Genomic DNA, 72,089 nt, shown 5'->3' on the forward strand with positions numbered 1-72,089 from the left:
CACTCTGCACAGTGGATGAGGACTAGGCAGCTCTTGTTGGTTACTGTTACACTCTGCACAGTGGATGAGGACTAGGCAGCTCTTGTTGGTTACTGTTACGCTCTGCACAGTGGATGAGGACTAGGCAGCTCTTGTTGGTTACTGATACACTCTGCAGAGTGGATGAGGACTAGGCAGCTCTTGTTGGTTACTGTTACGCTCTGCACAGTGGATGAGGACTAGGCAGCTCTTGTTGGTTACTGTTACGCTCTGCACAGTGGATGAGGACTAGGCAGCTCTTGTTGGTTACTGTTACGCTCTGCACAGTGGATGAGGACTAGGCAGCTCTTGTTGGTTACTGTTACGCTCTGCACAGTGGATGAGGACTAGGCAGCTCTTGTTGGTTACTGTTACGCTCTGCACAGTGGATGAGGACTAGGCAGCTCTTGTTGGTTACTGTTACGCTCTGCACAGTGGATGAGGACTTGGCAGCTCTTATTGGTTACTGTTACACTCTGCACAGTGGATGAGGACTAGGCAGCTCTTGTTGGTTACTGTTACACTCTGCACAGTGGATGAGGACTAGGCAGCTCTTGTTGGTTACTGATACACTCTGCAGAGTGGATGAGGACTAGGCAGCTCTTGTTGGTTACTGTTACGCTCTGCACAGTGGATGAGGACTAGGCAGCTCTTGTTGGTTACTGTTACGCTCTGCACAGTGGATGAGGACTAGGCAGCTCTTGTTGGTTACTGTTACGCTCTGCACAGTGGATGAGGACTAGGCAGCTCTTGTTTGTTACTGTTACGCTCTGCACAGTGGATGAGGACTAGGCAGCTCTTGTTGGTTACTGTTACGCTCTGCACAGTGGATGAGGACTAGGCAGCTCTTGTTGGTTACTGTTAAGCTCTGCACAGTGGATGAGGACTAGGCAGCTCTTGTTGGTTACAGTTACACTCTGCACAGTGGATGAGGACTAGGCAGCTCTTGTTGGTTACTGTTACGCTCTGCACAGTGGATGAGGACTAGGCAGCTCTTGTTGGTTACTGTTAAGCTCTGCACAGTGGATGAGGACTAGGCAGCTCTTGTTGGTTACTGTTACGCTCTGCACAGTGGATGAGGACTTGGCAGCTCTTGTTGGTTACTGTTACGCTCTGCACAGTGGATGAGGACTAGGCAGCTCTTGTTGGTTACTGTTACACTCTGCAGAGTGGATGAGGACTAGGCAGCTCTTGTTGGTTACTGTTACGCTCTGCACAGTGGATGAGGACTAGGCAGCTCTTGTTGGTTACTGTTAAGCTCTGCACAGTGGATGAGGACTAGGCAGCTCTTGTTGGTTACTGTTACACTCTGCACAGTGGATGAGGACTAGGCAGCGCTTGTTGGTTACAGTTACACTCTGCACAGTGGATGAGGACTAGGCAGCTCTTGTTGGTTACTGTTACACTCTGCACAGTGGATGAGGACTAGGCAGCTCTTTTTGGTTACTGTTACACTGCACAGTGGATGAGGACTAGGCAGCTCTTGTTGGTTACTGTTACACTCTGCACAGTGGATGAGGACTAGGCAGCTCTTGTTGGTTACTGTTACACTATGCACAGTGGATGAGGACTAGGCAGCTCTTGTTGGTTACTGTTACACTCTGCACAGTGGATGATGACTAGGCAGCTCTTGTTGGTTACTGTTACACTCTGCACAGTGGATGAGGACTAGGCAGCTCTTGTTGGTTACTGTTACACTCTGCACAGTGGATGAGGACTAGGCAGCTCTTGTTGGTTACTGTTACACTCTGCACAGTGGATGAGGACTAGGCAGCTCTTGTTGGTTACTGTTACACTCTGCACAGTGGATGAGGACTAGGCAGCTCTTGTTGGTTACTGTTACACTCTGCACAGTGGATGAGGACTAGGCAGCTCTTGTTGGTTACTGTTACGCTCTGCACAGTGGATGAGGACTAGGCAGCTCTTGTTGGTTACTGATACACTCTGCAGAGTGGATGAGGACTAGGCAGCTCTTGTTGGTTACTGTTACGCTCTGCACAGTGGATGAGGACTAGGCAGCTCTTGTTGGTTACTGTTACGCTCTGCACAGTGGATGAGGACTAGGCAGCTCTTGTTGGTTACTGTTACGCTCTGCACAGTGGATGAGGACTAGGCAGCTCTTGTTGGTTACTGTTACGCTCTGCACAGTGGATGAGGACTAGGCAGCTCTTGTTGGTTACTGTTACGCTCTGCACAGTGGATGAGGACTAGGCAGCTCTTGTTGGTTACTGTTACACTCTGCACAGTGGATGAGGACTAGGCAGCTCTTGTTGGTTACTGTTACGCTCTGCACAGTGGATGAGGACTAGGCAGCTCTTGTTGGTTACTGTTACGCTCTGCACAGTGGATGAGGACTAGGCAGCTCTTGTTGGTTACTGTTAAGCTCTGCACAGTGGATGAGGACTAGGCAGCTCTTGTTGGTTACTGTTAAGCTCTGCACAGTGGATGAGGACTAGGCAGCTCTTGTTGGTTTCTGTTACACTCTGCAGAGTGGATGAGGACTAGGCAGCTCTTGTTGGTTACTGTTACGCTCTGCACAGTGGATGAGGACTAGGCAGCTCTTGTTGGTTACTGTTACACTCTGCACAGTGGATGATGACTAGGCAGCTCTTGTTGGTTACTGTTACACTCTGCACAGTGGATGAGGACTAGGCAGCTCTTGTTGGTTACTGTTACACTCTGCACAGTGGATGAGGACTAGGCAGCTCTTGTTGGTTACTGTTACACTCTGCACAGTGGATGAGGACTAGGCAGCTCTTGTTGGTTACTGTTACACTCTGCACAGTGGATGAGGACTAGGCAGCTCTTGTTGGTTACTGTTACACTCTGCACAGTGGATGAGGACTAGGCAGCTCTTGTTGGTTACTGTTACGCTCTGCACAGTGGATGAGGACTAGGCAGCTCTTGTTGGTTACTGATACACTCTGCAGAGTGGATGAGGACTAGGCAGCTCTTGTTGGTTACTGTTACGCTCTGCACAGTGGATGAGGACTAGGCAGCTCTTGTTGGTTACTGTTACGCTCTGCACAGTGGATGAGGACTAGGCAGCTCTTGTTGGTTACTGTTACGCTCTGCACAGTGGATGAGGACTAGGCAGCTCTTGTTGGTTACTGTTACGCTCTGCACAGTGGATGAGGACTAGGCAGCTCTTGTTGGTTACTGTTACGCTCTGCACAGTGGATGAGGACTAGGCAGCTCTTGTTGGTTACTGTTAAGCTCTGCACAGTGGATGAGGACTAGGCAGCTCTTGTTGGTTACTGTTAAGCTCTGCACAGTGGATGAGGACTAGGCAGCTCTTGTTGGTTACAGTTACACTCTGCACAGTGGATGAGGACTAGGCAGCTCTTGTTGGTTACTGTTACGCTCTGCACAGTGGATGAGGACTAGGCAGCTCTTGTTGGTTACTGTTAAGCTCTGCACAGTGGATGAGGACTAGGCAGCTCTTGTTGGTTACTGTTACGCTCTGCACAGTGGATGAGGACTTGGCAGCTCTTGTTGGTTACTGTTACGCTCTGCACAGTGGATGAGGACTAGGCAGCTCTTGTTGGTTACTGTTACACTCTGCAGAGTGGATGAGGACTAGGCAGCTCTTGTTGGTTACTGTTACGCTCTGCACAGTGGATGAGGACTAGGCAGCTCTTGTTGGTTACTGTTAAGTTCTGCACAGTGGATGAGGACTAGGCAGCTCTTGTTGGTTACTGTTACACTCTGCACAGTGGATGAGGACTAGGCAGCGCTTGTTGGTTACAGTTACACTCTGCACAGTGGATGAGGACTAGGCAGCTCTTGTTGGTTACTGTTACACTCTGCACAGTGGATGAGGACTAGGCAGCTCTTGTTGGTTAATGTTACACTCTGCACAGTGGATGAGGACTAGGCAGCGCTTGTTGGTTACAGTTACACTCTGCACAGTGGATGAGGACTAGGCAGCTCTTGTTGGTTACTGTTACACTCTGCACAGTGAATGAGGACTAGGCAGCTCTTGTTGGTTACTGTTACACTCTGCACAGTGGATGAGGACTAGGCAGCTCTTGTTGGTTACTGTTACACTCTGCACAGTGGATGAGGACTAGGCAGCTCTTGTTGGTTACTGTTACACTCTGCACAGTGGATGAGGACTAGGCAGCTCTTGTTGGTTACTGTTACACTCTGCACAGTGGATGAGGACTTGGCAGCTCTTGTTGGTTACTGTTACACTCTGCACAGTGGATGAGGACTAGGCAGCTCTTGTTGGTTACTGTTACACTCTGCACAGTGGATGAGGACTAGGCAGCTCTTGTTGGTTAATGTTACACTCTGCACAGTGGATGAGGACTAGGCACCTCTTGTTGGTTACTGTTACACTCTGCACAGTGAATGAGGACTAGGCAGCTCTTGTTGGTTACTGTTACACTCTGCACAGTGGATGAGGACTAGGCAGCTCTTGTTGGTTACTGTTACACTCTGCACAGTGGATGAGGACTAGGCAGCTCTTGTTGGTTAATGTTACACTCTGCACAGTGGATGAGGACTAGTTAGCTCTTGTTGGTTACTGTTACACTCTGCACAGTGAATGAGGACTAGGCAGCTCTTGTTGGTTACTGTTACACTCTGCACAGTGGATGAGGACTAGGCAGCTCTTGTTGGTTACTGTTACACTCTGCACAGTGGATGATGACTAGGCAGCTCTTGTTGGTTACTGTTACACTCGGCACAGTGAATGAGGACAAGGCAGCTCTTGTTGGTTACTTTTACACTCTGCACAGTGGATGAGGACTAGGCAGCTCTTGTTGGTTACTGTTACGCTCTGCACAGTGGATGAGGACTAGGCAGCTCTTGTTGGTTACTGTTAAGCTCTGCACAGTGGATGAGGACTAGGCAGCTCTTGTTGGTTACTGTTACACTCTGCACAGTGGATGAGGACTAGGCAGCGCTTGTTGGTTACAGTTACACTCTGCACAGTGGATGAGGACTAGGCAGCTCTTGTTGGTTACTGTTACACTCTGCACAGTGGATGAGGACTAGGCAGCTCTTTTTGGTTACTGTTACACTGCACAGTGGATGAGGACTAGGCAGCTCTTGTTGGTTACTGTTACACTCTGCACAGTGGATGAGGACTAGGCAGCTCTTGTTGGTTACTGTTACACTATGCACAGTGGATGAGGACTAGGCAGCTCTTGTTGGTTACTGTTACACTCTGCACAGTGGATGAGGACTAGGCAGCTCTTGTTGGTTACTGTTACACTGCACAGTGGATGAGGACTAGGCAGCTCTTGTTGGTTACTGTTACACTCTGCACAGTGGATGAGGACTAGGCAGCTCTTGTTGGTTACTGTTACGCTCTGCACAGTGGATGAGGACTAGGCAGCTCTTGTTGGTTACTGTTACGCTCTGCACAGTGGATGAGGACTAGGCAGCTCTTGTTGGTTACTGTTACACTCTGCACAGTGGATGAGGACTAGGCAGCTCTTGTGGGTTACTGTTACACTCTGCACAGTGGATGAGGACTTGGCAGCTCTTGTTGGTTACTGTTACACTCTGCACAGTGGATGAGGACTAGGCAGCTCTTGTTGGTTACTGTTACACCCTGCACAGTGGATGAGGACTAGGCAGCTCTTGTTGGTTACAGTTACACTCTGCACAGTGGATGAGGACTAGGCAGCTCTTGTTGGTTACAGTTACACTCTGCACAGTGGATGAGGACTAGGCAGCTCTTGTTGGTTACTGTTACACTCTGCACAGTGGATGAGGACTTGGCAGCTCTTATTGGTTACTGTTACACTCTGCACAGTGGATGAGGACTAGGCAGCTCTTGTTGGTTACTGTTACACTCTGCACAGTGGATGAGGACTAGGCAGCTCTTGTTGGTTAATGTTACACTCTGCACAGTGGATGAGGACTAGGCAGCTCTTGTTGGTTACTGTTACACTCTGCACAGTGAATGAGGACTAGGCAGCTCTTGTTGGTTACTGTTACACTCTGCACAGTGGATGATGACTAGGCAGCTCTTGTTGGTTACTATTACACTCTGCACAGTGGATGAGGACGAGGCAGCTCTTGTTGGTTACTGTTACACTATGCACAGTGGATGAGGACTAGGCAGCTCTTGTTGGTTACTGTTACACTCTGCACAGTGGATGAGGACTAGGCAGCTCTTGTTGGTTACTGTTACACTCTGCACAGTGGATGAGGACTTGGCAGCTCTTGTTGGTTACTGTTACACTCTGCACAGTGGATGAGGACTAGGCAGCTCTTGTTGGTTACTGTTACACTCTGCACAGTGGATGAGGACTAGGCAGCTCTTGTTGGTTACTGTTACACTCTGCACAGTGGATGAGGACTAGGCAGCTCTTGTTGGTTACTGTTACGCTCTGCACAGTGGATGAGGACTAGGCAGCTCTTGTTGGTTACTGATACACTCTGCAGAGTGGATGAGGACTAGGCAGCTCTTGTTGGTTACTGTTACGCTCTGCACAGTGGATGAGGACTAGGCAGCTCTTGTTGGTTACTGTTACACTCTGCACAGTGGATGAGGACTTGGCAGCTCTTGTTGGTTACTGTTAAGCTCTGCACAGTGGATGAGGACTAGGCAGCTCTTGTTGGTTACTGTTACGCTCTGCACAGTGGATGAGGACTTGGCAGCTCTTGTTGGTTACTGTTACGCTCTGCACAGTGGATGAGGACTAGGCAGCTCTTGTTGGTTACTGTTACACTCTGCAGAGTTGATGAGGACTAGGCAGCTCTTGTTGGTTACTGTTACGCTCTGCACAGTGGATGAGGACTAGGCAGCTCTTGTTGGTTACTGTTACACTCTGCACAGTGGATGAGGACTAGGCAGCTCTTGTTGGTTACTGATACACTCTGCAGAGTGGATGAGGACTAGGCAGCTCTTGTTGGTTACTGTTACGCTCTGCACAGTGGATGAGGACTAGGCAGCTCTTGTTGGTTACTGTTACGCTCTGCACAGTGGATGAGGACTAGGCAGCTCTTGTTGGTTACTGTTACGCTCTGCACAGTGGATGAGGACTAGGCAGCTCTTGTTTGTTACTGTTACGCTCTGCACAGTGGATGAGGACTAGGCAGCTCTTGTTGGTTACTGTTACGCTCTGCACAGTGGATGAGGACTAGGCAGCTCTTGTTGGTTACTGTTAAGCTCTGCACAGTGGATGAGGACTAGGCAGCTCTTGTTGGTTACAGTTACACTCTGCACAGTGGATGAGGACTAGGCAGCTCTTGTTGGTTACTGTTACGCTCTGCACAGTGGATGAGGACTAGGCAGCTCTTGTTGGTTACTGTTAAGCTCTGCACAGTGGATGAGGACTAGGCAGCTCTTGTTGGTTACTGTTACGCTCTGCACAGTGGATGAGGACTTGGCAGCTCTTGTTGGTTACTGTTACGCTCTGCACAGTGGATGAGGACTAGGCAGCTCTTGTTGGTTACTGTTACACTCTGCAGAGTGGATGAGGACTAGGCAGCTCTTGTTGGTTACTGTTACGCTCTGCACAGTGGATGAGGACTAGGCAGCTCTTGTTGGTTACTGTTAAGCTCTGCACAGTGGATGAGGACTAGGCAGCTCTTGTTGGTTACTGTTACACTCTGCACAGTGGATGAGGACTAGGCAGCGCTTGTTGGTTACAGTTACACTCTGCACAGTGGATGAGGACTAGGCAGCTCTTGTTGGTTACTGTTACACTCTGCACAGTGGATGAGGACTAGGCAGCTCTTTTTGGTTACTGTTACACTGCACAGTGGATGAGGACTAGGCAGCTCTTGTTGGTTACTGTTACACTCTGCACAGTGGATGAGGACTAGGCAGCTCTTGTTGGTTACTGTTACACTATGCACAGTGGATGAGGACTAGGCAGCTCTTGTTGGTTACTGTTACACTCTGCACAGTGGATGATGACTAGGCAGCTCTTGTTGGTTACTGTTACACTCTGCACAGTGGATGAGGACTAGGCAGCTCTTGTTGGTTACTGTTACACTCTGCACAGTGGATGAGGACTAGGCAGCTCTTGTTGGTTACTGTTACACTCTGCACAGTGGATGAGGACTAGGCAGCTCTTGTTGGTTACTGTTACACTCTGCACAGTGGATGAGGACTAGGCAGCTCTTGTTGGTTACTGTTACACTCTGCACAGTGGATGAGGACTAGGCAGCTCTTGTTGGTTACTGTTACGCTCTGCACAGTGGATGAGGACTAGGCAGCTCTTGTTGGTTACTGATACACTCTGCAGAGTGGATGAGGACTAGGCAGCTCTTGTTGGTTACTGTTACGCTCTGCACAGTGGATGAGGACTAGGCAGCTCTTGTTGGTTACTGTTACGCTCTGCACAGTGGATGAGGACTAGGCAGCTCTTGTTGGTTACTGTTACGCTCTGCACAGTGGATGAGGACTAGGCAGCTCTTGTTGGTTACTGTTACGCTCTGCACAGTGGATGAGGACTAGGCAGCTCTTGTTGGTTACTGTTACGCTCTGCACAGTGGATGAGGACTAGGCAGCTCTTGTTGGTTACTGTTACACTCTGCACAGTGGATGAGGACTAGGCAGCTCTTGTTGGTTACTGTTACGCTCTGCACAGTGGATGAGGACTAGGCAGCTCTTGTTGGTTACTGTTACGCTCTGCACAGTGGATGAGGACTAGGCAGCTCTTGTTGGTTACTGTTAAGCTCTGCACAGTGGATGAGGACTAGGCAGCTCTTGTTGGTTACTGTTAAGCTCTGCACAGTGGATGAGGACTAGGCAGCTCTTGTTGGTTTCTGTTACACTCTGCAGAGTGGATGAGGACTAGGCAGCTCTTGTTGGTTACTGTTACGCTCTGCACAGTGGATGAGGACTAGGCAGCTCTTGTTGGTTACTGTTACACTCTGCACAGTGGATGATGACTAGGCAGCTCTTGTTGGTTACTGTTACACTCTGCACAGTGGATGAGGACTAGGCAGCTCTTGTTGGTTACTGTTACACTCTGCACAGTGGATGAGGACTAGGCAGCTCTTGTTGGTTACTGTTACACTCTGCACAGTGGATGAGGACTAGGCAGCTCTTGTTGGTTACTGTTACACTCTGCACAGTGGATGAGGACTAGGCAGCTCTTGTTGGTTACTGTTACACTCTGCACAGTGGATGAGGACTAGGCAGCTCTTGTTGGTTACTGTTACGCTCTGCACAGTGGATGAGGACTAGGCAGCTCTTGTTGGTTACTGATACACTCTGCAGAGTGGATGAGGACTAGGCAGCTCTTGTTGGTTACTGTTACGCTCTGCACAGTGGATGAGGACTAGGCAGCTCTTGTTGGTTACTGTTACGCTCTGCACAGTGGATGAGGACTAGGCAGCTCTTGTTGGTTACTGTTACGCTCTGCACAGTGGATGAGGACTAGGCAGCTCTTGTTGGTTACTGTTACGCTCTGCACAGTGGATGAGGACTAGGCAGCTCTTGTTGGTTACTGTTACGCTCTGCACAGTGGATGAGGACTAGGCAGCTCTTGTTGGTTACTGTTAAGCTCTGCACAGTGGATGAGGACTAGGCAGCTCTTGTTGGTTACTGTTAAGCTCTGCACAGTGGATGAGGACTAGGCAGCTCTTGTTGGTTACAGTTACACTCTGCACAGTGGATGAGGACTAGGCAGCTCTTGTTGGTTACTGTTACGCTCTGCACAGTGGATGAGGACTAGGCAGCTCTTGTTGGTTACTGTTAAGCTCTGCACAGTGGATGAGGACTAGGCAGCTCTTGTTGGTTACTGTTACGCTCTGCACAGTGGATGAGGACTTGGCAGCTCTTGTTGGTTACTGTTACGCTCTGCACAGTGGATGAGGACTAGGCAGCTCTTGTTGGTTACTGTTACACTCTGCAGAGTGGATGAGGACTAGGCAGCTCTTGTTGGTTACTGTTACGCTCTGCACAGTGGATGAGGACTAGGCAGCTCTTGTTGGTTACTGTTAAGTTCTGCACAGTGGATGAGGACTAGGCAGCTCTTGTTGGTTACTGTTACACTCTGCACAGTGGATGAGGACTAGGCAGCGCTTGTTGGTTACAGTTACACTCTGCACAGTGGATGAGGACTAGGCAGCTCTTGTTGGTTACTGTTACACTCTGCACAGTGGATGAGGACTAGGCAGCTCTTGTTGGTTAATGTTACACTCTGCACAGTGGATGAGGACTAGGCAGCGCTTGTTGGTTACAGTTACACTCTGCACAGTGGATGAGGACTAGGCAGCTCTTGTTGGTTACTGTTACACTCTGCACAGTGAATGAGGACTAGGCAGCTCTTGTTGGTTACTGTTACACTCTGCACAGTGGATGAGGACTAGGCAGCTCTTGTTGGTTACTGTTACACTCTGCACAGTGGATGAGGACTAGGCAGCTCTTGTTGGTTACTGTTACACTCTGCACAGTGGATGAGGACTAGGCAGCTCTTGTTGGTTACTGTTACACTCTGCACAGTGGATGAGGACTTGGCAGCTCTTGTTGGTTACTGTTACACTCTGCACAGTGGATGAGGACTAGGCAGCTCTTGTTGGTTACTGTTACACTCTGCACAGTGGATGAGGACTAGGCAGCTCTTGTTGGTTAATGTTACACTCTGCACAGTGGATGAGGACTAGGCACCTCTTGTTGGTTACTGTTACACTCTGCACAGTGAATGAGGACTAGGCAGCTCTTGTTGGTTACTGTTACACTCTGCACAGTGGATGAGGACTAGGCAGCTCTTGTTGGTTACTGTTACACTCTGCACAGTGGATGAGGACTAGGCAGCTCTTGTTGGTTAATGTTACACTCTGCACAGTGGATGAGGACTAGTTAGCTCTTGTTGGTTACTGTTACACTCTGCACAGTGAATGAGGACTAGGCAGCTCTTGTTGGTTACTGTTACACTCTGCACAGTGGATGAGGACTAGGCAGCTCTTGTTGGTTACTGTTACACTCTGCACAGTGGATGATGACTAGGCAGCTCTTGTTGGTTACTGTTACACTCGGCACAGTGAATGAGGACAAGGCAGCTCTTGTTGGTTACTTTTACACTCTGCACAGTGGATGAGGACTAGGCAGCTCTTGTTGGTTACTGTTACGCTCTGCACAGTGGATGAGGACTAGGCAGCTCTTGTTGGTTACTGTTAAGCTCTGCACAGTGGATGAGGACTAGGCAGCTCTTGTTGGTTACTGTTACACTCTGCACAGTGGATGAGGACTAGGCAGCGCTTGTTGGTTACAGTTACACTCTGCACAGTGGATGAGGACTAGGCAGCTCTTGTTGGTTACTGTTACACTCTGCACAGTGGATGAGGACTAGGCAGCTCTTTTTGGTTACTGTTACACTGCACAGTGGATGAGGACTAGGCAGCTCTTGTTGGTTACTGTTACACTCTGCACAGTGGATGAGGACTAGGCAGCTCTTGTTGGTTACTGTTACACTATGCACAGTGGATGAGGACTAGGCAGCTCTTGTTGGTTACTGTTACACTCTGCACAGTGGATGAGGACTAGGCAGCTCTTGTTGGTTACTGTTACACTGCACAGTGGATGAGGACTAGGCAGCTCTTGTTGGTTACTGTTACACTCTGCACAGTGGATGAGGACTAGGCAGCTCTTGTTGGTTACTGTTACGCTCTGCACAGTGGATGAGGACTAGGCAGCTCTTGTTGGTTACTGTTACGCTCTGCACAGTGGATGAGGACTAGGCAGCTCTTGTTGGTTACTGTTACACTCTGCACAGTGGATGAGGACTAGGCAGCTCTTGTGGGTTACTGTTACACTCTGCACAGTGGATGAGGACTTGGCAGCTCTTGTTGGTTACTGTTACACTCTGCACAGTGGATGAGGACTAGGCAGCTCTTGTTGGTTACTGTTACACCCTGCACAGTGGATGAGGACTAGGCAGCTCTTGTTGGTTACAGTTACACTCTGCACAGTGGATGAGGACTAGGCAGCTCTTGTTGGTTACAGTTACACTCTGCACAGTGGATGAGGACTAGGCAGCTCTTGTTGGTTACTGTTACACTCTGCACAGTGGATGAGGACTTGGCAGCTCTTATTGGTTACTGTTACACTCTGCACAGTGGATGAGGACTAGGCAGCTCTTGTTGGTTACTGTTACACTCTGCACAGTGGATGAGGACTAGGCAGCTCTTGTTGGTTAATGTTACACTCTGCACAGTGGATGAGGACTAGGCAGCTCTTGTTGGTTACTGTTACACTCTGCACAGTGAATGAGGACTAGGCAGCTCTTGTTGGTTACTGTTACACTCTGCACAGTGGATGATGACTAGGCAGCTCTTGTTGGTTACTATTACACTCTGCACAGTGGATGAGGACGAGGCAGCTCTTGTTGGTTACTGTTACACTATGCACAGTGGATGAGGACTAGGCAGCTCTTGTTGGTTACTGTTACACTCTGCACAGTGGATGAGGACTAGGCAGCTCTTGTTGGTTACTGTTACACTCTGCACAGTGGATGAGGACTTGGCAGCTCTTGTTGGTTACTGTTACACTCTGCACAGTGGATGAGGACTAGGCAGCTCTTGTTGGTTACTGTTACACTCTGCACAGTGGATGAGGACTAGGCAGCTCTTGTTGGTTACTGTTACACTCTGCACAGTGGATGAGGACTAGGCAGCTCTTGTTGGTTACTGTTACGCTCTGCACAGTGGATGAGGACTAGGCAGCTCTTGTTGGTTACTGATACACTCTGCAGAGTGGATGAGGACTAGGCAGCTCTTGTTGGTTACTGTTACGCTCTGCACAGTGGATGAGGACTAGGCAGCTCTTGTTGGTTACTGTTACACTCTGCACAGTGGATGAGGACTTGGCAGCTCTTGTTGGTTACTGTTAAGCTCTGCACAGTGGATGAGGACTAGGCAGCTCTTGTTGGTTACTGTTACGCTCTGCACAGTGGATGAGGACTTGGCAGCTCTTGTTGGTTACTGTTACGCTCTGCACAGTGGATGAGGACTAGGCAGCTCTTGTTGGTTACTGTTACACTCTGCAGAGTTGATGAGGACTAGGCAGCTCTTGTTGGTTACTGTTACGCTCTGCACAGTGGATGAGGACTAGGCAGCTCTTGTTGGTTACTGTTAAGCTCTGCACAGTGGATGAGGACTAGGCAGCTCTTGTTGGTTACTGTTACACTCTGCACAGTGGATGAGGACTAGGCAGCTCTTGTTGGTTACAGTTACACTCTGCACAGTGGATGAGGACTAGGCAGCTCTTGTTGGTTACTGTTACACTCTGCACAGTGGATGAGGACTAGGCAGCTCTTGTTGGTTACAGTTACACTCTGCACAGTGGATGAGGACTAGGCAGCTCTTGTTGGTTACTGTTACACTCTGCACAGTGGATGAGGACTAGGCAGCTCTTGTTGGTTACTGTTACACTGCACAGTGGATGAGGACTAGGCAGCTCTTGTTGGTTACTGTTACACTCTGCACAGTGGATGAGGACTAGGCAGCTCTTGTTGGTTACTGTTACACTATACACAGTGGATGAGGACTAGGCAGCTCTTGTTGGTTACTGTTACACTCTGCACAGTGGATGAGGACTAGGCAGCTCTTGTTGGTTACTGTTACACTGCACAGTGGATGAGGACTAGGCAGCTCTTGTTGGTTACTGTTACACTCTGCACAGTGGATGAGGACTAGGCAGCTCTTGTTGGTTACTGTTACGCTCTGCACAGTGGATGAGGACTAGGCAGCTCTTGTTGGTTACTGTTACGCTCTGCACAGTGGATGAGGACTAGGCAGCTCTTGTTGGTTACTGTTACACTCTGCACAGTGGATGAGGACTAGGCAGCTCTTGTTGGTTACTGTTACACTCTGCACAGTGGATGAGGACTTGGCAGCTCTTGTTGGTTACTGTTACACTCTGCACAGTGGATGAGGACTAGGCAGCTCTTGTTGGTTACTGTTACACTCTGCACAGTGGATGAGGACTAGGCAGCTCTTGTTGGTTAATGTTACACTCTGCACAGTGGATGAGGACTAGGCAGCTCTTGTTGGTTACTGTTACACTCTGCACAGTGAATGAGGACTAGGCAGCTCTTGTTGGTTACTGTTACACTCTGCACAGTGGATGAGGACTTGGCAGCTCTTGTTGGTTACTGTTACACTCTGCACAGTGGATGAGGACTAGGCAGCTCTTGTTGGTTACTGTTACACTCTGCACAGTGGATGAGGACTAGGCAGCTCTTGTTGGTTAATGTTACACTCTGCACAGTGGATGAGGACTAGGCAGCTCTTGTTGGTTACTGTTACACTCTGCACAGTGAATGAGGACTAGGCAGCTCTTGTTGGTTACTGTTACACTCTGCACAGTGGATGAGGACTAGGCAGCTCTTGTTGGTTACTGTTACACTCTGCAGAGTGGATGATGACTAGGCAGCTCTTGTTGGTTACTGTTACACTCTGCACAGTGGATGAGGACTAGGCAGCTCTTGTTGGTTACTGTTACACTCTGCACAGTGGATGAGGACTAGGCAGCTCTTGTTGGTTACTGTTACACTCTGCACAGTGGATGAGGACTAGGCAGCTCTTGTTGGTTACTGTTACACTCTGCACAGTGGATGAGGACTAGGCAGCTCTTGTTGGTTACTGTTACACTCTGCACAGTGGATGAGGACTAGGCAGCTCTTGTTGGTTACTGTTACGCTCTGCACAGTGGATGAGGACTAGGCAGCTCTTGTTGGTTACTGATACACTCTGCAGAGTGGATGAGGACTAGGCAGCTCTTGTTGGTTACTGTTACGCTCTGCACAGTGGATGAGGACTAGGCAGCTCTTGTTGGTTACTGTTACGCTCTGCACAGTGGATGAGGACTAGGCAGCTCTTGTTGGTTACTGTTACGCTCTGCACAGTGGATGAGGACTAGGCAGCTCTTGTTTGTTACTGTTACGCTCTGCACAGTGGATGAGGACTAGGCAGCTCTTGTTGGTTACTGTTACGCTCTGCACAGTGGATGAGGACTAGGCAGCTCTTGTTGGTTACTGTTAAGCTCTGCACAGTGGATGAGGACTAGGCAGCTCTTGTTGGTTACAGTTACACTCTGCACAGTGGATGAGGACTAGGCAGCTCTTGTTGGTTACTGTTACGCTCTGCACAGTGGATGAGGACTAGGCAGCTCTTGTTGGTTACTGTTAAGCTCTGCACAGTGGATGAGGACTAGGCAGCTCTTGTTGGTTACTGTTACGCTCTGCACAGTGGATGAGGACTTGGCAGCTCTTGTTGGTTACTGTTACGCTCTGCACAGTGGATGAGGACTAGGCAGCTCTTGTTGGTTACTGTTACACTCTGCAGAGTGGATGAGGACTAGGCAGCTCTTGTTGGTTACTGTTACGCTCTGCACAGTGGATGAGGACTAGGCAGCTCTTGTTGGTTACTGTTAAGCTCTGCACAGTGGATGAGGACTAGGCAGCTCTTGTTGGTTACTGTTACACTCTGCACAGTGGATGAGGACTAGGCAGCGCTTGTTGGTTACAGTTACACTCTGCACAGTGGATGAGGACTAGGCAGCTCTTGTTGGTTACTGTTACACTCTGCACAGTGGATGAGGACTAGGCAGCTCTTTTTGGTTACTGTTACACTGCACAGTGGATGAGGACTAGGCAGCTCTTGTTGGTTACTGTTACACTCTGCACAGTGGATGAGGACTAGGCAGCTCTTGTTGGTTACTGTTACACTATGCACAGTGGATGAGGACTAGGCAGCTCTTGTTGGTTACTGTTACACTCTGCACAGTGGATGAGGACTAGGCAGCTCTTGTTGGTTACTGTTACACTGCACAGTGGATGAGGACTAGGCAGCTCTTGTTGGTTACTGTTACACTCTGCACAGTGGATGAGGACTAGGCAGCTCTTGTTGGTTACTGTTACGCTCTGCACAGTGGATGAGGACTAGGCAGCTCTTGTTGGTTACTGTTACGCTCTGCACAGTGGATGAGGACTAGGCAGCTCTTGTTGGTTACTGTTACACTCTGCACAGTGGATGAGGACTAGGCAGCTCTTGTGGGTTACTGTTACACTCTGCACAGTGGATGAGGACTTGGCAGCTCTTGTTGGTTACTGTTACACTCTGCACAGTGGATGAGGACTAGGCAGCTCTTGTTGGTTACTGTTACACTCTGCACAGTGGATGAGGACTAGGCAGCTCTTGTTGGTTACTGTTACACTCTGCACAGTGGATGAGGACTAGGCAGCTCTTGTTGGTTACAGTTACACTCTGCACAGTGGATGAGGACTAGGCAGCTCTTGTTGGTTACTGTTACACTCTGCACAGTGGATGAGGACTTGGCAGCTCTTATTGGTTACTGTTACACTCTGCACAGTGGATGAGGACTAGGCAGCTCTTGTTGGTTACTGTTACACTCTGCACAGTGGATGAGGACTAGGCAGCTCTTGTTGGTTACTGTTACACTCTGCACAGTGGATGAGGACTTGGCAGCTCTTGTTGGTTACTGTTACACTCTGCACAGTGGATGAGGACTAGGCAGCTCTTGTTGGTTACTGTTACACTCTGCACAGTGGATGAGGACTAGGCAGCTCTTGTTGGTTACTGTTACACTCTGCACAGTGGATGAGGACTAGGCAGCTCTTGTTGGTTACTGTTACGCTCTGCACAGTGGATGAGGACTATTCAGCTCTTGTTGGTTACTGATACACTCTGCAGAGTGGATGAGGACTAGGCAGCTCTTGTTGGTTACTGTTACGCTCTGCACAGTGGATGAGGACTAGGCAGCTCTTGTTGGTTACTGTTACACTCTGCACAGTGGATGAGGACTAGGCAGCTCTTGTTGGTTACTGTTACGCTCTGCACAGTGGATGAGGACTAGGCAGCTCTTGTTGGTTACTGTTACGCTCTGCACAGTGGATGAGGACTAGGCAGCTCTTGTTGGTTACTGTTAAGCTCTGCACAGTGGATGAGGACTAGGCAGCTCTTGTTGGTTACTGTTAAGCTCTGCACAGTGGATGAGGACTAGGCAGCTCTTGTTGGTTACTGTTACACTCTGCAGAGTGGATGAGGACTAGGCAGCTCTTGTTGGTTACTGTTACGCTCTGCACAGTGGATGAGGACTAGGCAGCTCTTGTTGGTTACTGTTACGCTCTGCACAGTGGATGAGGACTAGGCAGCTCTTGTTGGTTACTGTTAAGCTCTGCACAGTGGATGAGGACTAGGCAGCTCTTGTTGGTTACTGTTAAGCTCTGCACAGTGGATGAGGACTAGGCAGCTCTTGTTGGTTACTGTTACACTCTGCAGAGTGGATGAGGACTAGGCAGCTCTTGTTGGTTACTGTTACGCTCTGCACAGTGGATGAGGACTAGGCAGCTCTTGTTGGTTACTGTTACACTCTGCACAGTGGATGATGACTAGGCAGCTCTTGTTGGTTACTGTTACACTCTGCACAGTGGATGAGGACTAGGCAGCTCTTGTTGGTTACTGTTACACTCTGCACAGTGGATGAGGACTAGGCAGCTCTTGTTGGTTACTGTTACACTCTGCACAGTGGATGAGGACTAGGCAGCTCTTGTTGGTTACTGTTACACTCTGCACAGTGGATGAGGACTAGGCAGCTCTTGTTGGTTACTGTTACACTCTGCACAGTGGATGAGGACTAGGCAGCTCTTGTTGGTTACTGTTACGCTCTGCACAGTGGATGAGGACTAGGCAGCTCTTGTTGGTTACTGATACACTCTGCAGAGTGGATGAGGACTAGGCAGCTCTTGTTGGTTACTGTTACGCTCTGCACAGTGGATGAGGACTAGGCAGCTCTTGTTGGTTACTGTTACGCTCTGCACAGTGGATGAGGACTAGGCAGCTCTTGTTGGTTACTGTTACGCTCTGCACAGTGGATGAGGACTAGGCAGCTCTTGTTGGTTACTGTTACGCTCTGCACAGTGGATGAGGACTAGGCAGCTCTTGTTGGTTACTGTTACGCTCTGCACAGTGGATGAGGACTAGGCAGCTCTTGTTGGTTACTGTTACACTCTGCACAGTGGATGAGGACTAGGCAGCTCTTGTTGGTTACTGTTACGCTCTGCACAGTGGATGAGGACTAGGCAGCTCTTGTTGGTTACTGTTACGCTCTGCACAGTGGATGAGGACTAGGCAGCTCTTGTTGGTTACTGTTAAGCTCTGCACAGTGGATGAGGACTAGGCAGCTCTTGTTGGTTACTGTTAAGCTCTGCACAGTGGATGAGGACTAGGCAGCTCTTGTTGGTTTCTGTTACACTCTGCAGAGTGGATGAGGACTAGGCAGCTCTTGTTGGTTACTGTTACGCTCTGCACAGTGGATGAGGACTAGGCAGCTCTTGTTGGTTACTGTTACACTCTGCACAGTGGATGATGACTAGGCAGCTCTTGTTGGTTACTGTTACACTCTGCACAGTGGATGAGGACTAGGCAGCTCTTGTTGGTTACTGTTACACTCTGCACAGTGGATGAGGACTAGGCAGCTCTTGTTGGTTACTGTTACACTCTGCACAGTGGATGAGGACTAGGCAGCTCTTGTTGGTTACTGTTACACTCTGCACAGTGGATGAGGACTAGGCAGCTCTTGTTGGTTACTGTTACACTCTGCACAGTGGATGAGGACTAGGCAGCTCTTGTTGGTTACTGTTACACTCTGCACAGTGGATGAGGACTAGGCAGCTCTTGTGGGTTACTGTTACACTCTGCACAGTGGATGAGGACTTGGCAGCTCTTGTTGGTTACTGTTACACTCTGCACAGTGGATGAGGACTAGGCAGCTCTTGTTGGTTACTGTTACACTCTGCACAGTGGATGAGGACTAGGCAGCTCTTGTTGGTTACTGTTACACTCTGCACAGTGGATGAGGACTAGGCAGCTCTTGTTGGTTACAGTTACACTCTGCACAGTGGATGAGGACTAGGCAGCTCTTGTTGGTTACTGTTACACTCTGCACAGTGGATGAGGACTTGGCAGCTCTTATTGGTTACTGTTACACTCTGCACAGTGGATGAGGACTAGGCAGCTCTTGTTGGTTACTGTTACACTCTGCACAGTGGATGAGGACTAGGCAGCTCTTGTTGGTTACTGTTACACTCTGCACAGTGGATGAGGACTTGGCAGCTCTTGTTGGTTACTGTTACACTCTGCACAGTGGATGAGGACTAGGCAGCTCTTGTTGGTTACTGTTACACTCTGCACAGTGGATGAGGACTAGGCAGCTCTTGTTGGTTACTGTTACACTCTGCACAGTGGATGAGGACTAGGCAGCTCTTGTTGGTTACTGTTACGCTCTGCACAGTGGATGAGGACTATTCAGCTCTTGTTGGTTACTGATACACTCTGCAGAGTGGATGAGGACTAGGCAGCTCTTGTTGGTTACTGTTACGCTCTGCACAGTGGATGAGGACTAGGCAGCTCTTGTTGGTTACTGTTACACTCTGCACAGTGGATGAGGACTAGGCAGCTCTTGTTGGTTACTGTTACGCTCTGCACAGTGGATGAGGACTAGGCAGCTCTTGTTGGTTACTGTTACGCTCTGCACAGTGGATGAGGACTAGGCAGCTCTTGTTGGTTACTGTTAAGCTCTGCACAGTGGATGAGGACTAGGCAGCTCTTGTTGGTTACTGTTAAGCTCTGCACAGTGGATGAGGACTAGGCAGCTCTTGTTGGTTACTGTTACACTCTGCAGAGTGGATGAGGACTAGGCAGCTCTTGTTGGTTACTGTTACGCTCTGCACAGTGGATGAGGACTAGGCAGCTCTTGTTGGTTACTGTTACGCTCTGCACAGTGGATGAGGACTAGGCAGCTCTTGTTGGTTACTGTTAAGCTCTGCACAGTGGATGAGGACTAGGCAGCTCTTGTTGGTTACTGTTAAGCTCTGCACAGTGGATGAGGACTAGGCAGCTCTTGTTGGTTACTGTTACACTCTGCAGAGTGGATGAGGACTAGGCAGCTCTTGTTGGTTACTGTTACGCTCTGCACAGTGGATGAGGACTAGGCAGCTCTTGTTGGTTACTGTTACACTCTGCACAGTGGATGATGACTAGGCAGCTCTTGTTGGTTACTGTTACACTCTGCACAGTGGATGAGGACTAGGCAGCTCTTGTTGGTTACTGTTACACTCTGCACAGTGGATGAGGACTAGGCAGCTCTTGTTGGTTACTGTTACACTCTGCACAGTGGATGAGGACTAGGCAGCTCTTGTTGGTTACTGTTACACTCTGCACAGTGGATGAGGACTAGGCAGCTCTTGTTGGTTACTGTTACACTCTGCACAGTGGATGAGGACTAGGCAGCTCTTGTTGGTTACTGTTACGCTCTGCACAGTGGATGAGGACTAGGCAGCTCTTGTTGGTTACTGATACACTCTGCAGAGTGGATGAGGACTAGGCAGCTCTTGTTGGTTACTGTTACGCTCTGCACAGTGGATGAGGACTAGGCAGCTCTTGTTGGTTACTGTTACGCTCTGCACAGTGGATGAGGACTAGGCAGCTCTTGTTGGTTACTGTTACGCTCTGCACAGTGGATGAGGACTAGGCAGCTCTTGTTGGTTACTGTTACGCTCTGCACAGTGGATGAGGACTAGGCAGCTCTTGTTGGTTACTGTTACGCTCTGCACAGTGGATGAGGACTAGGCAGCTCTTGTTGGTTACTGTTACACTCTGCACAGTGGATGAGGACTAGGCAGCTCTTGTTGGTTACTGTTACGCTCTGCACAGTGGATGAGGACTAGGCAGCTCTTGTTGGTTACTGTTACGCTCTGCACAGTGGATGAGGACTAGGCAGCTCTTGTTGGTTACTGTTAAGCTCTGCACAGTGGATGAGGACTAGGCAGCTCTTGTTGGTTACTGTTAAGCTCTGCACAGTGGATGAGGACTAGGCAGCTCTTGTTGGTTTCTGTTACACTCTGCAGAGTGGATGAGGACTAGGCAGCTCTTGTTGGTTACTGTTACGCTCTGCACAGTGGATGAGGACTAGGCAGCTCTTGTTGGTTACTGTTACACTCTGCACAGTGGATGATGACTAGGCAGCTCTTGTTGGTTACTGTTACACTCTGCACAGTGGATGAGGACTAGGCAGCTCTTGTTGGTTACTGTTACACTCTGCACAGTGGATGAGGACTAGGCAGCTCTTGTTGGTTACTGTTACACTCTGCACAGTGGATGAGGACTAGGCAGCTCTTGTTGGTTACTGTTACACTCTGCACAGTGGATGAGGACTAGGCAGCTCTTGTTGGTTACTGTTACACTCTGCACAGTGGATGAGGACTAGGCAGCTCTTGTTGGTTACTGTTACGCTCTGCACAGTGGATGAGGACTAGGCAGCTCTTGTTGGTTACTGATACACTCTGCAGAGTGGATGAGGACTAGGCAGCTCTTGTTGGTTACTGTTACGCTCTGCACAGTGGATGAGGACTAGGCAGCTCTTGTTGGTTACTGTTACGCTCTGCACAGTGGATGAGGACTAGGCAGCTCTTGTTGGTTACTGTTACGCTCTGCACAGTGGATGAGGACTAGGCAGCTCTTGTTGGTTACTGTTACGCTCTGCACAGTGGATGAGGACTAGGCAGCTCTTGTTGGTTACTGTTACGCTCTGCACAGTGGATGAGGACTAGGCAGCTCTTGTTGGTTACTGTTAAGCTCTGCACAGTGGATGAGGACTAGGCAGCTCTTGTTGGTTACTGTTAAGCTCTGCACAGTGGATGAGGACTAGGCAGCTCTTGTTGGTTACAGTTACACTCTGCACAGTGGATGAGGACTAGGCAGCTCTTGTTGGTTACTGTTACGCTCTGCACAGTGGATGAGGACTAGGCAGCTCTTGTTGGTTACTGTTAAGCTCTGCACAGTGGATGAGGACTAGGCAGCTCTTGTTGGTTACTGTTACGCTCTGCACAGTGGATGAGGACTTGGCAGCTCTTGTTGGTTACTGTTACGCTCTGCACAGTGGATGAGGACTAGGCAGCTCTTGTTGGTTACTGTTACACTCTGCAGAGTGGATGAGGACTAGGCAGCTCTTGTTGGTTACTGTTACGCTCTGCACAGTGGATGAGGACTAGGCAGCTCTTGTTGGTTACTGTTAAGTTCTGCACAGTGGATGAGGACTAGGCAGCTCTTGTTGGTTACTGTTACACTCTGCACAGTGGATGAGGACTAGGCAGCGCTTGTTGGTTACAGTTACACTCTGCACAGTGGATGAGGACTAGGCAGCTCTTGTTGGTTACTGTTACACTCTGCACAGTGGATGAGGACTAGGCAGCTCTTGTTGGTTAATGTTACACTCTGCACAGTGGATGAGGACTAGGCAGCGCTTGTTGGTTACAGTTACACTCTGCACAGTGGATGAGGACTAGGCAGCTCTTGTTGGTTACTGTTACACTCTGCACAGTGAATGAGGACTAGGCAGCTCTTGTTGGTTACTGTTACACTCTGCACAGTGGATGAGGACTAGGCAGCTCTTGTTGGTTACTGTTACACTCTGCACAGTGGATGAGGACTAGGCAGCTCTTGTTGGTTACTGTTACACTCTGCACAGTGGATGAGGACTAGGCAGCTCTTGTTGGTTACTGTTACACTCTGCACAGTGGATGAGGACTTGGCAGCTCTTGTTGGTTACTGTTACACTCTGCACAGTGGATGAGGACTAGGCAGCTCTTGTTGGTTACTGTTACACTCTGCACAGTGGATGAGGACTAGGCAGCTCTTGTTGGTTAATGTTACACTCTGCACAGTGGATGAGGACTAGGCACCTCTTGTTGGTTACTGTTACACTCTGCACAGTGAATGAGGACTAGGCAGCTCTTGTTGGTTACTGTTACACTCTGCACAGTGGATGAGGACTAGGCAGCTCTTGTTGGTTACTGTTACACTCTGCACAGTGGATGAGGACTAGGCAGCTCTTGTTGGTTAATGTTACACTCTGCACAGTGGATGAGGACTAGTTAGCTCTTGTTGGTTACTGTTACACTCTGCACAGTGAATGAGGACTAGGCAGCTCTTGTTGGTTACTGTTACACTCTGCACAGTGGATGAGGACTAGGCAGCTCTTGTTGGTTACTGTTACACTCTGCACAGTGGATGATGACTAGGCAGCTCTTGTTGGTTACTGTTACACTCGGCACAGTGAATGAGGACAAGGCAGCTCTTGTTGGTTACTTTTACACTCTGCACAGTGGATGAGGACTAGGCAGCTCTTGTTGGTTACTGTTACACTCTGCACAGTGGATGAGGACTTGGCAGCTCTTGTTGGTTACTGTTACACTCTGCACAGTGGATGAGGACTAGGCAGCTCTTGTTGGTTACTGTTACACTCTGCACAGTGGATGAGGACTAGGCAGCTCTTGTTGGTTACTGTTACACTCTGCACAGTGGATGAGGACTAGGCAGCTCTTGTTGGTTACTGTTACGCTCTGCACAGTGGATGAGGACTAGGCAGCTCTTGTTGGTTACTGATACACTCTGCAGAGTGGATGAGGACTAGGCAGCTCTTGTTGGTTACTGTTACGCTCTGCACAGTGGATGAGGACTAGGCAGCTCTTGTTGGTTACTGTTAAGCTCTGCACAGTGGATGAGGACTAGGCAGCTCTTGTTGGTTACTGTTAAGCTCTGCACAGTGGATGAGGACTAGGCAGCTCTTGTTGGTTACTGTTACGCTCTGCACAGTGGATGAGGACTAGGCAGCTCTTGTTGGTTACTGTTACACTCTGCACAGTGGATGATGACTAGGCAGCTCTTGTTGGTTACTGTTACACTCTGCACAGTGGATGAGGACTAGGCAGCTCTTGTTGGTTACTGTTACACTCTGCACAGTGGATGAGGACTAGGCAGCTCTTGTTGGTTACTGTTACACTCTGCACAGTGGATGAGGACTAGGCAGCTCTTGCTGGTTACTGTTACACTCTGCACAGTGGATGAGGACTAGGCAGCTCTTGTTGGTTACTGTTACACTCTGCACAGTGGATGAGGACTAGGCAGCTCTTGTTGGTTACTGTTACGCTCTGCACAGTGGATGAGGACTTGGCAGCTCTTGTTGGTTACTGATACACTCTGCAGAGTGGATGAGGACTAGTCAGCTCTTGTTGGTTACTGTTACACTCTGCACAGTGGATGAGGACTAGGCAGCTCTTGTTGGTTACTGTTACGCTCTGCACAGTGGATGAGGACTAGGCAGCTCTTGTTGGTTACTGTTACGCTCTGCACAGTGGATGAGGACTAGGCAGCTCTTGTTGGTTACTGTTACGCTCTGCACAGTGGATGAGGACTAGGCAGCTCTTGTTGGTTACTGTTACGCTCTGCACAGTGGATGAGGACTAGGCAGCTCTTGTTGGTTACTGTTAAGCTCTGCACAGTGGATGAGGACTAGGCAGCTCTTGTTGGTTACTGTTAAGCTCTGCACAGTGGATGAGGACTAGGCAGCTCTTGTTGGTTACAGTTACACTCTGCACAGTGGATGAGGACTAGGCAGCTCTTGTTGGTTACTGTTACGCTCTGCACAGTGGATGAGGACTAGGCAGCTCTTGTTGGTTACTGTTAAGCTCTGCACAGTGGATGAGGACTAGGCAGCTCTTGTTGGTTACTGTTACGCTCTGCACAGTGGATGAGGACTTGGCAGCTCTTGTTGGTTACTGTTACGCTCTGCACAGTGGATGAGGACTAGGCAGCTCTTGTTGGTTACTGTTACACTCTGCACAGTGAATGAGGACTAGGCAGCTCTTGTTGGTTACTGTTACACTCTGCACAGTGGATGAGGACTTGGCAGCTCTTGTTGGTTACTGTTACACTCTGCACAGTGAATGAGGACTAGGCAGCTCTTGTTGGTTACTGTTACACTCTGCACAGTGGATGAGGACTAGGCAGCTCTTGTTGGTTAATGTTACACTCTGCACAGTGGATGAGGACTAGGCAGCTCTTGTTGGTTACTGTTACACTCTGCACAGTGAATGAGGACTAGGCAGCTCTTGTTGGTTACTGTTACACTCTGCACAGTGGATGAGGACTAGGCAGCTCTTGTTGGTTACTGTTACACTCTGCACAGTGGATGATGACTAGGCAGCTCTTGTTGGTTACTGTTACACTCTGCACAGTGAATGAGGACGAGGCAGCTCTTGTTGGTTACTTTTACACTCTGCACAGTGGATGAGGACTAGGCAGCTCTTGTTGGTTACTGTTACACTCTGCACAGTGGATGAGGACTTGGCAGCTCTTGTTGGTTACTGTTACGCTCTGCACAGTGGATGAGGACTAGGCAGCTCTTGTTGGTTACTGTTACACTCTGCACAGTGGATGAGGACTAGGCAGCTCTTGTTGGTTACTGTTTCGCTCTGCACAGTGGATGAGGACTAGGCAGCTCTTGTTGGTTACTGTTACGCTCTGCACAGTGGATGAGGACTAGGCAGCTCTTGTTGGTTACTGTTAAGCTCTGCACAGTGGATGAGGACTAGGCAGCTCTTGTTGGTTACTGTTAAGCTCTGCACAGTGGATTTGGACTAGGCAGCTCTTGTTGGTTACTGTTACACTCTGCACAGTGGATGAGGACTAGGCAGCTCTTGTTGGTTACAGTTACACTCTGCACAGTGGATGAGGACTAGGCAGCTCTTGTTGGTTACTGTTACACTCTGCACAGTGGATGAGGACTTGGCAGCTCTTGTTGTTTACTGTTACACTCTGCACAGTGGATGAGGACTAGGCAGCTCTTGTTGGTTACTGTTAAGCTCTGCACAGTGGATGAGGACTAGGCAGCTCTTGTTGGTTACTGTTACGCTCTGCACAGTGGATGAGGACTAGGCAGCTCTTGTTGGTTACTGTTACACTCTGCACAGTGGATGAGGACTAGGCAGCTCTTGTTGGTTACAGTTACACTCTGCACAGTGGATGAGGACTAGGCAGCTCTTGTTGGTTACTGTTACACTCTGCACAGTGGATGAGGACTTGGCAGCTCTTGTTGTTTACTGTTACACTCTGCACAGTGGATGAGGACTAGGCAGCTCTTGTTGGTTACTGTTACGCTCTGCACAGTGGATGAGGACTAGGCAGCTCTTGTTGGTTACTGTTACGCTCTGCACAGTGGATGAGGACTAGGCAGCTCTTGTTGGTTACTGTTACGCTCTGCACAGTGGATGAGGACTAGGCAGCTCTTGTTGGTTACTGTTAAGCTCTGCACAGTGGATGAGGACTAGGCAGCTCTTGTTGGTTACTGTTACACTCTGCACAGTGGATGAGGACTAGGCAGCTCTTGTTGGTTACAGTTACACTCTGCACAGTGGATGAGGACTAGGCAGCTCTTGTTGGTTACTGTTACACTCTGCACAGTGGATGAGGACTAGGCAGCTCTTGTTGGTTACTGTTACGCTCTGCACAGTGGATGAGGACTAGGCAGCTCTTGTTGGTTACTGTTACGCTCTGCACAGTGGATGAGGACTAGGCAGCTCTTGTTGGTTACTGTTACGCTCTGCACAGTGGATGAGGACTAGGCAGCTCTTGTTGGTTACTGTTAAGCTCTGCACAGTGGATGAGGACTAGGCAGCTCTTGTTGGTTACTGTTAAGCTCTGCACAGTGGATGAGGACTAGGCAGCTCTTGTTGGTTACAGTTACACTCTGCACAGTGGATGAGGACTAGGCAGCTCTTGTTGGTTACTGTTACGCTCTGCACAGTGGATGAGGACTAGGCAGCTCTTGTTGGTTACTGTTACACTCTGCACAGTGGATGAGGACTAGGCAGCTCTTGTTGGTTACAGTTACACTCTGCACAGTGGATGAGGACTAGGCAGCTCTTGTTGGTTACTGTTACACTCTGCACAGTGGATGAGGACTTGGCAGCTCTTGTTGGTTACTGTTACACTCTGCACAGTGGATGAGGACTAGGCAGCTCTTGTTGGTTACTGTTACGCTCTGCACAGTGGATGAGGACTAGGCAGCTCTTGTTGGTTACTGTTACACTCTGCACAGTGGATGAGGACTAGGCAGCTCTTGTTGGTTACTGTTACGCTCTGCACAGTGGATGAGGACTAGGCAGCTCTTGTTGGTTACTGTTAAGCTCTGCACAGTGGATGAGGACTAGGCAGCTCTTGTTGGTTACTGTTACACTCTGCACAGCGGATGAGGACTAGGCAGCTCTTGTTGGTTACAGTTACACTCTGCACAGTGGATGAGGACTAGGCAGCTCTTGTTGGTTACAGTTACACTCGGCACAGTGGATGAGGACTAGGCAGCTCTTGTTGGTTACTGTTACACTCTGCACAGTGGATGAGGACTTGGCAGCTCTTATTGGTTACTGTTACACTCTGCACAGTGGATGAGGACTAGGCAGCTCTTGTTGGTTACTGTTACACTCTGCACAGTGGATGAGGACTAGGCAGCTCTTGTTGGTTACTGTTACACTCTGCACAGTGGATGAGGACTTGGCAGCTCTTGTTGGTTACTGTTACACTCTGCACAGTGGATGAGGACTAGGCAGCTCTTGTTGGTTACTGTTACACTCTGCACAGTGGATGAGGACTAGGCAGCTCTTGTTTGTTAATGTTACACTCTGCACAGTGGATGAGGACTAGGCAGCTCTTGTTGGTTACTGTTACACTCTGCACAGTGAATGAGGACTAGGCAGCTCTTGTTGGTTACTGTTACACTCTGCACAGTGGATGAGGACCTGGCAGCTCTTGTTGGTTACTGTTACACTCTGCACAGTGGATGAGGACTAGGCAGCTCTTGTTGGTTACTGTTACACTCTGCACAGTGGATGAGGACTAGGCAGCTCTTGTTGGTTAATGTTACACTCTGCACAGTGGATGAGGACTAGGCAGCTCTTGTTGGTTACTGTTACACTCTGCACAGTGAATGAGGACTAGGCAGCTCTTGTTGGTTACTGTTACACTCTGCACAGTGGATGAGGACTAGGCAGCTCTTGTTGGTTACTGTTACACTCTGCACAGTGGATGATGACTAGGCAGCTCTTGTTGGTTACTGTTACACTCTGCACAGTGGATGAGGACTAGGCAGCTCTTGTTGGTTACTGTTACACTCTGCACAATGGATGATGACTAGGCAGCTCTTGTTGGTTACTGTTACACTCTGCACAGTGAATGAGGACGAGGCAGCTCTTGTTGGTTACTTTTACACTCTGCACAGTGGATGAGGACTAGGCAGCTCTTGTTGGTTACTGTTACACTCGGCACAGTGGATGAGGACTAGGCAGCTCTTGTTGGTTACTGTTACACTCTGCACAGTGGATGAGGACTTGGCAGCTCTTATTGGTTACTGTTACACTCTGCACAGTGGATGAGGACTAGGCAGCTCTTGTTGGTTACTGTTACACTCTGCACAGTGGATGAGGACTAGGCAGCTCTTGTTGGTTACTGTTACACTCTGCACAGTGGATGAGGACTTGGCAGCTCTTGTTGGTTACTGTTACACTCTGCACAGTGGATGAGGACTAGGCAGCTCTTGTTGGTTACTGTTACACTCTGCACAGTGGATGAGGACTAGGCAGCTCTTGTTTGTTAATGTTACACTCTGCACAGTGGATGAGGACTAGGCAGCTCTTGTTGGTTACTGTTACACTCTGCACAGTGAATGAGGACTAGGCAGCTCTTGTTGGTTACTGTTACACTCTGCACAGTGGATGAGGACCTGGCAGCTCTTGTTGGTTACTGTTACACTCTGCACAGTGGATGAGGACTAGGCAGCTCTTGTTGGTTACTGTTACACTCTGCACAGTGGATGAGGACTAGGCAGCTCTTGTTGGTTAATGTTACACTCTGCACAGTGGATGAGGACTAGGCAGCTCTTGTTGGTTACTGTTACACTCTGCACAGTGAATGAGGACTAGGCAGCTCTTGTTGGTTACTGTTACACTCTGCACAGTGGATGAGGACTAGGCAGCTCTTGTTGGTTACTGTTACACTCTGCACAGTGGATGATGACTAGGCAGCTCTTGTTGGTTACTGTTACACTCTGCACAGTGGATGAGGACTAGGCAGCTCTTGTTGGTTACTGTTACACTCTGCACAGTGGATGATGACTAGGCAGCTCTTGTTGGTTACTGTTACACTCTGCACAGTGAATGAGGACGAGGCAGCTCTTGTTGGTTACTTTTACACTCTGCACAGTGGTTGAGGACTAGGCAGCTCTTGTTGGTTACTGTTACACTCTGCACAGTGGATGAGGACTTGGCAGCTCTTGTTGGTTACTGTTACACTCTGCACAGTGGATGAGGACTAGGCAGCTCTTGTTGGTTACTGTTACACTCTGCACAGTGGATGAGGACTAGGCAGCTCTTGTTGGTTACTGTTACACTCTGCACAGTGGATGAGGACTAGGCAGCTCTTGTTGGTTACTGTTACGCTCTGCACAGTGGATGAGGACTAGGCAGCTCTTGTTGGTTACTGATACACTCTGCAGAGTGGATGAGGACTAGGCAGCTCTTGTTGGTTACTGTTACGCTCTGCACAGTGGATGAGGACTAGGCAGCTCTTGTTGGTTAATTTTACACTCTGCACAGTGGATGAGGACTAGGCAGCTCTTGTTGGTTACTGTTACGCTCTGCACAGTGGATGAGGACTAGGCAGCTCTTGTTGGTTACTGTTACGCTCTGCACAGTGGATGAGGACTAGGCAGCTCTTGTTGGTTACTGTTACGCTCTGCACAGTGGATGAGGACTAGGCAGCTCTTGTTGGTTACTGTTAAGCTCTGCACAGTGGATTTGGACTAGGCAGCTCTTGTTGGTTACTGTTAAGCTCTGCACAGTGGATGAGGACTAGGCAGCTCTTGTTGGTTACTGTTACGCTCTGCACAGTGGATGAGGACTAGGCAGCTCTTGTTGGTTACTGTTACACTCTGCACAGTGGATGAGGACTAGGCAGCTCTTGTTGGTTACAGTTACACTCTGCACAGTGGATGAGGACTAGGCAGCTCTTGTTGGTTACTGTTACACTCTGCACAGTGGATGAGGACTTGGCAGCTCTTGTTGTTTACTGTTACACTCTGCACAGTGGATGAGGACTAGGCAGCTCTTGTTGGTTACTGTTACGCTCTGCACAGTGGATGAGGACTAGGCAGCTCTTGTTGGTTACTGTTACGCTCTGCACAGTGGATGAGGACTAGGCAGCTCTTGTTGGTTACTGTTACGCTCTGCACAGTGGATGAGGACTAGGCAGCTCTTGTTGGTTACTGTTACGCTCTGCACAGTGGATGAGGACTAGGCAGCTCTTGTTGGTTACTGTTAAGCTCTGCACAGTGGATGAGGACTAGGCAGCTCTTGTTGGTTACTGTTACACTCTGCACAGTGGATGAGGACTAGGCAGCTCTTGTTGGTTACAGTTACACTCTGCACAGTGGATGAGGACTAGGCAGCTCTTGTTGGTTACTGTTACACTCTGCACAGTGGATGAGGACTAGGCAGCTCTTGTTGGTTACTGTTACGCTCTGCACAGTGGATGAGGACTAGGCAGCTCTTGTTGGTTACTGTTACGCTCTGCACAGTGGATGAGGACTAGGCAGCTCTTGTTGGTTACTGTTACGCTCTGCACAGTGGATGAGGACTAGGCAGCTCTTGTTGGTTACTGTTAAGCTCTGCACAGTGGATGAGGACTAGGCAGCTCTTGTTGGTTACTGTTAAGCTCTGCACAGTGGATGAGGACTAGGCAGCTCTTGTTGGTTACAGTTACACTCTGCACAGTGGATGAGAACTAGGCAGCTCTTGTTGGTTACTGTTACGCTCTGCACAGTGGATGAGGACTAGGCAGCTCTTGTTGGTTACTGTTACACTCTGCACAGTGGATGAGGACTAGGCAGCTCTTGTTGGTTACAGTTACACTCTGCACAGTGGATGAGGACTAGGCAGCTCTTGTTGGTTACTGTTACACTCTGCACAGTGGATGAGGACTTGGCAGCTCTTGTTGGTTACTGTTACACTCTGCACAGTGGATGAGGACTAGGCAGCTCTTGTTGGTTACTGTTACGCTCTGCACAGTGGATGAGGACTAGGCAGCTCTTGTTGGTTACTGTTACACTCTGCACAGTGGATGAGGACTTGGCAGCTCTTGTTGGTTACTGTTACGCTCTGCACAGTGGATGAGGACTAGGCAGCTCTTGTTGGTTACTGTTAAGCTCTGCACAGTGGATGAGGACTAGGCAGCTCTTGTTGGTTACTGTTACACTCTGCACAGCGGATGAGGACTAGGCAGCTCTTGTTGGTTACAGTTACACTCTGCACAGTGGATGAGGACTAGGCAGCTCTTGTTGGTTACAGTTACACTCGGCACAGTGGATGAGGACTAGGCAGCTCTTGTTGGTTACTGTTACACTCTGCACAGTGGATGAGGACTTGGCAGCTCTTATTGGTTACTGTTACACTCTGCACAGTGGATGAGGACTAGGCAGCTCTTGTTGGTTACTGTTACACTCTGCACAGTGGATGAGGACTAGGCAGCTCTTGTTGGTTACTGTTACACTCTGCACAGTGGATGAGGACTTGGCAGCTCTTGTTGGTTACTGTTACACTCTGCACAGTGGATGAGGACTAGGCAGCTCTTGTTGGTTACTGTTACACTCTGCACAGTGGATGAGGACTAGGCAGCTCTTGTTTGTTAATGTTACACTCTGCACAGTGGATGAGGACTAGGCAGCTCTTGTTGGTTACTGTTACACTCTGCACAGTGAATGAGGACTAGGCAGCTCTTGTTGGTTACTGTTACACTCTGCACAGTGGATGAGGACCTGGCAGCTCTTGTTGGTTACTGTTACACTCTGCACAGTGGATGAGGACTAGGCAGCTCTTGTTGGTTACTGTTACACTCTGCACAGTGGATGAGGACTAGGCAGCTCTTGTTGGTTAATGTTACACTCTGCACAGTGGATGAGGACTAGGCAGCTCTTGTTGGTTACTGTTACACTCTGCACAGTGAATGAGGACTAGGCAGCTCTTGTTGGTTACTGTTACACTCTGCACAGTGGATGAGGACTAGGCAGCTCTTGTTGGTTACTGTTACACTCTGCACAGTGGATGATGACTAGGCAGCTCTTGTTGGTTACTGTTACACTCTGCACAGTGGATGAGGACTAGGCAGCTCTTGTTGGTTACTGTTACACTCTGCACAGTGGATGATGACTAGGCAGCTCTTGTTGGTTACTGTTACACTCTGCACAGTGAATGAGGACGAGGCAGCTCTTGTTGGTTACTTTTACACTCTGCACAGTGGATGAGGACTAGGCAGCTCTTGTTGGTTACTGTTACACTCGGCACAGTGGATGAGGACTAGGCAGCTCTTGTTGGTTACTGTTACACTCTGCACAGTGGATGAGGACTTGGCAGCTCTTATTGGTTACTGTTACACTCTGCACAGTGGATGAGGACTAGGCAGCTCTTGTTGGTTACTGTTACACTCTGCACAGTGGATGAGGACTAGGCAGCTCTTGTTGGTTACTGTTACACTCTGCACAGTGGATGAGGACTTGGCAGCTCTTGTTGGTTACTGTTACACTCTGCACAGTGGATGAGGACTAGGCAGCTCTTGTTGGTTACTGTTACACTCTGCACAGTGGATGAGGACTAGGCAGCTCTTGTTTGTTAATGTTACACTCTGCACAGTGGTCGAGGACTAGGCAGCTCTTGTTGGTTACTGTTACACTCTGCACAGTGAATGAGGACTAGGCAGCTCTTGTTGGTTACTGTTACACTCTGCACAGTGGATGAGGACCTGGCAGCTCTTGTTGGTTACTGTTACACTCTGCACAGTGGATGAGGACTAGGCAGCTCTTGTTGGTTACTGTTACACTCTGCACAGTGGATGAGGACTAGGCAGCTCTTGTTGGTTAATGTTACACTCTGCACAGTGGATGAGGACTAGGCAGCTCTTGTTGGTTACTGTTACACTCTGCACAGTGAATGAGGACTAGGCAGCTCTTGTTGGTTACTGTTACACTCTGCACAGTGGATGAGGACTAGGCAGCTCTTGTTGGTTACTGTTACACTCTGCACAGTGGATGATGACTAGGCAGCTCTTGTTGGTTACTGTTACACTCTGCACAGTGGATGAGGACTAGGCAGCTCTTGTTGGTTACTGTTACACTCTGCACAGTGGATGATGACTAGGCAGCTCTTGTTGGTTACTGTTACACTCTGCACAGTGAATGAGGACGAGGCAGCTCTTGTTGGTTACTTTTACACTCTGCACAGTGGATGAGGACTAGGCAGCTCTTGTTGGTTACTGTTACACTCTGCACAGTGGATGAGGACTTGGCAGCTCTTGTTGGTTACTGTTACACTCTGCACAGTGGATGAGGACTAGGCAGCTCTTGTTGGTTACTGTTACACTCTGCACAGTGGATGAGGACTAGGCAGCTCTTGTTGGTTACTGTTACACTCTGCACAGTGGATGAGGACTAGGCAGCTCTTGTTGGTTACTGTTACGCTCTGCACAGTGGATGAGGACTAGGCAGCTCTTGTTGGTTACTGATACACTCTGCAGAGTGGATGAGGACTAGGCAGCTCTTGTTGGTTACTGTTACGCTCTGCACAGTGGATGAGGACTAGGCAGCTCTTGTTGGTTACTGTTACACTCTGCACAGTGGATGAGGACTAGGCAGCTCTTGTTGGTTACTGTTACGCTCTGCACAGTGGATGAGGACTAGGCAGCTCTTGTTGGTTACTGTTACGCTCTGCACAGTGGATGAGGACTAGGCAGCTCTTGTTGGTTACTGTTACGCTCTGCACAGTGGATGAGGACTAGGCAGCTCTTGTTGGTTACTGTTAAGCTCTGCACAGTGGATTTGGACTAGGCAGCTCTTGTTGGTTACTGTTAAGCTCTGCACAGTGGATGAGGACTAGGCAGCTCTTGTTGGTTACTGTTACGCTCTGCACAGTGGATGAGGACTAGGCAGCTCTTGTTGGTTACTGTTACACTCTGCACAGTGGATGAGGACTAGGCAGCTCTTGTTGGTTACAGTTACACTCTGCACAGTGGATGAGGACTAGGCAGCTCTTGTTGGTTACTGTTACACTCTGCACAGTGGATGAGGACTTGGCAGCTCTTGTTGTTTACTGTTACACTCTGCACAGTGGATGAGGACTAGGCAGCTCTTGTTGGTTACTGTTACGCTCTGCACAGTGGATGAGGACTAGGCAGCTCTTGTTGGTTACTGTTACGCTCTGCACAGTGGATGAGGACTAGGCAGCTCTTGTTGGTTACTGTTACGCTCTGCACAGTGGATGAGGACTAGGCAGCTCTTGTTGGTTACTGTTAAGCTCTGCACAGTGGATGAGGACTAGGCAGCTCTTGTTGGTTACTGTTACACTCTGCACAGTGGATGAGGACTAGGCAGCTCTTGTTGGTTACAGTTACACTCTGCACAGTGGATGAGGACTAGGCAGCTCTTGTTGGTTACTGTTACACTCTGCACAGTGGATGAGGACTAGGCAGCTCTTGTTGGTTACTGTTACGCTCTGCACAGTGGATGAGGACTAGGCAGCTCTTGTTGGTTACTGTTACGCTCTGCACAGTGGATGAGGACTAGGCAGCTCTTGTTGGTTACTGTTACGCTCTGCACAGTGGATGAGGACTAGGCAGCTCTTGTTGGTTACTGTTAAGTTCTGCACAGTGGATGAGGACTAGGCAGCTCTTGTTGGTTACTGTTAAGCTCTGCACAGTGGATGAGGACTAGGCAGCTCTTGTTGGTTACAGTTACACTCTGCACAGTGGATGAGGACTAGGCAGCTCTTGTTGGTTACTGTTACGCTCTGCACAGTGGATGAGGACTATGCATCTCTTGTTGGTTACTGTTACACTCTGCACAGTGGATGAGGACTAGGCAGCTCTTGTTGGTTACAGTTACACTCTGCACAGTGGATGAGGACTAGGCAGCTCTTGTTGGTTACTGTTACACTCTGCACAGTGGATGAGGACTTGGCAGCTCTTGTTGGTTACTTTTACACTCTGCACAGTGGATGAGGACTAGGCAGCTCTTGTTGGTTACTGTTACGCTCTGCACAGTGGATGAGGACTAGGCAGCTCTTGTTGGTTACTGTTACGCTCTGCACAGTGGATGAGGACTAGGCAGCTCTTGTTGGTTACTGTTACACTCTGCACAGTGGATGAGGACTAGGCAGCTCTTGTTGGTTACAGTTACACTCTGCACAGTGGATGAGGACTAGGCAGCTCTTGTTGGTTACTGTTACACTCTGCACAGTGGATGAGGACTTGGCAGCTCTTGTTGTTTACTGTTACACTCTGCACAGTGGATGAGGACTAGGCAGCTCTTGTTGGTTACTGTTACGCTCTGCACAGTGGATGAGGACTAGGCAGCTCTTGTTGGTTACTGTTACGCTCTGCACAGTGGATGAGGACTAGGCAGCTCTTGTTGGTTACTGTTACGCTCTGCACAGTGGATGAGGACTAGGCAGCTCTTGTTGGTTACTGTTAAGCTCTGCACAGTGGATGAGGACTAGGCAGCTCTTGTTGGTTACTGTTACACTCTGCACAGTGGATGAGGACTAGGCAGCTCTTGTTGGTTACAGTTACACTCTGCACAGTGGATGAGGACTAGGCAGCTCTTGTTGGTTACTGTTACACTCTGCACAGTGGATGAGGACTAGGCAGCTCTTGTTGGTTACTGTTACGCTCTGCACAGTGGATGAGGACTAGGCAGCTCTTGTTGGTTACTGTTACGCTCTGCACAGTGGATGAGGACTAGGCAGCTCTTGTTGGTTACTGTTACGCTCTGCACAGTGGATGAGGACTAGGCAGCTCTTGTTGGTTACTGTTAAGTTCTGCACAGTGGATGAGGACTAGGCAGCTCTTGTTGGTTACTGTTAAGCTCTGCACAGTGGATGAGGACTAGGCAGCTCTTGTTGGTTACAGTTACACTCTGCACAGTGGATGAGGACTAGGCAGCTCTTGTTGGTTACTGTTACGCTCTGCACAGTGGATGAGGACTATGCATCTCTTGTTGGTTACTGTTACACTCTGCTCAGTGGATGAGGACTAGGCAGCTCTTGTTGGTTACAGTTACACTCTGCACAGTGGATGAGGACTAGGCAGCTCTTGTTGGTTACTGTTACACTCTGCACAGTGGATGAGGACTTGGCAGCTCTTGTTGGTTACTTTTACACTCTGCACAGTGGATGAGGACTAGGCAGCTCTTGTTGGTTACTGTTACGCTCTGCACAGTGGATGAGGACTAGGCAGCTCTTGTTGGTTACTGTTACGCTCTGCACAGTGGATGAGGACTAGGCAGCTCTTGTTGGTTACTGTTACGCTCTGCACAGTGGATGAGGACTAGGCAGCTCTTGTTGGTTACTGTTAAGCTCTGCACAGTGGATGAGGACTAGGCAGCTCTTGTTGGTTACAGTTACACTCTGCACAATGGATGAGGACTAGGCAGCTCTTGTTGGTTACTGTTACACTCTGCACAGTGGATGAGGACTTGGCAGCTCTTGTTGGTTACTGTTACACTCTGCACAGTGGATGAGGACTAGGCAGCTCTTGTTGGTTACTGTTACACTCTGCACAGTGGATGAGGACTAGGCAGCTCTTGTTGGTTACTGTTAAGCTCTGTACAGTGGATGAGGACTAGGCAGCTCTTGTTGGTTACTGTTACACTCTGCACAGTGGATGAGGACTAGGCAGCTCTTGTTGGTTACAGTTACACTCTGCACAGTGGATGAGGACTAGGCAGCTCTTGTTGGTTACAGTTACACTCTGCACAGTGGATGAGGACTAGGCAGCTCTTGTTGGTTACTGTTACACTCTGCACAGTGGATGAGGACTTGGCAGCTCTTGTTGGTTACAGTTACACTCTGCACAGTGGATGAGGACTAGGCAGCTCTTGTTGGTTACTGTTACACTCTTCACAGTGGATGAGGACTAGGCAACTCTTGTTGGTTACTGTTACACTCTGCACAGTGGATGAGGACTTGGCAGCTCTTGTTGGTTACAGTTACACTCTGCACAGTGGATGAGGACTAGGCAGCTCTTGTTGGTTACTGTTACACTCTGCACAGTGGATGAGGACTTGGCAGCTCTTGTTGGTTACTGTTACACTCTGCACAGTGGATGAGGACTAGGCAGCTCTTGTTGGTTACTGTTACACTCTGCACAGTGGATGAGGACTAGGCAGCTCTTGTTGGTTACTGTTACACTCTGCACAGTGGATGAGGACTAGGCAGCTCTTGTTGGTTACAGTTACACTCTGCACAGTGGATGAGGACTAGGCAGCTCTTGTTGGTTACTGTTACGCTCTGCACAGTGGATGCGGACTAGGCAGCTCTTGTTGGTTACTGTAACACTCTGCACAGTGGATGAGGACTAGGCAGCTCTTGTTGGTTAATGTTACACTCTGCACAGTGGATGAGGACTTGGCAGCTCTTGTTGGTTACTGTTACACTCTGCACAGTAGATGAGGACTTGGCAGCTCTTGTTGGTTACTGTTACACTCTGCACAGTGGATGAGGACTAGGCAGCTCTTGGCTTGATGTGGAGGCGCAGCATCCATGTCATTTTCCTTGAGAAAACATTTACGATCCTCCAGAGGCCCTAAACCCTGTTCACCTTGAGAGGGGGACGTTTGTGGATGGGACACTCTCTGTGAGTGATCACTGCTTTTTGAGGTCGGTTCGGTTTCCGTTAGATTATTTTAAAAAATTATCACGGTTTTCGATTTCGGTTTCGATTTATGTGGGTTGAATGCTGTAACAACACAGAATACAACAATTAATAAATGTCCCATGATGGTAGTGACTGCCCACCAATGCTAATCACTTATTAACCATCATTTATTCACCTTACTTTACTCTAATAACATATTTCAGTTGTTGTGTATATTCCATTAGTTTTATTTGATGACTTTATTATTTCATTCCAAGTCATCATCTCATCTCCATAGAGCTGCTGCCTATGCTGTCTGACTAAATCACTATTTTAGTAGTTCTTAAAAGTAAATAAGGCAGACTTTTATGACTGCTGAATACCAACTGTCAATCACTTAGATCATGTAGTTTCAGGTAGAGATACCTGATACCCCTCATGGTCGCGAAATCTTCTGTCTGTTCCATAGCAGGTGTAAAAGAAACACAGACCGGACAAGTAAATGCACAATGGATTATGGTCATTGTAGTTAATTACCACGTTTTATGCAATAAACTATGTAGAATATTGGCCTGTTGGAAACTACAACTCCCTACAACATCGCACAGTTCAGGCTGGATCTGATTTATCTGTGCATTGAGCTCACAGAAAAAAATCAGAACAAAATAGAATTTAAATAACCAACGTCGGTCAATTAGTTGTTTAAAAGTAAAATAACCAACATTTCGGTTAATCGCTCAGCACTACTGTCTACATCCCCAACTACCTTATTATTATTATTATTATTATTTATTATTATTATTATTATTATTATTATTATTATTATTATTATTATTATTATTATTATTATTATTACCTCTTGTTGCATGTCTGTATGGGCTGAGTTATCCACTTCTGTCTAGTGCACTGAGATAAAGGCCTTCATGTTTCAGTATCTTGGCGAAGGCGTAGTAAAGCTGGGGTCGTTGCGAATCCTTGCTTCATTACGGATGAGGGAACAAAAGAATGAAAAAGGTGGAAAGAAAACAGAATGCCTTTGCTTGTAGCTTGATGGGGAGCCTTTCAACAATGGGATTGATCCCGCAGTGTCGAGGTAGGAAAGACCAGTTAAGTATCCCTCCGCTTTGGCAGCTTCCACCTCTAACATCAGGTCTCCAAGCTCTCGAAGTCTCTAATGGTCTGTGCTTGAAATCCACAGGAAGTTGTCGATTTTGAAGAAGAGAGCTGCCTCCATCCCCTCTGGAGCGCTGTAGCACTTTGTACTGACTTTATTCTTTTGGCATGTTCTGAAGACTTGGGGCCAAGCCACTTAGACAGCAGGTCGAGCTCTTCACTGGGTTTCACGTCTAGTCCTTCAGTGGCGTTGCAGAAGGTCGACTTCCACGCCCAATAGTTCTCTGGCATGTCGTAAAATCTTGTGAGGCCGGCTGTCATAAGGTCACAACGGGCCATGTATTTAGCAAGGTCAAACATGACAGATGTTTCCGGGGAGGTTCTCTGAGGGATAGTGTTTTTTATATTTTTTTTTTTTATTGGCAACAGGTGTGTGTTGTGGGAAGCCCTCACCTGTATTTTGCAGAGGAGGATTCTGAGGTTTTTCCAGCCTGACATGTGGTTTCAGTTAGACTGACTAGCTGGGGGTGATGGGGAGATTGATCCTTGGGCAAGAGAGTAGAGGGCTTACAGTATGTTGGGTGAGCAGATGTGTAAAATAAATTAGATCCAGCTCTGGGCTCAGGACTCCAGCTATGCATTTGGTTTGCTAACATGCTAGCTAAGTGGCTAGATGTCAAGATCAAGCTTCGTGTTTACAGCAGAGACATTCAATCCCCTCCTGGCTCAAGATTAGTCTGAGTATCAGTCTCTTTAGTTAACATTCCACTCCTTGCCACTCCTTGTCATTGCCAAAGAGACTGGCCTTTTGGCTGTCTCAACATTCAATATGTGCTGGATTTACTGCAGAGTTGCTCATTGGTTGTAGGAAATAACATTAATATTTTCCATGGCAACATGTGGAGCCTCGAAAATTGAATTAGAATTTATAACAAAGTCAAAAACAAACATTTAGCTGTTAGCTAGGTAAGTTGTTGTGTTTTGAGGCTTAAAATCGAAACTAAGAAGTTTTGTGGTTGGAATTGCAGTATATAGTTTGAGAATTTAGACTTGAGGTAGCAACTTTTGACAGACTGGTTTCGTCTGGAGAAACAAAAAATGGCTGCTTAGCAACGGGATACCAACATGTTCTGTGGAGAGAAAAAAAAGTGATAGTTCCAATATTTGCATAATCGTTGTGATTGGAGGATAGCTGTGAGGGTGATCGAATCAAGATCAAATCCACTCTTCTCCTTGAGCTCATTAATGATAGAATGTTCATATTTGAAGATGGCAGAAAGGCCAGTCTCTTTGGCACGTGACATGGAGTACAGGGAGTGGATTATCTAAAGACACTGGTACCCAGTCTAGATCAAGGTCCCTGTTGCCTAAATTGTTTTATGTGTAAAAAAATAAATATATATAGATATTTTCTTTAATAGCACCACTTGTGTGCACATTCGGTAATATCTTATTCCCTGGTATGGATACCGCCCAACCCTATATGAAAACAGCGATTTTCCCAAATCTGCAATGAGTTTCTAGCCAGAGGGAGTTTTTTTAAATTGTGTTTTTTTTTTTTCATGTGCCATTTTCACATAAGTAGACACTGGTATGGTGCTGGAGATAATGAATATGAGGTTGAAAAGTGGTGGAGTTGCCCTTTAATGTTAATTATCCTACATTATATTTGTCAAACATGACTGGCGTGCCTTCAGAAAGTATGCACACCTCTTGACTTTTTCTACATTTTGTTGCGTTACAAAGTGGGATTAAAATGGATTTAATTGTAATTTTCCCCCCCAAAAAATCTACACAAAATACTCAAAGTGGAAGAAAAATGTTAACATTTGTAAAACAATGAAAAATAAAACACTAATATACAGTGGAAAGACAGCATGTATGTGAAACCTTTGGAATTACCTGGATTTCTGCATAAATTGGTCATAAGATTTGATCTGATCTTCATCTAAGTCACAACAATAGACACACACAGTCTGCTTAAACTCATAACACACAAACTATTATACGTTTTCATGTCTTTATTGAACACACCTTATTAAACATTCACAGTGCATGGTGGGAAAAGTATGTGAACCCTTGGATTGAATAACTGGTTAGACCCTCCTTTGGCAGCAATAACCTGTTCTGTAGTTGCGGATCAGACCTGCACAACGGTCAGGAGGAATTTTGGACCATTCCTCTTTACAAAACTGTTTCAGTTCAGCAATATTCTTGGGATGTCTGGTGTGAACCACTCTCGAGGTCATGCCACAGCATCTCAATCGGGTTGGGGTCAGGACTCTGACTGGGCCACTCCAGAAGGCGTATTTCCTTCTGTTGAAGCCATTCTGTTGTTCATTTACTTCTGGGTTTTCGGTCGTTGTCCTGTTGCATCACCCAACTTCAGATAGCCTTACATTCTCCTGCAAAATGTATTGATAAACTTGGGAATTCATTTTTCCGTCGATGATAGCAAGCCGTCCAGGCCCTGAGGCAGCAAAGCAGCCCCAAACCATGATGCTCCCTCCACCATACTTTACAGTTGGGGTGAGGTTTTGATGTTGGTGTGCTGTGCCTTTTTTTCTCTCCACACATAGTGTTGTGTGTTCCTTCCAAACAACTCAACTTTAGTTTCATCTGTCCACAGAATATTTTTCCAGTAGCGCTGTGGAACATCCAGGTGCTCTTTTGCGAACTTCAGACGTGCAGCAATGTTTTTTTTTGGAAAGCAGTGGCTTCTTCCGTGGTGTCCTCCCATGAACACCATTCTTGTTTAGTGTTTTACGTATTGTAGCCTCGTCAACAGAGATGTTAGCATGTTCCAGAGATTTCTGTAAGTCTTTAGCTGACACTCTAGGATTCTTCTTAACCTCGTTGAGCATTCTGCGCTGTGCTCTTGCAGTCATCTTTGCAGGACGGCCACTCCTAAGGAGAGTAGAAACAGTGCTGAACTTTCTCCATTTATTGACAGTTTGGCTTACCGTGGACTGATGAACATCAAGGCTTTTAGAGTTCATTTTGTAACCCTTTCCAGCTTTATGGAAGTCAACATTTCTGAATCTGAGATCTCTTTTGTTTGAGGCATGGTTCACATCAGGCAATGCTTCTTGTGAATAGCACTCACATTTTGTGAGTGTTTTTTATAGGGCAGGGCAGCGCTAACCAACATCTCCAATCTCGCCTCATTGATTGGCTCCAGGTTAGCTGACTCCTGACTCCAATTAGCGTTTGGAGAAGTCATTAGCCTAGGGGTTCACATACTTTTTCCAACCTACACTGTGAATGTTTAAATGATGTATTCAATATGTACAAGAAAAATACAATCATTTCTGTGTTACTAGTTTAAGCACACTGTGTGTGTCCATTGTTGTGACTTAGATGAAGATCAGATCACATTTTATGACCAATTTGTGGAGAAATCCAGGTAATTCCAAAGGGTTCACATACTTTTTCTTGCCACTGTATCTTGATTAGATAAGTATTCAACCCCCTGAGTCAATCACCTTTGGTACATTTCTAAGAGCTTTCCATACATGTATTGTGCAACATTTGCCCATTATTCTTTTCAAAATTCCTCAAGCTCTGTCAAATTGGTTGTTAATTATTGCTAGACAACCATTTCCAGGTCTTCTCATAGATTTCCAAGCATATTTATGTCAAAACTTTAACTCTGCCACTCAGGAACATTCACTGTCTTCTTGGTAAGCAACTCCAGTGTAGATTTGGCTTTAGGTTATTGTCCTGCTGAAAGGTGAATTATTCTCCCAGTGTCTGATGGAAAGCAGACTGAACCAGGTTTTCCTCTAGGATTTTGCCTGTGCTTAGCTCCATTCTGTTTCTTTTTTATCCTGAAAAACTCCCCAGTCCATAATGATTACAAGCATACCCATAACATGATGCAGCCACCACTATGCTTTAAAATATGGAGAATGGTACTCAGTAATTTGTTGGATTAGATTTGCCCCAAACATAACACTTTGTATTCAGGACAAAGTTCATTGCTCTGCCACATTTCTGCAGTATTACTTCAGTGCCTTGTTGCAATTAGGTTAGTATTGTGGAGTAACTACAATGTTGTTGATCCATCCTCAGTTTTCTCCAATCACAGCCATTAAACTATGTAACTGTTTTAAAGACCATTGGCCTCATGGTGAAATCCCTGAGTGGTTTCCTTCTCCGGCAACTGAGTTAGGAAGAACGCCTGTATCTTGGTAGTGACTGGATGTATTGATACACCATCCAAAGTGTAATTAATAACCTCACCATGCTCAAGGGGATATTCAATGTCTTCTTTTTTTTTTTTTTTACCTATCTACCAATAGGTGCCCTTCTTTGCGAAACATTGGAAAACCTGCCTGGTCTTTGTGGTTGAATTTGTGTTTGAAATTCACTGCTTGACTGAGGGAGCTTACAGATAATTCCATGCAATGTATGTGACTTGTTAAGCAAATTTTTACTCTTGAACTTATTTAGGCTTGCCATGACAAAGGGGTTGAATACTTATTGACTCAAGACACTTTTCATTTTAAGTTAATTTGTAAAAAAAAACATAATTCCACTTTGACATTATGGGGTATTGTGTGTAGGCCAGTGACAAAAAATCTAAATGTAATCCATTTTTAAATTCAGGCTGTAACACAACAACATTTTGAAAAAGTCAAGGGGTGTGAATACTTTCTGAAGGGGCTGTATATGTAATTAAAAGACTCATGAAAGTTTGGCTCCATTTTCTGGCGCCTTCCTCCTGTCAGCATCGGTCTGAACATCGGTCTAGCCAATATGCATAGTCTATCACCTACACTTTGACACGTAGGATCATTTTCTATGAACATTTACAGTGGCTTGCGAAAGTATTCACCCCCCTTGGCATTCTTCCTATTTTTGTTGCCTTACAACCTGGAATTAAAATGGATTTTTTGAGGGGTTTGTATAATTTGATTTACACAACATGCCTACCACTTTGAAGATGCAAAATATTTTTTATTGTGAAACAAACAAGAAATAAGACAAAAAAACAGAAAACTTGAGCGTGCATAACTATTCACCCACCCAAAGTCAATATTTTGTAGAGCCACCTTTTGCAGCAATTACAGCGGCAAGTCTCTTGGGTTATGTCTCTATAAGCTTGGCACATCTAGCCACTTGGATTTTTGCCCATTACTCAAGGCAAAACTGCTCCAGCTCCTTCAAGTTGGATGGGTTCCGCTGGTGTACAGTAATCTTTAAGTCATACCACAGATTCTCAATTGGATTGAGGTCTGGGCTTTGACTAGGCCATTCCAATACATTTAAATGTTTCCCTTAAACCACCACCATGCTTCACTGTGGGGATGGTGTTCTCGGGGTGATGAGAGGTGATGAGAGGTGTTGGGTTTGCGCCAGACATAGCGTTTTCCTTGACGGCCAAAAAGCGGAATTTTAGTCTCATCTGACCAGAGTACGTTCTTCCATATGTTTGGAGAGTCTCCCACATGCCTTTTGGCGAACACCAAACTTGTTTTTTTCTGTAAGCAATGGCTTTTTTCTGGCCACTCTTCCGTAAAGCCCAGCTCTGTGGAGTGTACGGCTTAAAGTGGTCCTATGGACAGATACTCCAATCTCTGCTGTGGAGCTTTGCAGCTCCTTCAGGGTTATCTTTGGTCTCTTTGTTGCCTCTCTGATTAATGCCCTCTTTGCCTGGTCCATGAGTTTTGGTGGGTTGCCCTCTCTTGGCAGGTTTGTTGTGCTGCCATATTCTTTCAATTTTTTTATAACGGATTTAATGGTGCTCAGTGGGACGTTCAAAGTTTCAGATATTTTTTTATAACCCAACCCTGATCTGTACTTCTCCACAACTTTGTCCCTGACCTGTTTGGAGAGCTCCTTTGTCACATTTGTTGAGTACAGGATTGGACCAAGGTGCAGCGTGGAATGCATACATGTTTATTAACGAAGTTAACACACAACAAAACAAAAAAAGCAACGTACCGTGAAGCTCACAATGGCTACACACAAACAAGCCAAACAAGAGTCAAGATCCCACAACATAGGTAGGCAAAATGGCTATCTAAGTATGATCCCCAAACAGAGACAACGATCGACAGCTGCCTCTGATTGGGAACCACACCCGGCCAACATAGAAATATACAATCTAGATCTACACATAGATACCTAGATATTCACATGAAAACCTCTAGCATTCACACCCTGACCAACGTAACTAAAGAATAACAGTTTTTCGAGGTCAGGGCGTGACATCCTTGGTCTTCATGGTGCCGCTTGCTTGGTGGTGTTGCAGACTCTGGGGCCTTTCAGAACAGGTGTATATATACTGAGATCATGTGACAGATCAAGTGACACTTAGATTGCACACAGGTGGACTTTATTTAACTAATTATGTGACTTCTGAATGCAATTGGTTGCATCAGATCTTATTTAGGGGCTTCATAGCAAAGGGGGTGAATTCATATGCACGCACCACTATTCCGTTATTTATTTTGTAGAAATTTTTTTAATAAGTTATTTTTTAAATTTCACTTCACCAATTTGGACTATTTTGTGTATGTCCATTACATGAAATCAAAATCCATTTAAATTACAGGTTGTAATGCAACAAATTTGAAAAAACGCCAAGGGGGGTGAATACTTTTGCAAGTCGTGGTCAAAAGTTTTGAGAATGTCATGAATGTCATGAAGAGTGATCAGATGAATTGCAATTAATTGCAAAGTCCCTCTTTGCCATGAAAATGAACTTAATCCCAAGAAAACATTTCCACTGCATTTCAGCCCTGCCACAAAAGGACCAGCTGCCATCATGTCAGTGGTTCTCTCGTTAACACAGGTGAGAGTGTTGACGAGAACAAGGCTGGAGATCACTCTGTCATGCTGACTGAGTTAGAATAACAGACTGGAAGCTTTAAAAGGAGGGTGGTGCTTGAAATCATTGTTCTTCCTCTGTTAACCATGGTTACATGCTTTGCACAAAAAGGACTTCACAGACAAGGATATTGCTGCTAGTAAGATTTCACCTAAATCAACCATTTATCGGATCATCAAGAACTTAAAGTAGAGAGGTTCAATTGTTGTGAAGAAGGCGTCAGGGCGCCCAAGAAAGTCCAGCAAGCGCCAGGACCGTCTCCTAAAGTTGATTCAGCTACGGGATCGGGGCACCACCAGTGCAGAGCTTGCTCAGGAATGGCAGCAGGCAGGTGTGAGTGCATCTGCACGCACAGTGAGGCGAAGACTTTTGGAGGATGGCCTCGTGTCAAGAAGGGCAGCAAAGAAGCCACTTCTCTCCAGGAAAAACATCAAGGACTGACTGATATTCTGCTAAAGGTACAGGGATTGGACTGCTGAGGACTGGGGTAAAGTCATTTTCTCTGATGAATCCCCTTTCCCATTGTTTGGGGCACCCGGAAAACACCTTGTCTGGAGAAGACAAGGTGAGGGTTACCATCAGTCCTGTGTCATGCCAACAGTAAAGCATCCTGAGACCATTCATGTGTGGGGTTGCTTCTCAGCCAAGGGAGTGGGCTCACTCACAATTTTGCCTAAGAACACAGCCATGAATAAAGAATAATAATTAGTCATTTAGCAGACACTCTTATCCAGAGCGACTTACAGGAGCAATTAGGGTTAAGTGCCTTGCTCAAGGGCACATCGACAGATTTTTCACCTAGTCGGCTCGGGGATTAGAACCAGCGACCTTTCGGTTACTGGCACAACGCTCTTAACCACTAAGCTACCTGCCGCCCTAGGAAGAATGGTACCAACACATCCTTCGAGAGCAACTTCTCCCAACCATCTAAGAACAGTTTGGTGACGACCAATGCCTTTTCCAGCATGATGGAGCACCTTGCCATAAGGCAAAAATGATAACTAAGTGGCTCGGGGAACAAAACATTGACATTTTGGGTCCATGGCCAGGAAACTCCCCAGACCTTAATCCCATTGAGAACTTGTGGTCGATCCTCAAGAGGCCGGTGGACAAACGAAAACCCACAAATTCTGACAAACTCCAAGCATTGATTATGCAAGAATGGGCTGCCATCAGTCAGGATGTGGCCCAGAAGTTAATTGACAGCATGCCAGGGCGGATTGCAGAGGTCTTGAAAAAGAAGGGTCAACACTGCAAATATTGACTCTTTGCATAAACTTAATGTAATTGTCAATAAAAGCCTTTGACACTTATGGAATGCTTGTAATTATACTTCAGTATATCATAGTAACATCTGACAAATTTGAAAATAGATCTTAATCATTTGGCAAGAAAGTCTGCCTTCTGCCTGCATCGGACTGAACAAGCTGCTTAATGGACCTACCCCTAATTAACGGCTCACAAAATGGGTCTGCGGTGAGGAGCTTAGTGGCTGATTTACAAACCAGGCATTCATCCATTCTTCTACCCACAGTTCAATAACATAAACGAATGCCACCAATTGGAGAAAAACACAAGCATCGGGCCCATGCCTACATGGGGGAAAAAATGCCCATAACATTGAGAAATCTGTAACACTTTATTTGAAGGGGGTTATGACGTCCTTCATATCAGTGCTCTTCATATTACCAATTGGGTAAATGTGAGACAACTAGGGGTTAATCAGTTACCTGACTGGACATTGTGGGCGTTGATGTAGCACACGTATCACACTCCTATAATACTCTACCTAGGTCATCTTCCTGATGGCTTAACAAAAGGAAAAAGACTTGTTAAATCTGTTCTTGGCAGCCACTACTAAGAAGGTGATTACCCGTGAGTGGTTGTTGAATACATCTCCCATGTCGATCAGTGGATATATGCACTGTTTAATTATGTACCAAAGGATAGACTGTATGGAACGATTGACTTTTGTACTTTTGTACCAAGTGTCAGAGCGGTATGGGAAGAAATGGGTTGCTTTATATTGGTATGTGTAGAAATGGGTTGCTTTATCTTGGTATGGGTAGAAATGGGTTGCTTTATATTGGTATGGGAAGAAATGGATTGCTTTATATTGGTATGGGTAGAAATGGGTTGCTTTATCTTGGTATGGGAAGAAAGGGGTTGCTTTATATTGGTATGGGAAGAAATGGGTTGCTTTATATTGGTATGGGAAGAAATGGGTTGCTTTATATTGGTATGGGTAGAAATGGGTTGCTTTATCTTGGTATGGGAAGAAATGGGTTGCTTTATCTTGGTATGGGAAGAAATGGGTTGCTTTATTTTGGTATGGGAAGAAATGGGTTGCATTATATTGGTATGGGAAGAAACACCTATATTGTTGTTCAAGCACTTATACTGTTGTTGTCGTTGATGTTGTTGTTGCCCTATTATTTATGCTATCCCTGATGTTATTGGTTCTATATTGTTGGTCATTTTAGTAACCAATGAAACGCACTTTGTTTGATATTGAATGTATTCGTCACTATTAGATATTCTGAAACGTCTTCTAAAATCTCCCTGCTAAATATCATTTAAGGTTTGCATAATATTTTTGATACGAAGCTCAACCTCCAGGCATATAATTATAGTTTATCTGAGTTTGATGTATTTGTGCAAAATGATCTGATAGTTCTGCTATGTCTACATTGGCAATGACCAATTTGGCGTGTGACCAAAGAGCACCATATTATTACAAAGTGGGGTGTAACTTCCTGGTGCCAGTCACTCTGTGCTGCTGTAGCACTTGTGCATTCCTGCGGTTGGCAGCTGTTCCCTGTTTCTACTGACAGCCTTTTAACACAAACCTGTTGGGGATTTCCTTTCATTAACAATTAACCACACACACACACACGCACACGCATGTGAGCACTCACAACACACACACTCCCCAAGATCCTTTTAAGATGCACGTGAAGTTGGACTTTGCTGTCTTCCAGATATTCCACCCATCTTCATACCCAGCTGTATGACCTAAACATACCTAGCATATTATCATTCGCAGCTTCGGTAATGAAACGTATGCGAGGCGTCCTGACCATTGGTGCTGAGAATGTATTGGTGTTGTGATGATGGAAGAATGCCCTTGATTAGGCCCTGTACACACCTGTACGTTTATTTAACCTTTATTTGACTAGGCAAGTCAGTTAAGAACAAATTCTTATTTACAATGACGGCCTATCCCGGCCAAACCCGGACGAAGCTGGGCCAATTGTGCGCCGCCCTATGGGACTCCCAATCACGGCCGGATTGTGATACAGCCTGGAATCGAACCAGGGGGGTCTGTAGTGACGCCTCTAGCACTGAGATGCAGTGCCTTAGGCCGCTGCGCCAAAAAGTTTATATCAAGGATCTGGAATGATTCTTTATGGAGGAATGATCTAAGATTAGGGTTGCAATGGGAGGGTATATTACTAGAAACGTTGTAAGTTTACCAGTAAACTACCAAAAAGTTGTTGTCTTTGTTGGTATCGTTCAGTAAACTACCAGAATGTTGGTATCATTTACTCCACACACAGAGACGCATACAAAGCTCTCCCTCGCCCTCCATTTGGCAAATCTGACCATAACTCTATCCTCCTGATTCCTGATTATAAGCAAAAACTAAAGCAGGAAGCACCAGTGACTCGGTTAATAAAAAAATGGTCAGATGATGCAGATGCTAAGCTACAGGACTGTTTTGCTAGAACAGACTGGAACATGTTCCGGGATTCTTCAGATAGCATTGAGGAGTACACCACATCAGTCACTGGCTTCATCGATAAGTGCATCGATGATGTCGTCCCCACAGTGACCGTACGTACATACCCCAACCAGAAGCCATGGATTACAGGCAACATCCACACTGAGCTAAAGGGTAGAGCTGCCGCTTTCAAGGAGCGGGACTCTAACCCGGACGCTTATTAGAAATCCTGCTATGCCCTCCGACGAACCATCAAACAGGCAAATAGTCAATACAGGACTAAGATTGAATCGTACTACACTGGCTCTGACGCTCGTCGGATGTGGCTGGCTTGAAAACTATTACAGACTACAAAGGGAAGCACAGCAGCGAGCTGCCCAGTGACAGAAGACTTCCAGACGAGCTAAACGACTTCTATGCTCGCTTCGAGGCAAGCAACACTGAAGCATGCATGAGAGCACCAGCTGTTCCGGATGACTATGTGATCACGCTCTCCGTAGCCGATGTGAGTAAGACTTTTAAGCAGGTCAACATTCACAAGGCCGCAGGGCCAGACGGATTACCAGGATGTGTACTCCGAGCATGTGCTGACCAACTGGCAAGTGTCTTCACTGACATTTTCAACAAGTCCCTGACTGAGTCTGTAATACCAACATGTTTCAAGCAGACCACCATAGTCCCCGTGCCCAAGGACTCTAAGATAACCTGCCTAAATGACTACCGACCCGTAGCACTGACGTCTGTAGCCATGAAGTGCTTTGAAAGGCTGGTCATGGCTCACATCAACAGCATTATCCCAGAAACCCTAGACCCACTCCAATTTGCATACCGCCCCAACAGATCCACAGATGATGCAATCTCTATTGCACTCCACACTGCCCTTTCCCACCTGGACAAGAGGAACACCTACGTGAGAATGCTATTCATTGACTACAGCTCAGCATTCAACACCATAGTGCCCTCTAAGCTCATCACTAAGCTAAGGATCCTGGGACTAAACACCTCCCTCTGCAACTGGATCCTGGACTTCCTAACGGGCCGCCCCCAGGTGGTAAGGGTAGGTAACAACACATCTGCCACACTGATCCTCAACACGGGGGCCCGTCAGGGTTGCGTGCTCAGTCCCCTCCTGTACTCTCTGTTCACCCATGACTGCATGGCCAGGCACGACTCCAACACCATCATTAAGTTTGCAGACGACACAACAGTGGTAGGCCTGATCACCGACAACGATGAGACAGCCTATAGGGAGGAGGTCAGAGACCTGGCCGTGTGGTGCCAGGACAACAACCTCTCCTTCAACGTGACCAAGACAAAGGAGATGATTGTGGACTACAGGAAAAAAAAGAGGACTGAGCACGCCCCCATTCTCATTGACGGGGCTGTAGTGGAACAGGTTGAGAGCTTCAAGTTCCTTGGTGTCCACATCACCAACGAACTATCATGGTCCAAACACACCAAGACAGTCGTGAAGAGGGCACGACAAAGCCTATTCCCCCTCAGGAGACTGAAAAGATTTGGCATGGGTCCTCAGATCCTCAAAAAATTATACAGCTGCACCATCGAGAGCATCCTGACTGGTTGCATCACCGCCTGGTATGGCAACTGCTTGGCCTCCGACCGCAAGGCACTACAGAGGGTAGTGCGTACGGCCCAGTACATCACTGGGGCCAAGCTTCCTGCCATCCAGGACCTCTATACCAGGCGGTGTCAGAGGAAGGCCCTCAAAATTGTCAAAGACTCCAGCCACCCTAGTCATAGACTGTTCTCTCTGCTACCGCACGGCAAGCGGTACCGGAGTGCCAAGTCTAGGTCCAAAAGACTTCTCAACAGCTTCTACCCCCAAGCCATAAGACTCCTGAACAGCTAATCATGGCTACCCAGACTATTTGCACTGCCCCCCCACCCCATCCTTTTTACGCTGCTGCTAATTTTTAAATTATTTATGCATAGTCACTTTAACTCTACCCACATGTACATATTACTTCAACTACCTCAACTAGCCGGTGCCCCCGCACATTGACTCTGCACCGGTACCCCCCTGTATATATCGCCTCCCTACTGTTATTTTATTTTACTTCTGCTCTTTTTTTCTCAACACTTTTTTTGTTGTTGTTTTATTTTTACTTTTTTGTAAAAAATAAATGCACTGTTGGTTAAGGGCTGTAAGTAAGCATTTCACTGTAATGTCTGCACCTGTTGTATTCGGCGCATGTGGCCAATACAATTTGATTTGATTTGATTTGATTTATCAATACATATAGTGACCATTTTGGGTACTTCAGGTTTTTACAGGTGTCTAATTATCTCTGGCCCTCTGTGTGGCCTTATCACATGTAACAATGAAATAATTAAATAAGATTTTCAAATAAAACAGAATGACAAAGCTGTAAAACATTATCTTAAATATGATCATCAACTTAGTGAAAACCATTGTTGTTTAATATGAGGGTTTCAGCATGAAATATCCTTTCTATATATTTGTTTTACACACTTTCATTAATTTTTACTATGTCAGTGTGTATTTGTCAATGTTTTGGCATCAAACAGGTGGCAGTTGTGAAAAATGTTAATAGTTGTAAGAGTTGCAGAGTTAATTGGAAAGAATGCCATTGTTGATTAAATGCTTTTTATATTAATCAGTATATTTTCTCTTACCAAAATTACCATAGATTGCCATATATTTTCTGTTAATTACCTAAATGAATGAAGATTCCGGTAACTTTTGTAAATTACCGGTAGCTTTGCAACCCTATTGAAGATCTTTCCTAATGTGTTCTTCAATCTCATAAAACATTTTAGAAAAAGGCTCAGTGCCGTTATCCTCGCAGGGGGAGGTTGCACAAAGTCTAGAAAACAGGGCAATCATTATGGTACCTATCTTTAAAATATTTTGTTGTATTGCTTGTTAACCAAAATATTTTTCTTTAAGCAATTGTATTAGTATAAAATACTATAATTCCCCCCCTCCCAAAGAAATGCATACAATATAGCTCAGTATTTGTTTTATTTATTTTATAGTCTTTTTTGCTAATCTTTATCAAGGGTGCCAGTCATTTTGGAAGTGACTGTACATGTGTGGTGTGCAGAGAGAAGGTCAGCCACAGTGTAGTTCTGCTGGAGCAGTTTTATACTGTATAGAGGTAACTGCCAAAATAAAGGAAACCCCAACATAAAGTGTCTTAATAGGGCGTTGGGCCACTACGAGCCAGAACAGGTTCAATGCGCCTTGGCATAGATTCTACAAGTGTCTGGAACTCTATTGGAGGGATGCGACATCATTCTTCCACGAGAAATTTCATAATTTGGTGTTTTGTTGATGGTGGTGGAAAACACTGTCTCCGGAGCCGCTCCAGAGTCTCCCATAAGTGTTCAATTGGGTTGAGATCTGGTGACTGAGACGGCCCTGGTACATGGTTTACCTAGTTTTCATGTTCATCATACCATTCATTGACCACTTGTACCCTGTGGATGGGGGCATTGTCATCCTATGGGGGCATAGCCATGGTAGCCAAAATAATGGCCAGCAGAGCATTTTTGCACATGACCCTAATCACGATGGGATGTTAATTGCTTAATTAACTCAGGAACCACACCTGTGTGGAAGCACCTGCTTTCAATATACTTTGTATCCCTCATTTACTCAAGTGTTTTCATTATTTTGGCAGTTACCTGCAGATAATGTCTCCGGTAGCCTGTACTGCTCACTACCATTATTAGTCTTGCCTTAGACATGTTCATAATACAATAATAATAATAATGTTTTTAACTTTTACAGCTCTTTTTATTACATAAAGGATCTCAAAAAAAGCACTCCAGTTCAGTGCTTACAGTATAGCTGTAAAGTTAAGTCAGTGTTTATTGAACGTGTTGGCGTTATGTGTTGGCGTTACGTGTCGGCGTTATGTACATTGTGTGAGACACCACATCCACTAGCTAGCGTTGTGAGACAACTCTATTTGTGTAATGTTATTTATTGTAGAGTATCTGAGGGAATGGCCTTGGTGCTTCGTTATGAAAACACTCTTCAGTCTGTCTGTACATCCAGTGGTGTTGACAGAGCCGAACCTGCAGAGCCAGAGCCAACAGGGGCATGCAGGCAGCAGAGGTGTGTGTGTGTGTGTGTGTGTATACAGCCTGTCCTGTTCCCTGAGTCAGAGCCCCTTCACATCACTGAGGATATTTTGGTTTGTGTAGTGCGGATGCTGCTCACTCGAAATTGGTTTGCTTTTTTTTACCTCATAAGGAAAGCTGGCTTCGTCCACAGCCGCTCCTCTCCATAAAGTGTGTTGTTGTGTTGTGACCGGAATCAGCTCCCTGTACTTCTCTTTGAGTTTTGGTTTCACAGGAATTAAAATGTATATGTACATAATGTGTACGCTATAATATGAACTGGATTTAGATACTGTATACTGTTTATACAGTATATAAGTTATGAAAACGGTTCAGATACCGTTAGTAGATATGAGACCATTCCGATAAATGGCCTATTTAATATACCTATGGGCTGGGAGTCAGGTGAATCAATCATGGTTAGGGGGGGTCGTTCCACCAATTAGGTGCCTTTTGAGTAGTGTAACTTGGTAAAAATAAAAGTTGAGAAAAAAAGTTTTATTTCACCTAATTTTAACATTCTGTCATAAAGAGCGCATGTTCAACATAATAATAAAAATAAAAATTTCACAAGAGGTTAAATAAAAAAATGACTATAGTAAGTGCCAAATAAAGTAACAGGGTTGACCGTAACAGGGTTGACCGTGACAGGGTTGACCGTTACAGGGTTGACCGTAACAGGGTTGACCGTGACAGGGTTGACCGTAACAGGGTTGACCGTAACAGGGTTGACCGTAACAGGGTTGACCGTTACAGGGTTGACCGTAACAGGGTTGACCGTAACAGGGTTGACCGTAACAGGGTTGACCGTTACAGGGTTGACCGTAACAGGGTTGACCGTTACAGGGTTGACCGTTACAGGGTTGACCGTAACAGGGTTGACCACTTCATCTTAAATCAGCCATAAATCCCATCGTGACAGGGGGAATGGAATCTTGTTATGTGCAACAGGGAGGGGCAATTAAATGCAAGCTTCACAAAAACTATTTAATTGTGAAAATATTTATAGCCTGTCTATCTATGTGTAACAGAGTTAACATGTTATGCTCGACACACTCAGTTTTCCACCACAAAACACTAGAAAAATGGTCAAAAAGAATAGAACCAGCTTTCATACTGTGAAATGGACTATTAGATGTTCAATGTTTAAAAAAATAAAATAATTCAAGGAATAGTTTCACCACAGTAAAATGAAAGTTGAGTTCACATAACAGGGTTGACCTCATAACAGGGTTGACCTTACAATTAGGGAATTTTGGAGTTAACTGGGTTAAAATCTTCCTTGAAATCACAGAGGGACATGTAAAAATGCTGAATCTTGGCACTTTAGCAAGTCTTTATTCATATTGAAAATCAGATTATGGAATTTTCCATATGGTCGATATTAAAGGGCACTTAATTCAATATAACTGGCTTTTAAAATTCTATATTGGTGAACAATTCCTATTTAAAATAGCACTCATTTCGTGGAACGACCCAGGGACCAAAGCTTAAAGATTATTGCAGTAAGGTAATTTCCAGAAGAAACATTTGTTAAAAATTGAGTTTGAGTGAGATCGGATTCTGTTCTTGGCGGAGTGCAGAGAGGCTGGCTGGCACACGGAACTATGTCTAAATATTATTCACATTTTTCACTTGATGGATTTAACTGGAGTGTAATGTCCTGCAGTCTGGCTTCGGATACCGAGCTGTCTAGAAATGTAAAAAGGCACAGCCACAGAGTTTCAGCAAATGTACTTTATTGGCACAAAGGGTGTGGTATCTGGCAAGGGGAATAGGCCTAGGATACATTTTGAGAGATGTTTTGATATAGTGTATATGCAGCAATGCATCTGCCACAGTGTTTCTCCTTTAACATTTACATTTAACATTTACATCATTTAGCAGACGCTCTTATCCAGAGCGACATACAAATTGGTGCATTCAACTTATGATAGCCAGTGGGACAACCACCTTTTTTTTATGGGGGGTGGGGGATGAAGGATTACTTTATACAATTCCAGGTATTCCTTAAAGAGGTAGGGTTTCAAGTGTCTCCGGAAGGTGGTCAGTGACTCGTGGGGGAGCTTGTTTCACCATTGGGGTGCCAGAGCAGTGAATAGCTTTGATTGGGCTGAGCGGGAACTGTGCTTCCGTAGAGGTAGGGGAGCTAGCTGGCCAGAGGTGGATGAACGTAGTGCCCTCGTTTGGGTGTAGGGTCTGATCAGAGCCTGAAGGTAAGGAGGTGCCGTTCCCCTCACAGCTCCGTAGGCAAGCACCATGGTCTTGTAATACATGCGAGCCTCAACTGGAAGCCAGTGGAGTGTGCGGAGGAGCGGGGTGACATGAGAGAACTTGGGAAGATTGAACACCAGACAGGCTGCAGCGTTAAATTGCTCTGTAATATTTTCCCCTTTTCTTATGGCTTTATAAATCACACAAGTCTTCACCCCAAATGGCACACTATTCCCTACATAGTAGGAATGGGGGGAAAAATTGATAGTTACATATCGCAATATTACGTGGGAAAATATTATATCGATACTTTGACTCCAAGTATCGATCCTGAAGAAGAAAAAAAACGCTGTACCTTTGACAAAACTAACTTTAAAATGGTCAGCCATGTTTTTAGCACTTTTGATCGCCATGGCTGATCAAAACTAGTTTTGTCATGCCCTCTCTTTTTGGTCTGCAGCAGACATATAGAGAGCAGTATGCTTGGAACATCAAATCGCAATAAAATCACAGTATCCAATCGCAATACATATAGAATCGGCACCTAAGTATGGTGATAATATCGTATCGTGAGGTCCCTGGCAATTCCCAGCCCTGCTACATAGTTCACTACTTTCGACCAGAGACCAAATCCCTATTCCCTACATAGTGCCCTATGGGCCCTGGTCAAAAGTAGTGCACTACATAGGGAATAGGGTGCCATGTGAGACGCGCATCAAATCGGTAGTATAGATGAAATCCAGAGGTCTAATGGCAACCAGGCTGTTCTCAAGTCACATTGTTATTACAGCAATCCCAGGGAAAGTTAAGGGGGGCGGCTGCAGCTGAAAATGTCTATTTGATTTATAGCGTAGCTTGAGTTTATGTCAAACTGTCTAGTCAATAGGAGCGTCTGCAGCATCTGGTAGTGGGAACATCTCTGTATCAAATAGACATAGTTACTCCTCCTCATGGTTCTCTCTCTCTCCTCTTTCGCTGTCTCTCTCTCTCTCTCTCTCTCTCTCTCTCTCTCTCTCTCTCTCTCTCTGTCTCTCTCTCTCTCTCTCTTGCTCTCTCTCTCTCCTCTTTTGCTATCTCTCTCTCTCTCCTCTTTTGCTGTCTCTCTCTCTCTCTCTCTCTCTCTCTCTCTCTCTCTCTCTCTCTCCTCTCTCTCTCTCTCTCTCTCTCTCTCTCTCTCTCTCTCTCTCTCTCTCTCTCTCTCTCTCACAGTGTTAAAGAGCCAATCATTTACAAGCTTTGTCTGTTGGATTGGATTCAATTCTGTTCTTGCGGGGTTCTCGATACATGATCAGATGACAATACTGCATGTAATAAACACTCCTCTGGGGAGGGGAGACGTGGGGAGCAACAGGCCACTCTGTAACACTCCTCTGGGGGGAGACGTGGGGAGCAACAGGCCACACTGTAACACTTCCTCTGGGAAGGAGACGTGGGGAGCAACAGGCCACACTGTGTAACACTCCTCTGGGGAGGAGACGTGGGGAGCAACAGGCCACACTGTAACACTCCTCTGGGAGGAGACGTGGGGAGCAACAGGCCACACTGTGAAACCACTCCTCTGGGGAGGAGACGTAGGGAGCAACAGGCCACACTGTAAACACTCCTCTGGGGAGGAGACGTGGGGAGCAACAGGCCACACTGTAACACTCCTCTGGGGAGGAGACGTGGGGAGCAACAGGCCACACTGTAACACTCCTCTGGGAAGGAGACGTGGGGAGCAACAGGCCACACTGTAACACTCCTCTGGGGAGGAGACGTGGGGAGCAACAGGCCACACTGTAACACTCCTCTGGGGAGGAGACGTGGGGAGCAACAGGCCACACTGTAACACTCCTCTGGGGAGGAGACGTGGGGAGCACAGGCCACACTGTAACACTCCTCTGGGGAGGAGACGTAGGGAGCAACAGGCCTGTAACACTCCTCTGGGGAGGAGACGTGGGGAGCAACAGGCCACACTGTAACACTCCTCTGGGGAGGAGACGTAGGGAGCAACAGGCCACACTGTAACACTCCTCTGGGGAGGAGATGTGGGGAGCAACAGGCCACACTGTAACACTCCTCTGGGGAGGAGACGTGGGGAGCAACAGGCCACACTGTAACACTCCTCTGGGGAGGAGACGTGGGGAGCAACAGGCCACACTGTAACACTCCTCTGGGGAGGAGACGTGGGAGCAACAGGCCACACTGTAACACTCCTCTGGGGAGGAGACGTGGGAGCAACAGGCCACACTGTAACACTCCTCTGGGGAGGAGACGTGGGGAGCAACAGGCCACACTGTAACACTCCTCTGGGGAGGAGACGTAGGGAGCAACAGGCACTGTAACACTCCTCTGGGGAGGAGACGTGGGAGCAACAGGCCACACTGTAACACTCCTCTGGGGAGGAGACGTAGGGAGCAACAGGCCACACTGTAACACTCCTCTGGGGAGGAGACGTGGGGAGCAACAGGCCACACTGTAACACTCCTCTGGGGAGGAGACGTGGGGAGCAACAGGCCACACTGTAACACTCCTCTGGGGAGGAGACGTGGGGAGCAACAGGCCACACTGTAACACTCCTCTGGGGAGGAGACGTGGGGAGCAACAGGCCACACTGTAACACTCCTCTGGGGAGGAGACGTAGGGAGCAACAGGCCACACTGTAACACTCCTCTGGGAAGGAGACGTGGGGAGCAACAGGCCACACTGTAACACTCCTCTGGGGAGGAGACGTAGGGAGCAACAGGCCTGTAACACTCCTCTGGGGAGGAGACGTAGGGAGCAACAGGCCTGTAACACTCCTCTGGGGAGGAGACGTGGGGAGCAACAGGCCTGTAACACTCCTCTGGGGAGGAGACGTGGGGAGCAACAGGCCCACACTGACTTAACACTCCTCTGGGGAGGAGACGTGGGGAGCAACAGGCCACACTGTAACACTCCTCTGGGGAGGAGACGTGGGGAGCAACAGGCCTGTAACACTCCTCTGGGCAGGAGACGTGGGGAGCAACAGGCCACACTGTAACACTCCTCTGGGGAGGAGACGTGGGGAGCAACAGGCCACACTGTAACACTCCTCTGGGGAGGAGACGTGGGAGCAACAGGCCACACTGTAACACTCCTCTGGGGAGGAGACGTGGGGAGCAACAGGCCACACTGTAACACTCCTCTGGGGAGGAGACGTGGGGAGCAACAGGCCACACTGTAACACTCCTCTGGGAGGAGACGTGGGGAGCAACAGGCCACACTGTAACACTCCTCTGGGGAGGAGACGTGGGGAGCAACAGGCCTGTAACACTCCTCTGGGGAGGAGACGTGGGGAGCAACAGGCCACACTGTAACATTCCTCTGGGGAGGAGACGTGGGGAGCAACAGGCCTGTAACACTCCTCTGGGGAGGAGACGTGGGAGCAACAGGCCTGTAACACTCCTCTGGGGAGGAGACGTGGGGAGCAACAGGCCACACTGTAACACTCCTCTGGGGAGGAGACGTGGGGAGCAACAGGCCTGTAACACTCCTCTGGGGAGGAGACGTGGGGAGCAACAGGCCTGTAACACTCCTCTGGGGAGGAGACGTGGGGAGCAACAGGCCACACTGTAACACTCCTCTGGGGAGGAGACGTGGGGAGCAACAGGCCTGTAACACTCCTCTGGGGAGGAGACGTGGGGAGCAACAGACCACACTGTAACACTCCTCTGGGGAGGAGACGTAGGGAGCAACAGGCCACACTGTAACACTCCTCTGGGAAGGAGACGTGGGGAGCAACAGGCCACACTGTAACACTCCTCTGGGGAGGAGACGTAGGGAGCAACAGGCCACACTGTAACACTCCTCTGGGGAGGAGACGTAGGGAGCAACAGGCCTGTAACACTCCTCTGGGGAGGAGACGTGGGGAGCAACAGGCCACACTGTAACACTCCTCTGGGGAGGAGACGTAGGGAGCAACAGGCCACACTGTAACACTCCTCTGGGGAGGAGACGTGGGGAGCAACAGGCCACACTGTAACACTCCTCTGGGGAGGAGACGTGGGGAGCAACAGGCCACACTGTAACACTCCTCTGGGGAGGAGACGTGGGGAGCAACAGGCCACAATGTAACACTCCTCGGGGAGGAGACGTGGGGAGCAACAGGCCACACTGTAACACTCCTCTGGGGAGGAGACGTGGGGAGCAACAGGCCACACTGTAACACTCCTCTGGGGAGGAGACGTGGGGAGCAACAGGCCACACTGTAACACTCCTCTGGGGAGGAGACGTGGGGAGCAACAGGCCACACTGTAACACTCCTCTGGGGAGGAGACGTGGGGAGCAACAGGCCACACTGTAACACTCCTCTGGGGAGGAGACGTGGGGAGCAACAGGCCACACTGTAACACTCCTCTGGGGAGGAGACGTGGGGAGCAACAGGCCACACTGTAACACTCCTCTGGGGAGGAGACGTAGGGGAGCAACAGGCCACACTGTAACACTCCTCTGGGGAGGAGACGTGGGGAGCGGGAGGAGACGTGGGGAGCAACAGGCACACGTGTAACACTCCTCTGGGGGAGGAGACGTGGGGAGCAACAGGCCACACTGTAACACTCCTCTGGGGAGGAGACGTGGGGAGCAACAGGCCACACTGTAACACTCCTCTGGGGAGGAGACGTGGGGAGCAACAGGCCACACTGTAACACTCCTCTGGGGAGGAGACGTGGGGAGCAACAGGCCACACTGTAACACTCCTCTGGGGAGGAGACGTGGGGAGCAACAGGCCACACTGTAACACTCCTCTGGGGAGGAGACGTGGGGAGCAACAGGCCACACTGTAACACTCCTCTGGGGAGGAGACGTGGGGAGCAACAGGCCACACTGTAACACTCCTCTGGGGAGGAGACGTGGGGAGCAACAGGCCACACTGTAACACTCCTCTGGGGAGGAGACGTGGGGAGCAACAGGCACCTGTAACACTCCTCTGGGGAGGAGACGTGGGGAGCAACAGGCCACACTGTAACACTCCTCTGGGGAGGAGACGTGGGGAGCAACAGGCCACCTGTAACACTCCTCTGGGGAGGAGACGTGGGGAGCAACAGGCCACACTGTAACACTCCTCTGGGGAGGAGACGTGGGGAGCAACAGGCCACACTGTAACACTCCTCTGGGGAGGAGACGTGGGGAGCAACAGGCCTGTAACACTCCTCTGGGGAGGAGACGTGGGGAGCAACAGGCCACACTGTAACACTCCTCTGGGGAGGAGACGTGGGGAGCAACAGGCCACACTGTAACACTCCTCTGGGGAGGAGACGTGGGGAGCAACAGGCCACACTGTAACACTCCTCTGGGGAGGAGACGTGGGGAGCAACAGGCCACACTGTAACACTCCTCTGGGGAGGAGACGTGGGGAGCAACAGGCCACACTGTAACACTCCTCTGGGGAGGAGACGTGGGGAGCAACAGGCCACAAACTGTAACACTCCTCTGGGGAGGAGACGTGGGGAGCAACAGGCCACACTGTAACACTCCTCTGGGGAGGAGACGTGGGGAGCAACAGGCCTGTAACACTCCTCTGGGGAGGAGACGTGGGGAGCAACAGGCCACACTGTAACATTCCTCTGGGGAGGAGACGTGGGGAGCAACAGGCCTGTAACACTCCTCTGGGGAGGAGCGTGGGGAGCAACAGGCCTGTAACACTCCTCTGGGGAGGAGACGTGGGGGAGCAACAGGCCTGTAACACTCCTCTGGGGAGGAGACGTGGGGAGCAACAGGCCTGTAACACTCCTCTGGGGAGGAGACGTGGGGAGCAACAGGCCTGTAACACTCCTCTGGGGAGGAGACGTGGGGAGCAACAGGCCACACTGTAACCACTCCTCTGGGGAGGAGACGTGGGGAGCAACAGGCCACACTGTAACACTCCTCTGGGGAGGAGACGTGGGGAGCAACAGGCCACACTGTAACACTCCTCTGGGGAGGAGACGTGGGGAGCAACAGGCCACACTGTAACACTCCCTCTGGGGAGGAGACGTGGGGAGCAACAGGCCACACTGTAACACTCCTCTGGGGAGGAGACGTGGGGGAGCAACAGGCCACACTGTAACACTCCTCTGGGGAGGAGACGTGGGGAGCAACAGGCCACACTGTGACACTCCTCTGGGGAGGAGACGTAGGGAGCAACAGGCCACACTGTAACACTCCTCTGGGGAGGAGACGTGGGGAGCAACAGGCCACAATGTAACACTCCTCTGGGAGGAGACGTGGGGAGCAACAGGCCACACTGTAACACTCCTCTGGGGAGGAGACGTGGGGGAGCAACAGGCCACACTGTAACACTCCTCTGGGGAGGAGACGTGGGGAGCAACAGGCCACACTGTAACACTCCTCTGGGAAGGAGACGTGGGGAGCAACAGGCCACACTGTAACACTCCTCTGGGGAGGAGACGTAGGGAGCAACAGGCCACACTGTAACACTCCTCTGGGGAGGAGACGTAGGGAGCAACAGGCCACACTGTAACACTCCTCTGGGGAGGAGACGTGGGGAGCAACAGGCCACAATGTAACACTCCTCTGGGGAGGAGACGTGGGGAGCAACAGGCCACAATGTAACACTCCTCGGGGGGAGGAGACGTGGGGAGCAACAGGCCACACTGTAACACTCCTCTGGGGAGGAGACGTGGGGAGCAACAGGCCACACTGTAACACTCCTCTGGGGAGGAGACGTGGGGAGCAACAGGCCTGTAACACTCCTCTGGGGAGGAGACGTGGGGAGCAACAGGCCTGTAACACTCCTCTGGGGAGGAGACGTGGGGAGCAACAGGCCTGTAACACTCCTCTGGGGAGGAGACGTGGGGAGCAACAGGCCTGTAACACTCCTCTGGGGAGGAGACGTGGGGAGCAACAGGCCACACTGTAGCACTCCTCTGGGGAGGAGACGTGGGGAGCAACAGGCCTGTAGTACTGCCTCTGAGCTGTTCGCTGGGCTTGTATTCAAGCCTCTCAGAGTAGGAGTGCTGATTTAGGATCAGGTCACCCCTCTTATTCATTAGGATTTAAAAGCTAAAACTCATCCTGGATCAGCACTCTGAGGCGCTTTGTGAATACGGGCCCTGAGCCCCTCTCACATTTCCTATTAGGCCCAGTAGTTCAGAAGAAGTGAAGCTGTATAGTCATGATTTACTCTGCTTTATGTTGTGTTAAATGCTATTTGATAGTATCAGTATCCTCTGTGTATGGCCGGCAGTACGACACAGATATAAACTACTTTATTTGCAACGGCTAAAGTGCTGTTATTTATTGCGAGTTCCCTCTCAAAAAGCATGTTCACGAGGATGTGACTATACGGCTCACTGTCACTCTCTCTCTCTCTCTCTCTCTCTCTCTCTCTCTCTCTCTCTCTCTCTCTCTCTCTCTCTCTCTCTCTCTCTCTCCCTCCCCCTCTCTCCTCCCCCTCTCTCTCTCTCTCTCTCTCTCTCTCTCTCTCTCTCTCTCTCTCTCTCCCCCTCCCCCCTCTCTCTCCCCCCCCTCTCTCTCTCTTCTCTCTCTCTCTCTCTCCCCCTCTCTCTCTCTCTCTCTCTCTCTCTCTCCCTCTCTCTCTCTCTCTCTCTCTCCGTCTCCAAGCCGAGCCATTTAATCCTTCAAACACTGTATCCTCCTCTCGTTATTATCTACTTGAAGCGATGATACCATTCTTTATGGTTTTCATAATAACTGCTGCTTGGTTAATTAACCATAACTCTGTCTGTCAGAGTCTAACCCCACTTGGCGTACCCAAATAGTATCCTATTCCCTATATAGTGCACTACGTTTGACCAGAGCCCTATGGTTAGTAGTTCACTATATAGGGAATAGGGTGCTACAGTTGAAGTCGGAAGTTTACATACACTTAGGTTAGAGTCATTAAAACTTGTTTTTCAAACACTCCACACATTTCTTGTTAACAAACTATAGTTTTGGCAAGTCGGTTAGGACATCTACTTTGTGCATGACACAAGTACATTTTCCAACAATTGTTTACAGACAGATTATTTCACTTATAATTCACTGTATCACAATTCCACTGTATCACAATGTGCCTTTAAAACAGCTTGGGAAATTCCAGAAAATGATGTCATGGCTTTAGAAGCTTCTGATAGGCTAATTGACATAATTTGAGTCAATTGGAGGTGTACCTGTGGATGTATTTCAAGGCCTACCTTCAAACTCAGTGCCTCTGCTTGACATCATGGGGAAATCAAAAGAAATCAGCCAAGACCTCAGAAAAAAAATGGTAGACCTCCACAAGTCTGGTTCATCCTTGGGAGTAATTTCCAAACGCTCTGAAGGTACCACATTCATCTATACAAACAATAGTACGCAAGTATAAACACCATGGGACCACGCAGCTGTCATACCGCTCAGGAAGGAGACGCGTTCTGTCTCCTAGAGATGAACGTACTTTGGTGCGAAAAGTGCAAATCAATCCCAGAACAACAGCAAAGGACCTTGTGAAAATGCTGGATGAAAACAGCTACATGAGTATCTATATCCACAGTAAAACGAGTCCTATATCGACATAACCTGAAAGGTTTGCTCAGCAAGGAAGAAGCCACTGCTCCAAAACCGTCATAAAAAAGCCAGACTACGGTTTGCAACTGCACATGAGGACAAAGATTGTACTTTTTGGAGAAATGTCCACTGGTCTGATGAAACAAAAATAGAACTGTTAGGCCATAATGATCATCGTTATGTTTGAAGGAAATAGAGTAAGGCTTGCAAGCCGAAGAACACCATCCCAACCGTGAAGGACGGGGGTGGCAGCATCATGCTGTGGGGGTGCTTTGCTGCAGGAGGGACTGGTGCACTTCACAAAATAGATGGCATCATGAAGAAGGAAAATTATGTGGATATATTGAAGCAACATCTCAAGACATCAGTCAGGAAGTTTAAGCTTGGTCGCAAATGGGTCTTCCAAATGGACAATGACCCCAAGCACACTTGCAAAATGGTGTAAGGGACAACAAAGTCAAGGTATTGGAGTAGCCATCACAAAGCCCTGACCTCAACCCTATAGAAAAAAGTGTGGGCAGAACTGAAAAGGCGTGTGCGAGCAAGGAGGCCTACAAACCTGACTCAGTTACACCAGCTCTGTCAGTAGGAATGGCCAAAATTCACCCAACTTATTGTGGGTAGCTTGTGGAAGGTTACCCAAAATGTTTGACCCAAGTTAAACAATTTAAAGGCAATGCTACCAAATACTAATTGAGTGTATGTAAACTTCTGACCCACAGGGAATGTGATGAAATAAATAAAAGCTGAATTAAATCATTCTCTCTACTATTATTCTGACATTTCACATTCTTAAAATAAAGTGGTGATCCTAACTGACCTAAGACAGGGAATTTTTACTAGGATTAAATGTCAGGAATTGTGAAAAACTGAGTTTAAATGTATTTGGCTAAGGTATATATAAACTTCCGACTTCAACTGAATATGGGATGTAGACGACGCCACCAGCTGAAGGAATCTGGAAGGTTATCAGATACATAAATCCAAAATAAATCTAAGCCTTTTCTACTGTTGTTTGTCGTTGATACTACTGCAGCATACTGCTAGTAGTTATGACTGTGTAAGCCATCAGAAAGAGAAGTACAACTTCTTTAAGCCCTGCCGACAATAGTTGATAAGGAATTTGATAGTGCTGCCTTGCCTGCCTGCAAACCCTCAGAAAGTTCAAAGCTGGCAACTGTTCTTAAATCTTCTTGTTATTACGTTGTGCCTCTGTCTGCCTGGTACTCTATTTCTCTCTGCTTCCAACTGGAGGATCATGATGTGCTGCTGATAAGCACTGCAATGTAGTCTTTCCTTTCTCTCTCTCTCTCTCCGTCTCTCCGTCTCTCTGTCTCTCTCTCTCTCTCTCTCTCTCTCTCTCACTCTCTCTCTCTCTCTCTCTCTCTCTCTCTCTCTCTCTCTCTCTCTCTCTCTCTCTCTCTCTCTCTCTCTCTCTCTCTCTGTCTCTCTCTCTCTCTCCTCTTTTGCTGTCTCTCTCTCTCTCCTCTTTTGCTGTCTCTCTCTCTCTCTCTCCTCTTTTGCTGTCTCTCTCTCTCTCTCTCTCTCTCTCTCTCTCTCTCTCTCTCTGTCTCTCTGTCTCTCTCTGTCTCTCTCTCTCTCTCTCTCTCTCTCCTCTCTCTCTCTCTCTCTCTCTCTCTCTCTCTGTCTCTCTGTCTCTCTCTCTCTCCTCTCTCTGTCTCTCTGTCTCTCTGTCTCTCCGTCTCTCTCGATCTCTCTCTTTCCATAGACGTTACATATCTTTAATAAGACCCACACTTTGTGCATTCTTGCATTTTAACTGTTTTGTCAATCGTAGTCATCCAATTCGGTTATGTCTATAAATGTTTAAATTAGATTAGACTAGACAGTAATACAAGTGTGATCCATTCACCCCACCACCAATAGCAGCAGTGATCCATTCACCCCACCACCAATAGCAGCAGTGATCCATTCACCCACCACCAATAGCAGCAGTGATCCATTCACCCACCACCAATAGCAGCAGTGATCCATTCACCCACCACCAATAGCAAGCAGTAGCACTTTCATCATGGTTTAATTTATTGAATAATTTGCCCATTTAACTTGTCGTGGAGGAGGAGGATGCCATCCATGCATTGTCCATGATCCAGCGCTGAGGGAAGATTCACACTATTAGTGCAATGATGGACCTTTACTGCAGTCAGCCAGCTGATTGGACAGCATCCTTCTCAAGGTCAGGTTCCAGTTAAGAGCTATTTTCTGCTTACCCTGTGCAGCTCCCCAAATGGCACCCTATTCCCTACATAGTCCCATAGAGATCTATGGGCCCTAGTCAACAGTAGTGCACTGTAGAGGGAATAGGATGCTTTTTGTGACGTTACCATTGAATCTGCACACAAACCACACAAACTGCCTTTACAGTGACACCTAGACTGGCTTAGTGAGAGGAGAGGCTAATCCCAACTGGTAACATGAAGGGAAACTTCTTCACCTGCAAAAAAAATGACACAAAGGGACGATAAATCTGATAAGTGTGATTTTATTCTACGCCGTGCTAGCCCAATGGCCTGATCATATTGAATTATTAGCATGTCAAATGATGCAGTTTATTACATCAAGTAGGCTACATCAGCACACAGTGATGACATCAGCACACAGTGATGACATCAGCACACAGTGATGACATCAGCACACTGTGATCAGATGCTAGAGGTCCAAGGTCATGTTGGGCTCGATGTTACTTTCTTCCTTTTGTTTCTTGTTTGGAATCAAGTGGCAAGACGTATTTCTGCAGATGACAATGTCAGATGTTTTCAAGTGCTTAATTGCATCTGTCTCCAAAAGCAGGGAACTATCAACGGAGTTCATGCTAAATCATCTTGTACTGAATGAAAATATAAAAAACATGTAAAGTGTTGGTCCCATGTTTCATGAGCTGAAATTAAAGATCCCAGAAATGTTCCATATGCACAAAAAACGTATTTCTCCCAAATGTTGTGCACAAATTTGTTTACACCCCTGTTAGTGAGCATTTCTCTTTTGCCAAGATAATCCATCCACCTGATAGGTGTGGAATATCAAGAAGCTGATTAAACAGCTTGATCATTACACAGGTGCACCTTGTGCTGGGTACAATAAAAGGCCACTTTAAAATGTGCAGTTTTGTCACAGATGTCTCAAGTTTTGAGGGAACATGCAATTGGCAAGCTGACTGCATGAATGTCCACCAGAGCTGTTGCCAGAGAATTTAATCTATATTTCTCTACCATAAGCCGCCTCCAACGTTTTAGAGAATTTGGCAGTATGTTCAACCGCCTCACAACCGCAGACAACGTGCAACCACCCAGCCCAGGACCTCCACATCCGGCTTCTTCACCTCACTGTAAAACTGGATAAGTTCTGGCTACTCAAACATTTTGAGGAAAACGATTACCCCCCCAAAAGAATAAGTTACGAAACTTAAATAGCTGAAGTGAGCAGTACTACCTTCATATGAGTAATACAAATGCAATTTTTTTGAGTAAGGTATACTTAAATTTAACACCCCCCACTAAGCCACATGTCCAATAATTTCCCAGTGTGCGTTGCCTTTTTCGATTGAATTGTAGAGTTACCACCCATGAGCCCATGAGCCATGACTGTATTTGTTAGTGACAAGAGACATGGTTGTTGAATTCGCTCATTTTCAATCCTGTGGCTTTCACCAAGTGAGTTCCTAGGCTAATATTATCATTATATAATTGAACCATTACATATATCATAAGGCATTACACAGTGGCCTGAAACTCATGGTTTACAGGCCATACCAGGCCTGCAAGTAGGATTTCAAACTTTCAAAATGTTCCCATAGTAATCATCCAACCAGGATTTCTGGAAAACCTGGGAAATGTACCAGAATTTTGCAACCCTAACTGTAAATCACATTATGATGGCTTGCAAAGTGATATGTAACTCCTATTGGAATCTAGCCAGCGTTAGGCTATCCAGCAGTTCATAATGACTGCCAGGGTTAAGAACAGTGGGAGGAAATGACCTAAGCTATTTAAACTGGAACAACCATTTCAGTAGCTGGTGCAAAATGATTGGATTAGTTTAAAATTGTTTAATTTATCTTTGTGTAGCATGACATTTAATAAATCAATCACTCAATGTACATGCAAAAACACAGATATTAAAAACAATTCCCCAAAATCTACCTGCAGTGGGAAAGAAAAGAGTTAATTTGGCATCATATCTTAAAAACATTTAGTTGGTGTGACTTCTCATTTAGTTTTGAATCAGTACCACATAAACATTTTAAGTAATAATGACTTTTCATTGACTTTGAGTACAACTTACTAGAAAAATTTGAGTTAAAAATGCCTTGGGGTTTACAGTGCTGTAGGATCATCTGAGACAAGCCACCCGGACAGCTGATGAAACTGAGGAGTATTTCTGTCTGTAATAAAGCCTTTTTGTGGAGACAAACTCATTCTGATTGGCTGGGCCTGGCTCCCCAGTGGGTGGGCCTATGCCCTCCAAGGCCCACCCATGGCTGCACCACTGCCCACTGTCATGTGAAATCCATAGATTAGGGCCTAATGCATTTATTTCAATTGACTGATTTCCTTATATGAACTGTTACACAGTAAAATCGTAAAAAATGTTGCATGTTGCATTTATATTTATGCTCAGTATATATGCAGACACCTTGGCTACATACATTTAAGTATGGTCTTTGTTATAGTGTGCTAGCACAGTATTATCTGGGCAGTATGAACAAAGTTGTGATTTAATGTAGCCTATTAGAAGGTCAACGGTAAAAATGGAGGGATATGTAGCTTAGTGGTTAAGAGCGTTGTGCCAGTAACCGAAAGGTCGCTGGTTCTAATCCCCAAGCCGACTAAGTGAAAAATCTGTCGATGTGCCCTTGAGCAAGGCACTTAACCCTAATTGCTCCTGTAAGTCACTCTGCTAAATGATGAAAATCTATAAAATCAGTATTTTTTTTTCCTACAGTGAGGGAAAAAAGTATTTGATTCCCTGCTGATTTTGTACGTTTGCCCACTGACAAAGACATGATCAGTCTATAATTTTAATGGTAGGTTTATTTTAACAGTGAGAGACAGAATAACAACAAAAAAATCCAGAAAAACGCATGTCAAATTTTTTAAAAAATTGATTTGCATTTTAATGAGGGAAATACGTATTTGACCCCTCTGCAAAACATGATTTAGTACTTGGTGGCAAAACCCTTGTTGGCAATCACAGAGGTCAGACGTTTCTTGTAGTTGGCCACCAGGTTTGTAGATGGCCCCGTCCATCGTCCCTTTGATGCGGTGAAGTTGTCCTGTCCCCTTAGCAGAAACCCCCCCCCCCCCAAAGCATAATGTTTCCACCTCCATGTTTGACGGTGGGGATGGTGTTCTTGGGGTCATAGGCAGTATTCCTCCTCCTCCAAACACGGCAAGTTGAGTTGATGCCAAAGAGCTCCATTTTGGTCTCATCTGACCACAACACTTTCACCCAGTTCTCCTCTGAATTATTCAGATGTTCATTGGCAAACTTCAGACGGGCATGTATATGTGCTTTCTTGAGCAGGGTGACCTTGCGGGCTCTGCAGGATTTCAGTCCTTCACGGCGTAGTGTGTTACCAATTGTTTTCTTGGTGACTATGGTCCCAGCTGCCTTGAGATCATTGACAAGATCCTCCCGTTTAGTTCTGGGCTGATTCCTCACCGTTCTCATGATCATTGCAACTCCACGAGGTGAGATCTTGCATGGAGCCCCAGACCGAGGGAGATTGACAGTTCTTTTGTGTAATCGCACCAACTGTTGTCACCTTCTCACCAAGCTGCTTGGCGATGGTCTTGTAGCCCATTCCAGCCTTGTGTAGGTCTACAATCTTGTCCCTGACATCCTTGGAGAGCTCTTTGGTCTTGGCCATGGTGGAGAGTTTGGAATCTGATTGATTCATTGCTTCTGTGGACAGGTGTCTTTTATACAGGTAGCGGCAGGTAGCTTAGTGGGTAAGAGCGTTGTGCCAGTAACCGAAAGGTCGCTGGTTCTGAGCCGACTAGGTGAAAAATCTGTCGATGTGCCCTTGAGCAAGGCACTTAACCCTAATTGCTCCTGTAAGTCGCTCTGGATAAGAGCGTCTGCTAAATGACTAAAAAAAAAAAAAATTATAATAATACAGGTAACAAGCTGAGATTAGGAGCACTCCCTTTAAGAGTGTGCTCCTAATCTCAGCTCGTTACCTGTATAAAAGACACCTGGGAGCCAGAAATCTTTCTGATTGAGAGGGGGTCAAATACTTATTTCCCTCATTAAAATGCAAATCAATTTATAACATTTTTGACATGCGTTTTTCAGATTTTTGTTGTTGTTATTCTGTCTCTGACTGTTCAAATAAACCTACCATTAAAATTATAGACTGATAATTTCTTTGTCAGTGGGCAAACGTACAAAATCGGCAGGGGATCAAAAACTTTTTTCCCTCACTGTAATTCAGTTTAGTTTTTTCCCAAATTCCGTTTTCTCCGTTTGGTTTTTCCAGATTTCAGATTATTCCGTTTTTCAGGTTTTTGCTCTCAAAATCACACCTTTTTGATAGAAAAACAAGTCCACAATAATGGTTAAACCACATCAGGAGGATACTTTTGAGGTCTGGGAAAAATCTAAGAAATGTTCTATGTTCAATAAAAAAAAATTATATTGTTGAATTCCGTTTTAAAGGGACATTTCTAAAATGTTAAACTTCACATTCATCATCTCCAGCACCACCCCAACATCAACATATGTGAAAATGGGGTGTTTCTAGGTTTTGTAGTAAAAAAGATAGAGGAGAATAAGCGTTTCCAATGACATCATCAACCAATTAGTAGGCAATTAGTAGGCAATGCCAATTGGTCAGAAAATCATGCAACGTGAAATGTTCACATACAGTGCATTCGGAAACTATTCAGACCTCTGGACTTTTTCCACATTTTGTTACGTTACAGCCTTATTCTAAAATGGATCCTTTTTTCCCCTCATCAATCTACACACAATACCACAAAATGACAACGCTAAAACAGGTTTTTAGATTTTTTCCGAATGTATTAAGAACAAAAAACTGAAATACATTATTTACATAAGTATTCAGACCCTTTGCTATGAGACTCAAAATTGAGCTCAGGTGCATCCTGTTTCCATTGATCATCCTTGAGATGTTTCTACAACTTGATTGAAGTCCACCTGTGGTAAATTCAATTGATTGGTCATGATTCGGAAAGGCACACACCTGTCTATATAAGGTTTGTCCGAAGAGCTCCGAGACAGGATTGTGTTGAGGCACAGATCTGGGGAACGGTACCAAAACATCTCTGCAGCATTGAAGGTCCCCAAGAACACAGTGGCCTCCATCATTCTTAAATGGAAGAAGCCGCCCATACAAACGGAGCAATCGGGGGAGAAGGGCCTTGGTCAGGGAGGTGACCAAGAACCCGATGGTCACTCTGACAGAGCTCCAGAGTTCCTCTGTGGAGATGGGAGAACCTTCAAGAAGGACAATCATCTCTGCAGCACTCCACCAATCAGGCCTTTATGGTAGAGTGGCCAGACGGAAGCCACTCCTCAGTAAAAGGCACATAACAGCCCGCTTGGAGTTTGCCAAAAGACACCTAAAGGACTCTCAGACCATGAGAAACAAGATTCTCTGGTCTGATGAAACCAAGATTGAACTCTTGGCCTGAATGCCAAGCGTCACGTCTGGAGGAAACCTGGCACCATCCCTACGGTGAAGCATGGTGGTGGCAGCATCATGCTGTGGGGGTGTTTTTCAGCGGCAGGGACTGGGAGACTAGTCAGGATCAAGGGAAAGATGAACAGAGATCCTTGATGAAAACCTGCTCCAGAGCGCTCAGGACCTCAGACTGGGGCAAATGTTCACCTTCCAACAGGACAATGTCCCTAAGCACACATCCAAGACAACGCAGGAGTGGCTTCAGGACAAGTCTCTGAATGTCCTTGAGTGACCCAGCCAGAGGCCGGACTTGAACCCGATCTAACATCTCTGGAGAGACCTGAAAATAGCTGTGCAGCGACGCTCCCCATCCAACCTGACAGAGCATGAGAGGATCTGCAGAGAAG

The sequence above is a fragment of the Coregonus lavaretus genome (genome assembly GCF_964263955.1).
Source record: "Coregonus lavaretus genome assembly, chromosome: 25".
In the NCBI taxonomy this organism is placed as follows: Eukaryota; Metazoa; Chordata; class Actinopteri; order Salmoniformes; family Salmonidae; genus Coregonus; species Coregonus lavaretus.